General features: G+C 33.5%; 1 protein-coding gene across 3 annotated transcripts; it reads left to right on the top strand.

The window, feature by feature from the left end:
- Nucleotides 1–34,166: 34,166 nt before the first annotated feature.
- Nucleotides 34,167–70,176, top strand: LOC127831756 (lim and transglutaminase domain protein ltd-1-like). Of its 3 annotated transcripts, XM_052356794.1 has the most exons (17): nucleotides 34,167–34,317; nucleotides 42,716–42,861; nucleotides 49,618–49,791; nucleotides 51,350–51,466; nucleotides 51,960–52,036; nucleotides 53,190–53,270; nucleotides 53,630–53,745; nucleotides 54,153–54,265; nucleotides 55,924–56,039; nucleotides 56,508–56,655; nucleotides 57,198–57,286; nucleotides 60,811–60,951; nucleotides 61,776–62,067; nucleotides 62,885–63,055; nucleotides 63,415–63,588; nucleotides 65,440–65,540; nucleotides 66,431–70,176. In XM_052356794.1, the coding sequence occupies exons 2-17, from the start codon at nucleotides 42,745–42,747 to the stop codon at nucleotides 67,398–67,400; spliced, it is 2,997 nt and encodes a 998-aa protein (XP_052212754.1). In that variant the 5' UTR covers nucleotides 34,167–34,317; nucleotides 42,716–42,744; the 3' UTR covers nucleotides 67,401–70,176. The 3 variants fall into 3 exon arrangements, with proteins under 3 accessions (XP_052212754.1, XP_052212755.1, XP_052212756.1); XM_052356795.1 differs by lacking the exon at nucleotides 62,885–63,055; XM_052356796.1 differs by lacking the exon at nucleotides 42,716–42,861 and having other exon boundaries at nucleotides 34,171–34,317.
- The last annotated feature ends 1,913 nt before the right edge of the window (nucleotides 70,177–72,089 follow it).

Raw genomic sequence — 72,089 nt, 5'->3', positions numbered from 1 at the left:
AATTTATAATCACATAAGAATTTTTCATCATGGAGATTGGACTATAAATGCGACTGAGAATGTAAACATGTTTTTACCATAGTCATGTAAGGAAAAAAGCCCCGCCCCTTGGTGGCCATGTTTTTCATGATATCATTGGGACACTCTATAGAGTGTTAAAAAGGTTTTTCGAATCCCGGACAATCGCTCCTACGGACAATCCCTCCTACGCTAAATTTGACAAGGCGGAAAGTCGCTCCTACGATGTTTTGACAGGGCAGACAGTCGCTCCTACGATGTTTTGACAGGGCGGAAATTCGCTCCTACCATGTTTTGACAGGGCGGACAGTCGCTCCTACATTATTTTGCCAACCCAGACAATCACTCCTACATTATTTTGTCAACTGGGACAATCGCTCCTACATTATTTTGACTCCACGGCCAAACATATTATTCGCCGATCAAAGGCGTACACCTATAACAACCAACAATTAAAATTGCCAACCTGTAAACAGAAAGCCGATTTAACATGAGCCGATCAATTTGATTTTAATTAATTAATTTACTTACTGACAAACTATGTCACAGTTTGTCGATTCTGTAAATATAAGGTAGTTTAAGGGCACTTCAGACAATGGTTGCTACATTATTCCTATCAGGGACATTCGTTCCTATATTACATTTATTGGAATAAGTGCCATTTTGCGAATGGAATAAACATAAAAACCGCATTAAATCAATAATTGCTATAACAACAATGGTAGTATCAATCGATGATGACCACTTTGACACCTATGATGTGCGAACCGTGCATAAAGATTACAGACTGGCGTCACATTAAAGGGGCCTTTTCACAGATTTTGGCATGTTTTGAAGTTTGTCATTAAATGCTTTATATTGATAAATGTACACATTAAATTTTAAAAGCTCCAGTAAAAAATCAAAAATAAAGTTTAAAAAAGGGAAAAAAAAGTAGCCCGCAGCAGGACTCGAAGTAATAAACGCATTAGCCAACTGAGCTATCCTGCCAAGGATACATAAGATGCGTATTTTATACCTTATATCATCGTAGTTTCACAAATTTGAACGACATCACTCGAACTCTCCAAATTATTCAATCGCTTCGCGTTGCAACGCTTTATAATTTTTAGGTTTTTAAATCGTCAAAAGATGCATATAATGGCTATATTAGACCATGGCAAATGTTCAGTAATACTGTTTCCTCACAAATATCATTACTAAACCGAAAATTTGCGAATCTGAAACAACTTTTCTCAATTTTGTCAATTTACCAAACCGTCAAAAGATCCCTTTAAAGTGAATTAAGGTTAGTAAACAATTGGCTAGGTCATTGTTTTCACATTTGACCCATTGATTGATATGACACTGAACGATTTCTTAATCGGCATTTCTAAGATTATTAAAAAAGTGTGTTAAAGTGGATCTGAACGATTTTTGTATGTGTTGAATTGTAATATATTGATAAAAATGTTATATGTATATGGTACAATAACACATAATAGACAAGAACAATTATACATTGATGACGAAATTCATGAAATGCATCATGCTGGCGAATTCGAATGTACAGACATTTTCGATTACAAATTTAAATATCTGGCTTATTTCGCATTTTTTGACACAAGTTGGCAATTTTAATTGTCGGTTAATCATAGGTGTTAGCCTTTGAACGGTGTAAACTTCATTTTGCCGTGGAATCAAAATAATGTAGTAGCGACTGTCCGGTTTGACAAAATAATGTAGGAGCGATTGTCCGGGTTGGCAAAATAATGTAGGAGCGACTGTCCGCCCTGTCAAAACATCGTAGGAGCGACTGTCCGCCCTGTCAAAACATTGTAGGAGCGACCGTCCGCCCTGTCAAATTTAGCGTAGGAGCGATTGTCCATAGGAGCGATGGTCCGGATACCAGGTTTTTCTATAGCTATATATAGACATATAAGGAAAAATGACCCGCCCCCTGGTGCCCATGTTTTTGAACCAACCGGAACCATTTTTGAACTTGCCCAAGATATCATTTGGACAAATCTTCTGACCAAGTTTCATGATGACGGACAATAAACCGGAAATTTTTTTTAACTTGTCCAAGATTTCATTTGGAAAAATGTTCTTACCAAATTTCATGAAGTTTGGACAATTAATGTGGCCTCAAGATTGTTTACAAGGCAAATGTTGACGCCACACAACACGCTCTCCACGACTGCCAAAAGGCGATCAAAAAAGCTCACCATTAGCACATTGTGCTCAGGTGAGCTAAAGGGCAAAAAGATAATCACTAGAAATTTGTTCCCACAAAAAATGGTTCTGGGCAACTTCCTAACCATGAACATATTCAGTAGTGTGTCCTGCTTCATTAACACATACTTTCATCCTTCATCCGTTTTGCCATGCTTTGATCTCAATGTAAACAGCGAATGTCCAGGTCTCTAGCGTGCGTATTGACAATAAATGGCTTTGGATCACTTCGTTCAGTATGTAACACTCAACTCTGATAGGCACAGTGATCTCAACTTGACAGTCTCCAACGTCAGATGAGTCTGGTTCTTTTGTTGACGATGACTAACCACACTGAGTTGCTTTGTCTTCATACAATGCAGTGTTGAGAGAAGTATCATCCTCAGTTGTCAGTTATGGATTCATCCTCATCGAGCAGGAAACCATCGTCAAGCGCTGTTGGGGATGATTCATCATGTCGAGATGGCGTGTGCTTCTTCTGCACCCCATAACTCAGTCACTCTCTCCTGGGCACGGCCAAACTGAAAATACAAATGAGCATATCAGATGAACACCAACTAATATGAAATGTATTATATGCTATTCTAAATATAGATAAAACAAGAGATGTGTTCATCAGAAACACAATGCCCCCTACTGCGCCGCAATTTGACCTTTGACCTTGAAGAATGACCTTGACCTTGAACTTCCACCACTCAAAATGTGCGGATTCATGAGATACACATGCATGCCAAATATCAAGTTGCTATCTTCAATATTGCAAAAGTTATGGCCAACGTTAATTATTTTTTTCGGACGGACTGACAGACTGACAGTTCAACAGCTATATGCCACCCTACCAGGGGCATAAAATATAAAGGCCTCATGGAATTTATAAAGAAGGCACATAAGCATGCAATTTATAATGTTTCATATGTGAATTATTTTTCTTTCTATCAGCATTTTAACCATTTTAACCCAACAACATTCAGGCTGTTTAGTTGACTTGTTACTGCATATTGTAATAATGGCAATTTCTCCATAAGATATAACAGACTACTGCAGTTGACGGCCAGTTACCTTCAAAATAGGATTTATGTGTGTTACATGAATATTGTAACTTAAAAACTCTTCCATTATACAAAATTCCTTTTCTTGTAATAGAATGAGCTTCATTTTTATGAATTCATTGTCATATTTCAGCAAATGAACACAGAAAGACAATAAACAACCAATCCACCATTTACACCACACAATAACTGGTAATAAGACAAAATGCTGTCTTATTTCCAGGTATTGTGTGGTATTTAATATTACCTGAGCTAAGACACCTTATTAAATTATCTTCCTATATTAAAAATTGATCAACAAGCACCTGTTTTAAATTAAATTCTTAGATTTAATATTCCTTGATCAATTGATTAAAATTAAATTATTAATTAAATTCTTATCTTAATTATTAAATGACTCTTGTTCCAAAACTAAATTTATAATTTAAATCATATATTAAATGATCAATTTATTAAAACTGTCCTTAACTTATAAAACTGAAGCACTTTTTTTATTAAGCACATTCTTCGATGGTTTTAACTACACAAAATAAACAAACCATTATTTATACTAATTTACACAAAGTAAGATTGTGAATGAGAATGAAGTCAAAATATAAATGTTTAAATTATTATAAAAAGTTGATTTAATTGGGGAGGGCTAATCTCTTATCTGGCACCATACTGTGTCTGCCATTATAAATTTGAGATACATCAACTGATAAAGCGCATTTCAACACCCATATGCCCATAAACTAGATGACAAAATTGGCAGTTCTGTATGAAATATTTCACAACATAAGTTACTGGTATCAATTTGACATCTTTCTTGGGTGGTTTTTATGGATATTAGGGACAGTTAAAAAAGGAGAAATCCATCTCTGTGTGCACTTAAATTGAATCCAGATACTGAGATATGCTCAGTTGTTCATTGTTAAAAAATACAATACTTATGAACCATTATCATATTATACTTAAAATTACTTTACTGTAATTAACATTCACAGGTGGAATTTGAGCTTTAATTCCATTGAAATACTAGCCATAACACTTGTCAACTGTAATTTCCCATAATCTCCCTCGTGTCTTGCCAGCCTGAGTCCATTTCTGTGTAACAAATTTATTTCTTATTCCTTTTTGTATAATTTCAATCATCTTGAGATATAATTATTTATAAAAAATCAAGTTTATCGCATTCTTTCAGTTACAATTGCCATTTGCTTTTATTCATGCATCTGCAAATTAGGATAAAAAGTATGTATTACATTTCTTCTGTGGAATAGGAATTTTACTAAGCAAATGTGAGAAAATACAATAAAATTCGCACTTTAGAGAAATAAGTTATGATGATTCAAGCACCATTTGTATAGCTTTAATCACTCAAAATAGGAAGGTTTTTACGAAAGTAAAAATGGCTGATAGCAAGTATTTTCGAAAGTAAAAATGGCTGATAGCAAGTATGTGAAAAATGGGGTAAATCTTGTATAATTTGATTGTTTCAAGGAACATCATTATAAAATAAAACATGCGAGCCCCACCCCATATGGGCTGTCAGTTGTAATGGCAGCCATTGTGTGAATACGTTTTTTGTCACTGTGACCTTGATCTTTCACCTAGTGACCTGAAATTTTTTAGGGGTCATCTGCGAGTCATAATCAATGTACCTATGAAGTTTCATGATCCTAGGCATAAGCTTTCTTGAGGTATCATCCGGAAACCATTTAACTGTGTAAAGTCACAGTGACCATGACCTTTGACCTAGTGACCTGAAAATCATTAGGGGTCATCTGCGAGTCATGATCAATGTACCTATGAAGTTTCATGATCCTAGGTGTAAGCATTCTCGAGTTATCATCTGGAAATCATTTTACTGGTTCGAGTCAAAGTGACCTTGACCTTTGACCTTGTTACCTGAAAATCGATAGGGGTCATCTGCGAGTCATGATCAATGTACCTATTAAGTTTCATGATCCTAGGCATAAGCGTTCTTGAGTTATCATCCAGAAACCATTCGGTGGACGGACGGACGGACCGACCGACATGTACAAAAAATCTACCCCCTCTTCTTCGAAGGGGGCATAAATATGGGAAACCATAAAACTATTGAAATCAGAAATTTGCTTATATATAAATGCATATAGATTTGAAAGTATCAGTATCAAAATGGGTATGATAAATGTCATTCTTGTATATATAAATGGGTATCAAAAAGTAAATTTCAGTAGCGGGAAAGATATAATAGCAAATTCAATAAGTATACTGTATTGATATGACAGAAATTAAAATTCTAGTATGAAATGTGTCCACTTTATCAAATTCTAGTATTTAAATGGGTCCAGTTTATAAAACTTCGTGTATTGAAATGGGTCCAGACATTCTTAATGGTATCGTATACAAATGGGTATGCTTTAAAAAAAATCTTGTATCAAAATGGGTCTACTTTATCAGAGTTCCGGTATAAAAATGGGTCACATTTCGCAAGTCTCAGCGGAACACCCCTACCCTAAAATGTGGGAAGTTACCCCCCCCCCCCACACGGGTTTAATGTCCAGGTGTTTTTTACCCCTCACAACAATTGCTAGGGAGGGGGGCTATATCTTGTTCGGATTACAATAATTTTAATAATGTTTAAGTGGTCAGCCATACAAATTATTATCCTATAATGACAAACAGTGTCAAATGTGTTATTTTCTATTGATGCAAAGAAATACTAAAATTACTTCCCAAAATGTATAATATATTATAACATTATTATTTTTTTGCAAGCATTCCCCACACATTTGGCAATGTCAATATGGTGAAATAATCAAAAATAATATTTTCATGATATTGTTGAAAACACAATAAGAATCTTTTATTGACATACCATATATATATATATCGCTGTGTCTGTATTTGTGTCTAGCCGCAGGAAATTTTATTGGACAGTCTGTCTTACAAAGGTCAGGTAAGATGAAAAGCTGGCTTAGACAGCTTCCACGAGAAAGTACAATTGAAACATATACATGTAACTGTTGAGCATGTGCTAATTATAGCAAAAAAACAAAACCTGCATATTTAATTGGCTCTGGAGATAATCTGTCTACTGGGGTCGGTGATGTCCCCGGTGCTTATCTAATCATAAACTGCAGTGTGATAGCTCTTATAATGAAGTGAAGCAAAATGTCTATGTCACAAAAGAATGTTACTCTCAGTTGCAACTGGGCAGACATGTGGTCAATTACTCGAAAAAAAATCAATGAAATTAATGACTTTAACTGATTTTTTAACATGAATAATGTTTTTTTTCATTGATATATTATTAATTGGTAATCTCAACCAAAGTGATAAAATCGATTACAAATGTATTAATTCATGCATTTGATAATATTTGGGCTTCTAGACCCTTTATCAACCACTGTTCATCTATAAAAAATCCTATTCTTATTAAGGGTGTCACGATACACTCCCCTTACGATACTATACGTATCGCGGTACAGTGTGTACGATACAATACGTACCGGGATACGTATTGTCAGATGGAAACGACATACAAACCATGTTAAACCATTTTTCAATTTTATTTAAAGACCTCTACATACATCATTTCTTTAATTTGTAAAAAATGTAATTTTATTTTAAATTCATGATTAAAAAATTTGTCATTTAAAAATGTGATATGAGATGATATTGGGAGAATTTCCGTTAACATTGATCCAATTACTGTGCCACATATTTTATTGATTGCGCCAATGGAATCTTTCTTGCCGCGTATTGTTACAACATCCAAACATTAAACATTTACTTGGCGCGTTGGTGCATATGAAAAATGCTGTACCGTACCATACGCACTCGGAGGCGTATCGTGCACCGTACTGAGGGGAGACTATTACGATATACCGTGCCACAGAGTACCGTGACTGCCTTAATTTTTATCCTATTAACTTGCACAAAAAAGAAAGATGCGTGGTACTGCACGATTATTGCATTTGATGTTCATGGGCATTTGAAAAGTGCGTTCACTCATTCAACTTCTATCAGGAAGTCAAGAAAATGCCAGAGTCTCTCCTCTGGTGCAGAAGTTGCATGAATTGCTTTTTCACAAAGTAACTTGAATACATGGGTTAACATGGTTCACTAAAATTCTCATGAAATCAATTATTTGACTGATTGCTTAACTGTTCCCACACCTAATTAAGCTCCAACACTTATTTTTTGCATAAATGCAGATCATCAATGCAATAGACTGTATTCAGAACTCCACTAATCGTTAGGTACAAAACACTTTGTACCATTATGACCCTAGTGTCACATGAATATTTTGGTACCGTACTTACTTAGTTTGAACAAGACTATTTCCAAGCAATATAAGTCCAATACAGATGAAACTCCACCATTTTCAGCAATATTTCTAGTCCATTTGTTGCCATACCAATCAGAATTATTGACATTGGAACACAATGAATTGACATGCATAATCTCCATGTTGCCTTCTATCCATGTTTTAAGTTTCATGAAAAAATATGTAGAACTTTTAAAATTATCGCAGGATCCACTATTTTCAGCAATATTTCTAATCTTTTTGTTGCCATAGCAACCAGAATTCTTGACGTAGGAACAAAATGAAATGACGTGCATAATCTCCATATTGCCATCTATCCATATTTTCAAGTTTCATGAAAAAATATGAAGAACTTATATAACTTATAAGAAGTTATCACAGGATCCAGAAAAGTGTGACTGACTGACTGACTGACTGACTGACTGACTGACTGACTAACTGACTGATTGACTGACTGACAGACAGAGCAAAAACCATAAGTCCCCTCCATTTTCACATGTAGGGGGAATAACAATACGCATTCCCGTGGATCTAGGTCAATTTTATTTGTACCTTATGTAAATTAGCGGAAAAACCAGTTGTAGGCAAGTTCCAAATAAGAACTTTTGTTCAGACTTAATCCCTTGAAATACCCCTCGTGCCGAGATCTATCAGAGATATACACCATTTGAGTAATTAAATACATGATAAGTTGGCAAGTATCTGATATTGTTAATGTGTCATTTGTCTTCATGAATTGAAATTGAATCTGCTTTTTGGTCAAAAGTAATCATAATCATAAAATAATAATGAGTAATGACCTCTTGTAGAGGTAATCTATAAAATTATTATTTAAGTAATACAAAAGCTATAATTAATGATCAATCCATGATTAATGAAAAAATTAATCAATTAATAATCATGATGAAAACAGATTAACAATTATGATTACCCCATGTCTGCTACTGGCAACTTATTGAAAATATAACCCCATTTCTCAGGTAAAAAGTTTTATCAACTCATCAAATAATTATGAAATGGTATTTGTACTAAATACTTAAGGTAAAAATGAAAGTTAGATTTAGAGACACAAAGACACTATTATCAAGCATGTGCAATACCCTTAATGTTTTGAAGCATATTTAATTTGCATGAAATGTACAACTCTTTTATCTTGAAATAATTAATGAGAAAATCAGAGCTTCCCTTGACATACTTTTTTGTATCTTCATCACACCCTAGGGTGAATTAAAAAGAGACAAAACAAAAACACAATTTCTGATAGAATATTGGAAATAGTGTCACACAGAATTTGGAGAGAATGTTCAAAAGAAATTGTTTTAAATGTTTATTTATGGATGATGATGAACAATTTAATGATCAATATAAAAAGTGCTTATGAAATGCTGGGAACAAATTAAAATGAATGTTGCCTGATTGAGATCCCATTGTGGTTTTTCCAGAGACTGTTTATCATCTTTGATGTGAGGTGTGAGCATTTAGAAGCCCTTAAATCAATTGAAAGTCTGTCACATTGAATCTTACATTATGAGTCTGAATATTGAATTGTGTAAAAGGTCCCTTTTTTGGGCTGGACTAAATGACTGCCAACTTATGACATTGAACAACAAGTTTAACTGTAAAGTGTCAAATGAGCAGTACAACAATTGGCCCAGTGACACCCCATTTGCACAAATATTTGTTTTGTACTTTTTCAATCACTTTTTGACCCTAGCATTATAACTCCTTAGTAAACTCCTAACAACAAGTATCGTTGAAAACGATGGATGCTCCCCGATGATGCGCTTTGTCAATCTATGTGTTAATAACCACCTAAAAAAATATATTATTAGCCTCGGTGACCTTGACCCCAAATGACATCAAGCGTCATCAAAAGGTAGAGGTCTATGTAAGGTACCTACATGCCAAATATGTAAGAGATCAGTAAAATATTGAAGGCGCTATGAAAAACTGTAACAAAAGTGTGACGGAAAAATATATTATAAGCCTCGGTAACCTTGACCTTTAACCCAGTGACCTCAAACCTCATTAAAAGGTAGAGGTCCATGCAAGGTACCTACATGCCAAATATGAAAGAGATCAGTAAAGTAGTGAAGGCCTAGGGCCCTCAATCCATTTTAGGGGAAGCGGGTCGTTACCCATAGCAGGCGGAATTTTCACGGCGTTTCCCTTTTTGGGGGATTTATAACTTACTCTCTAATTATTACATTTGTACATGTTTGCACTATATTCATTGCTTATTTCATAATTTAGCATGTTTGACAAGCTTAAATTAAAATAAAATTGAGATATAGTAAGCATGAGACATCTATCTATAAACAAATTTTTTTTTTCTTTTAGGGGGAATTTTACCCCAAAAAGGGGAAAAAAGTATACTTTTCAAAGGGGGGAATGCGACCGAATTTCGGCCGTGGATTTGACAGATTGAGGGCCCTGAGGCCCTATGAGAAACTGTAACAAAAGCATGACGGAAAATCTATTATTAGCCTCGGTGACCTTGAACCCAGTGACCTCAAACCTCATCAAAAGGTAGAGGTCCATGCAAGGTACCCACATGCCAAATATGAAAGAGATCAGTAAAGTAGTGAAGGCCCTATAAGAAACTGTAACAAAAGCGTGACAGAAAATCTATTATTAGGCCTCGGTGACCTTGACCTTGAACCCAGTGACCTCAAACCTCATCAAAAGGTAGAGGTCCATGCAAGGTACCTACATGCCAAATATGAAAGAGATCCGTAAAGTAGTGAAGGCCCTATGAGAAACTGGAACAAAAGCGTGACAGAAAATCTATTATTAGCCTCGGTGACCTTGACCTTGAACCCAGTGACCTCAAACCTCATCAAAAGGTAGAGGTCCATGCAAGGTACCTACATGCCAAATATGAAAAAGATCGGTAAAGTGTTGAAGGCGCTATGAGAAACCGTAACAAAAGTGTGACGGAAAGAAGTAAGGAAGGAAGGAAGGACAAACTGGCCACTATATGCTCCGCCAAAATTTTATTTCGGGAAGCATAAAAATATAACACTTGTTTAACCCTTTCCCATACAAAAGCAAAGTGGAAGTGGCTATGTGCAAACAGCATAAATTCAGAACAGCCTGTGAATAAAACGCAGGCTGTTCAGGTTTTATGCTGTTTGCTGCTTATCAGTATCTAAGGGAATACTAAATGAAGCTTCTAAATGAAGCCTTTAAAACTTGGATCTAGTAAGAAAGGTCTTGAATTAAATATAACTTTCTAAGCGACTACAAATGCGTCAAAAAACGTATCTAAGGGGTAAAGGGATAAACAAAAAGTAAGGATTTGTAGAAAAAAACTAAAAAGATTGCCAGTAGTATTATAAACAAATAAAACTATGTATTTAAAACTGATAATATTGTCTTTGTGAAATTAATCTGCAGATTCATTAGCCCATTATTCTCAATAATTAAATCAAATACAACTGATAGATTTACTATGCCAACACATTGTTTAAAACACTTATTATAATACTTGTTTTCCTCAATAAAAAAACAACTTATTTCGTATTCATTTAAAATTAATAAAAAACCCTCAAATCTCAAGATTGTTTGACCTGGAGATAATAAGATATTTGTGTGGAGTGTGTCCTTCAGCTTATCAGTTACTGTGTTACTGATTGTAATCTAATAAACCGTGGGTGACTGTGCTCTCTAGGGGTCTAAGGTGACAAAATAAGATAAGACTGGATGCATGTATTTAAGAGGGCATAAGGCACTATTTGGATTATTTTATATTAATAAATGACATTAAATAAAAATGGAAACTAACAAACTAACAGCTCATAGATTATGGGCATTCAATAGTGGTGATATTATATTGTTTGTAAAAAACAACTGCATTAATTTATCAAAAAGAAACTTAACACATAAAATGTCTATTTGGTATCTGAAAAATCTTTTCTTGCTGAAATTGTGATGTACACACCATCAATGCATTTGGTTACGTAATATCCCATATTTCTACGAATTCACTGATGGTATTGACACAACTTACATGTAACTGTAACAATAATAAATATTAATAATAATTATAATGCGAAAAAGTTTCCACCGTAGATTTTCATTTACAAGTAATTGATCGCCTGATAATAAAGGCCAATTTGGTGCAGTCACACCAGCAACCAGTAGTCGGTTTCCATTCTGAGACCAGGGTCCATGTAAATTGTTTCGGTGGTGACAATACAATATAGGTGGAGCTTAAATTTGGTACTCTGGTTGACCCACATGGCACATGACCATGTCAACTTTAAAATATGTTTTTCAGTGAGTCAGAGATTAATGCATAAAATTAAGCTCTTAATAGACCGTTCAATAATCGATAAATTGACCGCCGCCATATTGTCAGTCACGTGACTGTCCGCCATTACACTGCTGCTAACTTGTGCGAGTCTGCGATTCCAAAAGCCAAAGACGTAGAGAATACCCGCTTCACCGTTGTCGGATAAATAAATTACTTAATGAATTAATGTGAGGTGATTATCACATTTTTGTTGTTTAAATGATTGTTTGAAGTTGAGATTGATTGTTACAAATAAAATGTTTAAAATGCTTTCGTGTATTTGTTTTTGTTTATCTGTAATCAAGTGGTAATCATCGGCGAAAATTTGCTGGTTCAGTCGCTCATACTATGTCTTTGATTAGACTTGTTACTTTTAACGTTTCACAAACAATTCACGCATGTATTGTTGTGTTTATTTTTTATAGCCGCAACATCAAGCAGATTATATTTTAATTAATACTTATAAAAGATTCTCGCGCAATTAATTACCGCTAATTGTTTGTAATTGATCTCATTTGGTAAAAATCTACATTCCAAAATCATTAAATATAATATTAAGTATGATATTATTGATACGCCTTCCATTATTTTTCTTGTTCTAACTGATATCAGAGATAAAAAATTGTGGTTTGGTTTTATATTAATTTTTTTAGATGGAATTTTGTCACGTTAAAAAACGAGCTTTTTAGCATGAGAGAGTGATATTGATCTTGACGACCTTTTATGTGATTATTCGAAAGATGAAAAGAATGCGATCTATGTGATATATCTATATTTTCATCTTTGAATCATTTAACAGCTATAAAGCTAAAAATACTAATTATTGTATTTTATAGGTCTTTGAAGTAACGCAAAACATATGGATAACGACACCAAATGTTTAGTCAATTAATCCACACAAAAAAACTCCGATAAAAAAACACCTAAATAATATTTAAAAAATATATTATTAAGCGCCAAACGAATTTATTAATACATTTATTTGCAACTTTAAAAACGCGGCATTAGCATCAAATTAAAGATTATCTGAAGACTAAAAGGCCGACAATTTGACACAATAAAGAGCTCTATGCATAAGCCGCAATATTTTTTTTTTGCAGAAAAGCTTCAATAACTTACAATAGTAATACATCTAATTATAAAAATATAATTATCAATGGCATGAGGACGCTAGTGTGATAAATAAATGAGTGTTAGAAAGTGTAAGGAGTGCTTTGAAAATAAACATACTACAAAGCCATATTAAAAGCAAAGGACATGACAGTATTTACATGTAATTTTAATTTGATGGGTTTTGTACAAAGAATGACGCTATTGAGGAATATTAACATACAACTGAAAAAACACAACTTCATATGATGCAAATTGAACTGTGTACTCATGTATATTAAAAACTCGTTACTAGTGAGTATGAGTGACACATCTAACATTTTAACACACATATATTTATATACATATATATATTTTTTAATTTGTTTTACCTCTGTTTGGTGTCAAATGTAATTTATTGTTTTATGATATCGTTCGTGCATTGCCGTAACATCAAATCTTCATACGGAATGACGTAGTTTTAATTAACCGATACCCGCTAAATACGTTAAATGTTTTATATTTATATTTTTTTAAATACTTTATGTTTTCATAAATTAAACGGGCTAGTATCTTTGGTGTACAATTTCTGATATTCTATATTGGACATAACTTTTAATTTGTAAAATATGTAACATATCTTATTTACGCAACTGTTAAGTATGTCGGAGGTAAATTATCTTACCAAATGACTGCTTAATACTACCAGGAAGATGAGACATGGTGGCATCATCAATTGTGTTTAATGACCAGACTGTCATCTGCCACCCAGTGTGGTTTATGACACCATGTGGTTAGTTAAGTCTGGACAATATCTGATCAAAACGAGATAATCGGATTATGCAGAACAAAGGGGCAATTAAACACTGGAATGCAAAGGCATACACGATTTAAAGATTGATGCAAATAATCAAATGAAAAATATTGCATTTAATTTAATTAAATGCTTTTTTAATGTGTCAATGTGTTAGTTTTCCAAGACAACAAAGACCATGTAATGACGGCCTTAGAATTTAGAAAGAAATTCATCCGTTGAATAATCGGTGCTCTCTTATATATGTTACCGATTGTAAAGCAGCAGTGTAATGGCGGACGCGGAGATAATTCAGGGGAGATAATTATGTAATGACTAAATTATGAACGGTCTATATTGAAAATTTTCCCACATTTTGAGTCTTAACTGCAGGAGCTCCAGGTCAACACATTGTCATAAGCATGATAATACATATTCATCATCACACACTGTCATGTAATTATTCAGGTGAGGAAGGAACTAAGAAATAAAATATATGCACACATGCACACAGTTGTTCACAACCTGTGGCTTTCAAGCCTAAAAGATGCAGCAGACGTAAACATCCTCAGGTGTGAAAAAATGATAATCAATAAATTTAAAATAATCTACAGTAGATACACTTGATTAACCACACAGACGAGATCTACACTACTGTAACGACACTGAATTGCACTAAAGTATGTGAATAATTTCATCATTGTTCAATTAATTAATTTTTTTTTACATTTGACCAACACAATTTTTGTTGTAGTAAATACATACAATACCAACAACAAAAAAATCGATTATAAAAGTGGATAACATTCATTAAGGGGGCAGGGGATATATTTTTGCCCAAATTTCAAGTTCCGAAAGGCAGCAAACAGTCAAATCCATTTCATCAAAACAGAAAGTGACACAAGAACTCCTATTTGTGTCAGTGTCATAACATAGCGCTAAGGCAACATGCATTGAAAATACAACCAAAGACAAGGCCGGCTTCTTCACTTGTGAAACTATTGCCCTTGATCTTCCCCCGGAAGCGAGAAAATTCACCCCCAAGACAATTCACCCCGAGGAGACAACTCACTCCCTAGACAATTCACCCCTGCTCCCTGGACAATTTTTTTTTTGATCTTTTGCTGTTTGTTTAGGATTTAGTAATTACAAATATCTGTTTTCTAAGGATAGTTATTTATATTCTTTTTTTTATTTTTATGAAGTTCTAATAAAAGCATATTAAGATGTTCTCAGAATTTCTTTGTTTTTCATAAAATTACTTGCAATTGAAACATAACTGTGCTTTTTATCTATTGATGTTTGTTTTTATTATTAACAATATCTTATTATTAACAATATATTATTATTGATTTTATGTCATTAAATAATTTATTATGTGTTTTTGTTTTATTTTAGATTGTTTTTATTCATTAAAACAGTTTAAATTTGTAAAAAGTGTATAAATAAATAATAATGGTATTGGATAAATTATTTGGAAATAATCTAATTGTTTTATTTGATAGATTATGCAAGATTTCGAAATGTTTATAAAATTACTATATTTATTTTTAAATGGGAAATATAATAATAAAATATTTGTCACATAATCAGTCAACAAAGTAACAACACCTAAAAAACAACCTTTTTCACACCCATAAACAGATAATCTGTTAGGCATTTAGTGCTGATGAGGGTACTGATTATCTAGTGGTAGATAAGGCTATTACTGATTGGGGTTGCTTAGAGATAAGGCTGTAGTATGGAATGACTTAACATACTGTATGATTGAAGTGGACTTGAATTGAGTACAATTTTTGTAAAAAGTACATTACATTTCAAAACATGTTTTAAGAGGAGCATACTAGCGGTATTATAGTAGATTTAATAAATCATGAGGTATTCGTGTATAAGTAGCATTTTAAAAATTATAACATAAAATGGTGTGAATTTGATACTGGATTTGAAATGAATACTGATAATTGCAGACTAAAATATGTTTCAATACTGTTACACAACATTACAAAACACAACTTCTATCACTAATCCTTCAATGAGAGAAAATCCAACAACTTAATGGATAATAAGAATAAAAATAATATTTTTTTTTAATGAAACACTTGTTTATAGGCAGTTAAATAAAAATAATAATCAAAATATCAGGTGAACAACAATGCTTGATTGTAATACCCATTAATAGCACGCTTCCAACCAGATTAAATTTCCTTTCTTTTATTAAGGTTTTCTTATCAATTAAACCATACTATTTTATTAAATTAATTATCCCATCTAACATGAATAAATAAGTAATTGTCATAATGTAAAATTCTAAGAATTAAATGAAACTAATTAATCAACTTCAATATTTGACAAAGTACTTAAATAATAAAATAGTAGTTAACCTAATAATATTATTTAAGGTTCATGGGGGGGGGATAAAATTCATTAAAACTTTGCTTTGGTTTTTCTTCATTCAATGTGGTACAATATGGTCAAACTATATACAATGTATCATTTTAAAGCTTAAGACGGATAGAATAACATAAACACAATTTTGACATTCAATAGGTGTGTGCTTTATTCATAGTTTGGTTTAAAACCAATACATTTTTACACTAATTTACAAAATCTCAATCTAAAGTTAGGAAGGATATGCACTACCTTAAGTTGAATAAATACAAAGCTATATACATATACAAGGTCAAGTGAGCAACATTTCACAGAAAATTATTGTCATAAAATAACAAATGAGTTTTTATTCAACTGCCTTTTTTGGATAAATTTCCTAAACAAAGTTCTAAAAATAACTAAAAGGTAACTACTTTTTTAAAATCCAGGTATGGTGGATAATAAGAGTCCTAATTCTTTTTCAAAGGCTTAACAATTTTGTTATTTACCTCTCAACCAAATTGCAAATTTTAAACCATCTCAAATTGAAATTGATTGCTGACGACATATAAAATTGTAAAGGAATATAAAAAAATTGGCAAACCGATTAATTTTATATTTCGATTCCTTCTACCCATTTTGAAAGCGTGGCCATCGCTGTGCTCCGTAGAAAAACGTGCAAAACAAATCGGTCGAAACCACGTGCAGTGGTGAGAAAACCGGGTATGTGTATACACATACCTGAGAAAACACAAACTTATTTTGACAGTTGGGTGGCAACTAGTAAAACAACTATTAACATTAAATGATTAATCAGCAAGAGATCGCACTAAATAACAGAAATGACCACGTAGAGATATCATCACTTACCCTATTTCAAATATTTTCCAGCTGAAAATTATCCCCACACGTCTTTTTTAGTTTATTTGTATTGTTTTTCTGGAGCCGAAGTGCATCTCACAGAATATCCATCAAACTTCCGTTATTTTCACTTTCGTTATTAAAAACTCCGTTTAAAAGAATTAGTTCTACTTCAAGATTGTTAAAGCGATGTATTATTATATATCATCAATAGAATAGTATACCGTGATTAATTAAACGGAGTTACATATCGATCTTTCTGTCAGTCTGTAAGTGTACTATTTTATGCGCAATAATATAATACATGTGATTCGACAACGATTGTAAACATTGGTGAAATGCTTCTTACATAGTTATTCTTTTGAGTTTGCAAACATCAACGGAAAGATTACAATCCAATGCATTTGTCATCGTCAACCGTTTGGAATGTCAATTAGGCGATGAGTGAGTTTGTAGCATGTTTCTTTCTATTTTATTAATTTAAAAATGGCTGCCCCCATGGTGATGAAATGACATGTGTTTGAGTTTTGATATTTCTAGATATGTAAACTATTTAAGCGTAACTTGCCCTGGTCAATGTCGATATTAATTACTAGTTATATAATTTTCCGCCGAAATATGTGGAATAAATATGATTCAGATTTTTGAAAATAATGTATATTTTATTGTTAAAATTGCTTTGTATTTTGATTGATTTTGTGGATGTTATGATACGTTGATGTACAAAATTGGTGGCAGTTTGAAGGAAAAACATCCTTTAAAGCATATATGTATACATTTTCAATGTGGCACTCTTCCTTTAGTCAAATTTGAGTTCAATGCTAGGGGTCCCACATTTTTCAAAATGAAGCCTCTACATGAACCTTAAATCCAATGCACAAATATTATAAATACAAAATACTTAATTTGTTTCAATTTTATATGTTGTAACACAGTTTATAGAAAAAGACATTGGTTGTATTGCATTTGACAAAAAACACTATTTCAACTTTCATTTACATACTACATTTATTATCTTCACATCAAAATTGTGCTACAAAGTCAAAATTATAACCCCGAACATCTGCTCACAACTTATTTTAAAATATGACAAAAGCAAATGACAATACAATCTCATATAAAAATATGGGGGTGAATTGTCTTGGGGATGTATTGTCCAAGGAAATCAAATTCTGGAATGAATTGTCCAGGGGATGAATTGTCTGACACCCTTTCCCCACCCACCTAATTTTTAATGAAAAATTGAGAAATTTTACCCATTTCATGGCATGCAAAGTACATTCAAACAGAATGCAATTCTAGTTTTGGCTACATTACTCATTAATTTCAACCATGTGCTGTGTTTATTTACCTAGAAGTCATTAGACTTTTCACAATTTTGCTTCAAAGTTCTGTTCTGTTTCTGCAGCGTGAAATATTGACCTTCGCCAAAAGTGAAAACCTCCTTTTTGGATCCAAAATATCCTTGCAAGGGAGCTGCCGCTAGTTTCAATGTTTTTTTACAATATTTTGAGACATTGTTTCTTTAACCTAACACAAGAAAAACCCTTATAAATTTCTAATCGATTTTTAAAGACCATAGGTTACCCATACCCTAAAGATATGTAATTTTTCCCCCTTTCTCTGATATGTGCCCGGTACGACTAAAGTGCGTATATTACTCATATTCGCGAAAGGGGCGAATATCAACAGATATCGGCTGTTTTAAAATGGTTTTCTAACATTTTTGATATGGAAATTCTTCTATGAATATAATTCTTCCTGATGTATTTATTCTGTTAAGATCGAGTGAACATTTAAGTGGTTTTTCGTGACATTTGTGAAATGTCTATGTAGTCTTTGTAGAGCTCTTTTTCAGCGTTCATGTTTTGTTTTTGTTAATTATTTGTATTCTAATTTCTAATTTCTATTTAATTGTTATAAATTTTATATAAGCTTATATTTTTTACTTTTTTAATAAGCTATGACATATTTTGAAATGTTCATACGTTAGTATGTTAAAGAGATATTATAGGAATATTACAGTTTATAGGTGTCTATCGCAACCGTTGTTTATTTTTGGTGTTTTCACTTCATATACACTTATATTTGTTAATGCAGCATCAACATACTACAACAATATCCCGGAAAGAGAAAAAAAAAATGCATTTGAATATCAACCGTAGTTTCGTTTTGACAACTGACGACACACAAGATTCGATTTACGAAGTGAATCTAAATCTAGTTTTAGTGCAGATTCGTTCATACGACACAAATACATTATTTTGTTTTACAGATCATTTCGGCTTAGAAGACTGGGTGAGCCATGTAAAATATCGATTATAATATGTACTTTTTATAAATAACTGGTAGCAAGATGAGTTGCAGATAATTCGTCAGTAACTTCATTTAAACTAACTCTTTTGACCTGTTAATTATGTTCAACTCAATTCAACAGTGAAACATGCCCATAATATCACTTTAATTGTTAATTTGGAATTGTAATCATAAACCATATGTCACCTAATTAGTCAACAAAGTAACAATACCTGAAAACACCATATCCTATTTCCCACCCATAAAATTACAATAAACAGCTAATCTGTCAGTCATTCAGAGCTGATGAGGGTACTGATGATCGAGGGGTAGATAAGGCTATTACTGACAGGGGTTGCCTAGAAATAAGGCTGTAGTATGGAATACTTAAATAAATATTTAAATTTGTCATGCTTTACAATTTGATATTTAATTAATTAATGTAGAACCGTAACTCATGTTCAAATTTTAATAATGTTGGGCAATTTTATTAGATTATTAATTAAATACACATTTGATTCTGTAAAATTGTATTATGACTGATTATTATTGTAAAATTAATAATCTTTGCTTACAAAAATGTTTCAATACATTTAGGTATGATATTCATAAATACGCGGTTTATATGATACTAAGCTATACGTATTTGTACTAACGTTAACATTATTGTTATACGTTTTTTACTTATAATTGTGTGCGCAATAAGTTTTCCATAGGTAACGGGATCTTAATTAATAGTTTTATGACAAATATTAAATTCTTAATAATTCATAGTTCTATCAGTCTTTATGTCCTATTCATTAAATTACAATATTAGTGTACATATTGTAAAACTTTGATAATGTGTAAAAATATTGAAATAAATATTAAAATAAAAGTATATAGATGTATGTCTACTTGTGTACATATTGTACAGCTTTGATACTGTATGTAAATATTGAAATAAATATTAAAATAAAAGTATATAGATGAATGTCTACTTGTGTACATGATAAAGCTTTGATAATGTGTGTTAATATTTTAATTAAAATTAAAATAATAGTTTAAAAAATATATTTTAAAAAGTACTTTTACTGTCTGTTATAATGTGCCGATAATGTAACCTGGTGTAAACACAATTTGTTAAAAAAATGTGTTATTTTGTGAAAATATTGCAATAAAAAGTATTGAACTAAACTCTGAAAGTATTTCTCGTTTGTGTTTATGCATAAATAAATCATTTAGAACCCATCAACACACCAATAGTTTCACTACCGTGCGAGTTGACTTTTAGGTACGAGTTGACTTCCGTGCGAGTTGACGAAACAACGTGCGAGTTGACTACCGTGCGAGTTGACTAAGTTACGACGTGACTATAAACCTTGTATTGTGGAGTCGTCGTGGTTATATTGTTGGTCGTGTGTAGCCTAAAAACAATGTTCATATTCGCGAACATGACTTTAGAGTTCGAAACATGATAATGGCTAGAAAATTGCTCTATTTATGTTAACAGTCTAAATTATATTTTACATTAAACTGTAATTTGTTGATAAAAACATTGCAGATAAAGCATCAATATTGCAAATATCCGATCATATTCGCTCGTTTCGTTCATATTCGCGAATATGAGTCATATACGCATTATAGACGGACCCAAAATTTCGAGCAAAAAACTTCAAAAACTGTTAAACGGGAATAAACAACACAATAATACAATTCCGAATGACAATAAGTATGTTTCCAATGTTATTGTCTTTCTGGATTGTATTTATCATCACAGTAATGGATAAAAGCAACGTTTGGATTATCAAAAGGTAAATGTAATATAATTTCGAGATAAGTCACTTTATTATTTATACATTGAGTCTTTCAAAATTATGGAACGTTTTAAATTCATCTTTCCAGAAATATCAATATGTGGGTCTAATCTCTTACAAATAGACATTTTATTCAACGTAACGTACTGAGTTAAGAAAATTCAATCATTATAAATTGATTTTGACACCTTTAAAAGAAAACGTCATTTATTTAATAAAGTTTGGTGTCTTTTACTCTTTATACAATGGAATATATTGCAATGGGTATAAACTGTTTATTGAAGTCTGATCCCCCTTCCCTTCTCCGGTCACTCCAATTGGAGTTAGACGGGGGGCCCCCGTCAAACCCCATTGGGGTTTATTTTAAATGGGAGTTTGACGGGGTCCCCCGTGAAAACCCCGTTGGAGTTTAATGGATATGGGAGATTGATGGGATCCCCCGTCAAAACCCCACGGGGGAAGAAAATCTACAAACACTTTATTTTCTTATTATAGTACATATTTCTTACAATTATGACTAAAACATGTGTATTTGTAAACATTGAAACAGAAAACAAAACATAATATTTAAATTGCATTTTTTGTAAAATATAGGTAAAATTCTCCCGTCTGGAAAAAACTCCCGTTGGAGAATTGCAATTCTTAACGGGGGAGACAATACCCCGTTGGGATCCCACGGGGGATGACAACTTTATCATCAAATAACTCTACTTTCAAATACATTTTTACTCTTTTTTTCAATTATATGTATGTACTCATTGCCTCCTACAAATATGCAAAATTTCATTACAATTGTTCAATAAATAAAAAAAATAAGTTTGCAAATAATCTGGATTTGCAAACTTAATCTGGATACTGTTGAAAGTGGAAGATGGGCCAATAGGTGAAAGAAAGGGTATTGTGTGTAATATATAAGAAGATGAATTTCATTTTGTTTTGGAGTGTATAATGTTTTCTGAATTAAGACTTTAGAAGACACCATTTTATTACCGACACCAACCTTAAATGTACACGTATGGTTAATTACTAACAACTTAAAGTAAAACGTTGCTTCTCCAACTATGCTTTTCATATGAAAATCATTTTGGGTAAGGGATTACCATTTATATATTCCGTGTTGACGTATGTATGTGTTAAACGTTTTTTTTTTTCAAATTTACCGTAAAAACTGTATTTGAATGTTGTTTGTGTTTTTTATCAATTGTCAGCATTATCTGTTCAATACAGATATTGTGACAATATCGCGCCTGTTCTTAAATACTTCTATGACATTATGGCTGTATTATAAGAATTGTATTGGATTGTAATACAGCTATGAAATCAGATTCAACTATTTAACTCAAAACATATGTATTTTTATTTATTTTTTATTTTTTGTATTTGAAATGACGTTTTGACCATGTTGCGTATTTGTTTCTCTACGGGCACCGTCTTATATAATCAATTTTATTAAATATTGTAATTCTACCAAGGCATTTGTGCATCCTATATATTCGTAGGTTGCAAGCAAGGACAAATGCTATTTGTATTGTTACATGCTTGCAGCCATTATTGACATGCATTTTAATACAAACAACTGTAAGATATCTTAATGTACAAATTTAATTGTATTGTTGTCACATTGCTCTCAAAATGCACGTACTGTAATAATATATAAATAGTATATGCATGTGCCTCATGTAAACGAAAGTTTTGACTTGAGATTAGTTCAAAGTATTACTTCATTATTTCACATATATACCTAACATATGCACATTATAATATATTTGTTACTTGGTTGCAATTAATAAGGTCCATTAGAATTGGAAGTTATTACACTTATCTAATTACATATATACTATCGATAGTTGTAAATATAAGAATCCAGTATTTAATTATAAATGTCTGTATTGTTGTTGTGTAATGTATTTATAATTTGTTTAATTATAAATCATTTACTTTGTTAACACATAATGCTTTCTATATCCACTTTGGCTTTTGGCCTTCTTGATGTATTATTTAATAATCTTGTATCGTGCCATGATGAGCTTAGGTTTAAGAAAATACACATAATAAACACAATACACTCAACAACTCAACATTGTAGAGTATGTTTATACAATTATTTATCAATAATATACACAAATACAACCTAATCTCAAAATGAAAGATACTAAATGGCATGTTTATATATCACATTTGATTGGTTAACATTTTTATATTTTGTTTGTTTTGAATATTGTAGTTTTTCTCAATGTCAAGACTTTTCATCAAAATCGGGATCAAAAACTATAACAATATCGGCCCTATAGTGGAAATGAGTGTACATCCTTAGCAACGATACAACACGGTTTATTGACGCTTATTTATTAAATGCAGACCACAAAACAATATTAAACTTTTCCGTAAGCGTTTAATTTATATTGTGAAAATGTATGTACTGTTCATTGGCACACAAACATAGCCCTCTGTAAAATAGTTATTGTGTACCCTGTAACATTTTTAAAACTCGTAATTGGATATTAAGTATGCGTTTGATTATGCACTTCATCAATAACGCCGTTATATGAAATTTGAGATTGATATTTTGACTTAGTACACAATTACATTTTATTAAAATTTATTTATTTGTTAATTTATTTTGCTACGGCCAATTAGCATACACAAGTAAAACTTAGTGCTACCCATCATATAAATATAGCTAAGAATTAACCCAACACATCAATTGGTGTGGCTATTAATGTCAGTTCACAAAGCATTATTTGTAAATGCAGTCATCAATGTAACCAATCCGGGAGCATTTTAATTTACATCGGAAAAAAAGTAGAATACACAAACTTTGGTTTGGTATAATTTGTCTTGCTGGTATATTTTTATTGTATAATATTTAAGATTATGACGTGTGCCACTTGGTAATAACAATTAATGCAAATATGTTATTTTAGCATGCTTGAGTTGGCAAACGCTGAAATACATACATTTACAACATATTAATGTAAACCATGCTTTGCCATATGTGTTTTGTGTTTTAAAATTGTATTATATGGCTTATATACTAAATCATGGAAATAATAATCTATGTATACTTGTTCCTTTTTATAATTTCCTTAAAGCTATTGCCTTGCCGCTACAGGCAAGTGTTGTTATGTCACCTCACTGTGATGAATCGGATAAATGTCACGGCGATCTTGTAATAAAACAGATTTGGAACGAAAAATGCTGATGAAAAAAAAATCAGTATCACAAGCGTCACCAAGAAACACATGCAAAATACAGCACTTTTCAAAACGGTGACTAAGAATGTGTGCATCGCACAACACGCCATCGTGCCCCATCAATGGAAAGGCCAATAGGTCACGAGAAATGTAGATGATTTGGTTTACATGCTAACACATCGGCTATAATACGTGCTAAAATAATAAATGTTGACTAACTTATGTTTTACAAAATCAAATATTTATCTTCACTGATAAATATTCAAATCAACTGTCAAACATGAAAGGTAAATCATATATACACACCCGCATTACTAAGAATGTGTAGCTTTAGTTATAAGAAGGACCGTATTTATCACTGTCTTTATTGCATTATGCATTAACTTTTATGCAAGTGCCTAGTCATGTTTTTTTCAATAAAGTGCAAGGTGCGGATATTTAAGCGAAAACGGCGCGCTGCGATCTATCTTGTACTGAGTTTGCAGCCGCAGCAAAAGCAGCAGTAGCAGTAATAAAAGCAGCAGCAGGAGCCGCAGCAGAAGCAGCAGTAGCAGCAGTAGCAGCAGTAGCAGCAGTAGCAGCAGCAGAAGCAGGAGCAGTAGCAGCAGGAATAACAGCAGAATCAGCAGTAGCAGCAGTAGCAGCAGTAGCAGCAGTAGCAGCAGTAGCAGCAGTAGCAGCAGTAGAAGCAGTAGCAGCAGTAGCAGCAGTAGCAGCAGAAGCACCAGTAGCATCAGTACCAGAAGTAGCAGCAGTACCAGAAGTAGCAGTAGCAGTAGTAGTAGGAGTGGTAGTAGTAGCAGCAATAATAGCAATTGCAGCTGTAACAGTAGTAGTAGTAGCAGTAATAGTAGCAGCAGTAGTAGTAGAAGCAGTGGTAGAAGTAGCACTACTAGTAGTAGCAGCCGTAGTAGCAACAGTAGCAGTAGTAGTAGCAGTAGTAGTAGTAGTAGTAGTAGTAGTAGTAGTAGTAGTAGTAGTAGTAGTAGTAGTAGTAGTAGTAGTAGTAGTAGTAGTAGTAGTAGTAGTAGTAGTAGTAGTAGTAGAAGTAGAATCAGTAGTAGCAGAAGTAGTAATAGTAGCAGTAGTAGTAGTAGACGTAGTAGTATTAGTAGTAGTAGTAGTGGTATTAGTAGATGTAGTAGTATATACTCTTTATTTTCACTTTTCAGTGATTTAACATACATACAGAATAATTTAAATATACATTCATACATATAAACTTAAAGTCATATATTATTTAAACAAGTATTATTTACATCTGAATACAATGTAACTTGTAATTCGATAAACGTCTGTTTGTTGAAACACGATTACTTTGAAGTTATACTCATATGAATAAAAGTACATATACGTTTGGATGTCTCATCATTGAGAAAGTTGGCCGCTGATAGAAGTAATGTCACTTTATCATATGGATTAGTATCGCGGAGAATGTGGCACTCTCGTAGTATTGTCAGTCTATGTGCACTCAGTCTTGGACAGGAGGCGACGGCATGAATGTCGCTGTCTATAACTATGAGACCACAGTGTCTGCAAGGTTGTCCGGGAGTTTGTACCGGTGTGTTTACTAGCACACGCACAGCTGTCGAGGCGTCAGTTGTTTCATTGGGTGTCCTCTTCGCGGCCCAGAGGCGAGCAGCCCTGATGTGGAGGGTGAACAACGCTACATTGCACAAATTCTGGATTCCCTGTGACGCGAACCGTCCATTGCTCCGTGTGATATTGGCGTATCGCGTTATTTACTATGCGTGTAAACGTCAGTTTAGGAGGAATCACAGTGGATAAACAATACGCTGTATAATAGTTCACGTGGTTATATTGTTCCATTAATGCATATATGTCCGGTATAAACTCTTTCTAGGATGATTTACCTCGGATATTAACTAGCGCTATTCTATTCTCAAATAGTTGTTGTGTAAGGTATTTAGTGTTCATAGAGCACAGTATATGGAAGAACATCGGTTTTCTTACGTCGCTTTTAGCAATCATTGGTAACTAACCGATTAGGCTTAATGACATTTCGGTCATTTTGCGAGTTGGCAGGTTTGTACACATTTTTGCTGTGAGTCTGATGAATCTTTCTAGTTTAAGGAAATCATCGTTCGTCAGAAATCCGATCCGTACAGAGCTATGGGGATAGATATCTTTTCCATGAGATCAGCCATTTTCAACGTATAAATGTCGTATGTTTTTTCTTTTATTGTCATAAGGGAAAACACCGATGAGCGAACCTTTCGTATTCGTTTGTCGACTGCTTGTGACGATCTGTGAATCATTATTCCCTCATGTTTTGCGGACTCTGCGGGAAGCAGTATTTTATCGTAGATTTTTACTGTAGTCAGAGGCCGCACTCTTTTTTTCCGCAGACCATATACACGAATTTGTCTTCGTTAAGTCGGTACCCCCATGTATTAGCGTATGTCGTTACAATATTTACTTGGCGCTGTAATGATTGAGCACTTCATGAAATGAGCGTGAAGTCGTCTGCTAGAGATGGATTCCCGGTGTGAAGGTGGCCAGTGGTAGTTCCATGTCCGGATGACTCCAGATCACGCATAAGCTTGTCTATAGCAGATACAACCACGTTGATAGAACTCCTCCTTGTCTGACGTCCTGTCGGACCGGAAATGACATGGATAGAACCCCGTTAACGCATACTGCGCTTTTGATGTCTGTGTGGCAATGTATTGACGTCCGCAGCATTGTTCCTTTTATTCCGAATTCTAGCAGTTTTATAAATAGCGCGTTTTGAAGGATATTGTCGAATGCACCGGAAGTGTCCAGCAGTGACACGTGCGATGAGGAGTCGTATTCTATATTAGAATATATACATTCCTGTAGGTTGAATGACACGGTAATGAAACCCAGTTCTTTTGGTAGGCATTATGTTGGGTGTTTGGAAATGTTTTCTTATTATCGATGCACCATTTGCTTATCCTAGTGTGGAGTAGTTATTCGAAGAGTTTGTATAAAACCGGAAGTAGTGTGATTGGGCTATAGCTGCTGCACTTAGTTTGCGGTTTCCATTCCTAACATCATTACCATTGATCCAGCAAAATATGTTAAACACAACACTAAAACAGTACTTACCCGATAATTGAATCATATGTCAATGTACATAGCGTAAAATATATTGCTGGATCAATGGTTCGATGTTAATTTTTCCTGATAAATTATTGTATTAGCTCTCGAAAACAACCGAGGTGTAGTTCATTCGTTAACAATTGTTCGAGTTACATGGTTTACAGTAAAGGTGGTATAGTTTTACGGCAAACGAAGTTGAACTCATTGTCTCTATTATAGCATTTAAAAAAAATAGAATACAAAAAATGGGCTTCCCTTCTGTACTTCGAACCAGAAGAAAAACATGTGTGTTGATTGCATTGAATTTAAGCCGAATAAACATCTTAATGTGACGTGAACACTTACACGTGCGTGTAAAATAGCGTGAACACAAACGACCATATATAGTCGAAAAAATCACGAACCAATGTCGGCATTTTGACTACTACAATAGTAGTGCTAATATTACTGGTACTTCTACTACAACAACTACTACTACTGCAACTGCTGGCGGTGCTGGTGCTGCTACTGCATTGCACTTATACTGATACCATTACTACTACTACTACTACTACTACTACTACTACTACTACTACTACTACTACTACTACTACTACTACTACTACTACTACTACTACTACTACTACTACTACTACTACTACTACTACTTCTACTACTACTACTACAACTACTACTACTACTACTACTACGACTACGACTACTACTACTACTACTACTACTACTACTACTACTACTACTACTACTACTACTACTACTACTACTACTACTACTACTACTACTACTACTACTACTACTTCTACTACTATTACAACTACTACTACTACTACTACTACTACTACTACTTTCTACTACTACTACTACTACAACTATCACTACTACTACTACTTCTTCTACTACTACTACTACTACTACTACTACAACTACTACTACTACTTCCACTACTACTACTACTACTACTACTACTACTACTACTACTACTACCACTATTACTACTACTACTACTACTACTACTACTACTACTACTACTACTACTACTACTACTACTACTACTACTACTACTACTACTACTACTACTACTACTACTACAACAACTACAACTACTACTACTACTACTACTACTACTACTTCTACTACTACTTCTACTGCCGCTGCTACTACTACTACTACTACTACTACTACTATTACTACTACTGCTACTACTACTACTTCCGGTACTACTGCTACTACTACTACTACTACTGCCACTACTACAGCTGCTAATACTGCTACTACTACTTCTACTACTACTACTGCTACTTCTACTATTGCTACTACTACTACTAATTCGGCTACTACTGCTACAACTGCTACCACTGCTACTCCTGCTACCACTGCTACTGCGGCTACTGCTGCTACTGCTGCTACTGCTGCTACTGCTGCTACTGCTGCTACTGATTCAGCTGCTACTGCTGCTACTGCACCTGCTGCTGCTGCGGCTACTGCGGCGACAGCTGCAATTTCTGATACTGCTGCGTATACTTCTGCTGAAACGTCTGCTGCTACTACTGCTACTACTGCTGCTACTTCTGCTACTGCTGCTACTGCTTCAACTGCTTCTACTGCTGCTACTGGTGCTACTGCTGCTTCTGCTGCTGATATTGCTTCTATTGTTGCCACTGCTTCTATTGCTGCTTCTATTTCTATTGTTGCTATTGCTGCTGCTGCTGTTACTGCTGCAGCTGCTGCAACTGTTTCTACTGCTGCTACTACTGCTGCTTCTCCTGCTACTACTGTTTCTGCTGATGCTACATTTACTGCTGCTTCTGCTGCGACTGCTTCTACTGTTTCTACTGCTGCTGCGACTGCTACTGCTGCTACTGCTGCCACTGCTGCTGCTGCTACTGCTGCTACTGCTGCTACTGCTGGTGCTATTGCTTCTACTGCTTCTGCAGCTACTGCTGCTTCTGTTGCTACTGATGCTGCTGCTGCTACTGCTTCTACTACTACGACTATTACTACTACTACTACTACTACTACTACTACTACTACTTCTACTACTACTACAACTACTTCTGCTACTATTACTACTACTGCTACTATTGCTATTAGTAATACGCCTACTACTACTGCTGTTACTACTACATCTACTGCTGCTACTACTGCAACTACTTATACTACTGCTTCTGCTACTACATTTTTGTACGTCGACGTACACATTTTCTGAACAGCCCATAAAAACACTCGTCTCCTGAGCCGCTTTTACTTCAGATTTATTCATAATAAATGTTTAAAATTCCTTTTTTAATTGAGGACAAAGTGAATAAAATATCAACATATTGAAACAAAACAACAAAAAACAAACAAAAAAAGAATTAAAAATAAGTATCTACTTGACGGTATTTATTCTAAAATCGGTTTAAGTAATAAATATTATACACTTTATTAGACAGCCGGCTGATGTCTGCTCTATATGTCAAAACTTGACGCTTAAAGGGATAGGGATCACCACAGCAGGTTGCTAATACACTGTGTAGAATACCGCTGTTTTATTGTGGTAACACTATTGTTTAGAAAGCATATGCCAAATAATATGGAATCAAATTTTGAAATAAAGATCGTAAAAAGAGTCTGAACATAGCGCAGTGGATGTTAAATATGCGGATCAAAGCAACAGATGTAAGGGGTCTTCTGATTGGCTAACACTAAAGGGTCGGTAAAAATTGTACGTCGAAGTACAATTTTGTACGTCGAAGTACAAAATTATGTACGTCGACGTACATTTCTCTTTTTACCTAGTAGGTCTTGTTGATTTATGACCCAAATGGTACGTCATACGCTTATCGCGCGTCGTATCGTGCGTCGCTCAAATGTCGATTGTCGCGCTTGAAGGTCGACACACATGAGACGGTCGACAATTCAGTCGACAGTCAAGATTGTCTGCTATATTTTTTATAAAACCCAGCGCGATATGCGACACTCAAATCTTGATTGTCGCATGATTGTCGCATGTCGACATCAACTGTCGAGTGTGATATCGTGCGTCGCTTGAATGTCGCTTGAATGTCGTGTGTCGACCTCGAAGTTCGACACGCGACAATCAACTTGGCTCTATCCGGATTTCGTATTCAGCCCTGTATTTGCTTATCTTGGAAAACATCAATCATGGATTTTTCCAACGGGATTAAGGTAATAAAACCTTGCAATTTGATGCCTTCGGGCATTGGACCATTACATTCGCGTTATGCGGTAAATTACCATGTATACCTATAGAAAGTAATGAATTCATCCAACAGCATTTTAATCAATGTCGTCCTACTAAGAAAACATAATATTTTCAGTTTTTACTTTTTTGTTCTAGGATCATGTCCGGCAAGAGGTAGCAAAGCTAATACGTGTTATTATTGTTTAAACCAGAAAATGAAGAATTAATCACAAGATAATTACTGTATATTGATTTATTGCATTTATTTAAATATACTTATAATTTTTGGACACCTTTATTTGTGTCTCAAAATATTCGGACAACTGTAATTTTTTAATATTGTTTGTATCTAAATTTTCGGACACGAACAAAAAATATTTATTTTAAGTTTCCGAAAACTAAGAGTAATTAGGGTTATTATTTTTTCTGGTTTGCATCACAAAATTAAGTTCAGAATAATGATGGCTTGACACATCAAATTTACTCTAGATCAGCACTTCGGCATTTGGAAGAAACAGTGGAAAAAACATGGATGCAGAAATTCTGGAGGTAATTCAGTCACTATCAATGACTGAGGACCATTAAAAAGTAAATATGCGCCTTGTTACATACATGTTTAAAAAAACATTTGCGGTTCTGAACATGAAATCGCGTTTATAGAACAATGTATGAAAATCACTGTGTTAGTATCTGGGATATGGCAAGGCTGTTTTGTTTCATTTTTAGATTTTCATCAAACAATTTCTGCAGTTGCTTACTTATAATGTATGTACTTGGTCGTTATTCAAATGAAATGAATTAACTGGTTATGCTCCTTATTACAGGATGTAGCAAACAGCATAGAAAAAGTCTCCCGCAACGGGCACAACCACCCACATAGTGTAGATGAGAAGCTTGAGTTCTAATACTGGCGGCTCTGCTTAAGTAAGTTTTTCGTGCCTTTGAAGGGACGTTTTAGGTATTACACGTTTCTGTTCTGCTAAACAAAACCTGGCTTTGTTTCATGCAGTGAAACTTTACAATGGTGAGGAAATAAAAATAAACTTATTGAAAAAAGGGAAAAGCTTCTATTACATTCTCCACTCACAATGGCCAGTGACTATCTAAGGAAGAGGCCTAACACCTGAACGAAAGTTGTACCTGTATACTCATATACGGGAATTTTGCAGTCCACAGGCGCAAAAAGATTCTACTTTGCGATTGCCTAATGTTGAAAGGCCCGGTAAAGCCACACAGAAACGGAGAGAGTAATGTTTTGATGTTGAAGTAATATTGCATGTTCATGATTTGACTGTTTTGCCGTTTCTGTATTTTTCATACTTTGTAAATGGACAACTTACAGATAACTTATGTACATGAAATGTTGGTCAAACAAATTGTGTTTGTAAAACAAATTGTTCCAGCGCTGTTTAAATTTGTAACAAGGTTAACACGTTATTCATGTATTTGTAAGAACATTAATCCAGCGTTGTTACCTATTTTGTTTAATTAAAATGCAAGTTTACTTCAAATAGTATATATGTAATATATATGTAATATTGTACTATCAGACTTGTATTTGTACTAAGTGCTAATTTGATTTTTTTTCTTGATTTGTCATGCAAATATGTATGCATATGCTCACAATTTAGCAAATTTAGCCATTAATGTGTTTGTTCCCGCAAATGTAGTTCACAATTTAAAATAAAACAGCAAGAAACATTTCAACATATTTCTGTCTGATGTTCTATCAGCGTGGAGTGATGTCACTCATAACTTAGAAACCCAAACCAGCAGTAAAACAATTTTATGGAACAATAAAGACATAACTTCAAACAATACGACGTTTTTCTATAAAGACTGGTTTGAACGAAGCATTAAATATGTCGACCAATTATATGACTACAGAATTAAGGATTTCTACTCTTTTGATAGTATATGCTACATATACGGAATACCTTCAAATAATTTTCTGAAGTACTACACACTAATAAAAAAAAATACCCATACATATTAAATCTGAAATCAATACAAATAATACACCATGTACTCAAACAACATTTGTAGAAAACATACTTGGAAGAAAAAAAAAAATAAATAAAATATTCTACACACTACAAATTAAAAACCCTACAGAAAACTCCAAAATCCAAAATAAATGGCAAGTCCTTTTTGGAGAAAATGAGCTTAATTGGAAACACATATTTACCATGCCATATAAAGCAACTATTGAAAGCACACTGAGACATTTTCAATATAAATACATCCATAGAGTTATAGCTACAAATAAATATATCTTTAAACGCAAATTATCTAACTCAAATCTGTGTGACTTCTGCAGTGAAAACATTGAAACTATAGAACATCTTTTTTGGGAGTGCAAACACATCCAGACTATTTGGAATCAATTAATATCCTTTCTTGAACAACATCAAATACACGTTAAACTATCTTTCTTAAATGTAAGTTTCGGAATTAACTCATTGAAATCAATAGACTGTAATAATATTGTGAATTTTATGGTTATATTGATGAAATATTGTATCTTAAACATGAAGTACAAAAAACAAGTACCAAATTTTAATTGTTTTGTCCATAGTCTTAAACTAAAAATACAGATTGAGAAAGAAATAGCCCTCAGTAATGACACATTACAAATCTTTGAACAAAAATGGAATCGGATAAAATTCTCATAATGTTTTGTCCACTTAAATACATTTCATTCTAATGTTAGTTTATCTCTCTAAAATAGTTTTGTTTATTTTTGTTTATTTTTTTTTTCAATCTGACAAGATCATTGTGAATATACAACAAAACACACAAGTCCAGTATGCTTTCTTCCGACTTTATACAACTCATCATTTTTCATAACTATTCCGCTGTTGTTCTTTTCTTTTCTCTCTAAAAAAATAAATATATATTAGCATATCTTGTATAACATGTCTGGACTGTATTGCTTTGTACAATCACTATGTTGTATGATCATAAACATGTTTCCATTGTATGCATGATATTGAAAAAAAAAAAGAAAAAAAAAAAAAGAAACATTTCAATCAAGAAAATCAACTTTTGATTGATGCTTAATGTTAAGCATAGTGCACTGCTTATTATTTAACGTTAGTTCAAAAAACGTTGCTGATATGATTATCCGATTATGAAATACATAATTTAAATAGAAATTTTGATAACGTCTTATATCATTCACAAAGATAATGTTACGTTAAGATGACTGGCTTGTTTAAAACTATCGTATGCCTATATATAACCCTTTCATTCATGTTAGGATAGAACCTGCCTTCTCACGGTTTATTTTGAATAACGCTTTATTTATTATTTTGCAGTGCATATTGTGCAAGCGTGATAATAATAAATGCATACACGACTACTTAGTTTGGGTTATGATTACATGTTCGAGTCGCTCATCTAACAATGCGCAGGGTAATCGTTTTGAGCCGCCTTCTGTTTGAAGTACGCCGTCACTGGTTTCTCGACAGTCATGTGCACACTTTATATTTTATAAGCATCTCAAATGAACGCATGGACTTGTCAACTATCAAGTCATTACTGATAACAATTCAACCCCGTTTAATCAATGAACACGCGAATCGAGTTATTTGGTTCTTGTCTTCAGATTAAAGATATCACAATAAAATACTACTTTTATCTATTAACACACGCAGACAGCAAACGGCAGTCAACATGGACGGTTGGGGTTCCGGGAATGAAATGAACACACAAGCCTAAAACATAAAGTCATATGGATTCTTAATTGTCCAAAACATTGGACTTTTTAACAAGTGAGTTTTTATAGATTGTTTACACCATGCAATGATGCATTTTATATTAAGATAGTGTTGGTTACTCTTGGGATGATACATTGGGTGGCGAATTCAATTCAGGATTTAAAAAAAAATTGTTTTCACATTTTTAATGTTGGTTTGCATTTATTCTTAGAGGACATGAACATAATTGGATAACCTTAAATTATCAATTCACAGCATTATTATTAAATGTTGCAGCACTGACGAAATTGAGTTGAGTTACATGGCGTTATCTCAATATATGCTGTGCACCTAAAAAATACGTAACACTTTAATTATAAGAGTCTCTCATTGTTGCGTGTTGATTTTAAGGTAAGACATTAACAGTTTATATTAAAACGTGAATGCCAGTGTTAATACTTAACTGTTAATATTGCTTTTAACTTTATGAGTAAGCGTTTGTGAATTCTTTATGATGTTCCTAATTATTTCATGCAATATTTCACTTAAATTAATTGAGTTTACTATGTCCTTTTTTGTGTGTTATTCCGTCCAAATTCATCAACGATTTTTAAACCTCTGAAACTCATCATTTTATGTTAACGGGTAAACAACATGCTAATTCAGTTAGTAGCACGTGGGCGTCAATTAGGAATGACAAATGATTACACCGAAGCATGGTAATCTGAAATTGTGGGGTGCTAAAATTGTAAATTCGATCAGGGACATGATTACTATTTAAAATTTGCGTAATTAATTATTGTTTTTGTTTTAATAACACCACAATAAATTGGGTCAGCGTATCGAATTGACTTGTTTAACAGTGGTACTATATAACACTATTCAAACTCTGATCATGCATGTATATAACACAAACGAAAAAAGAAAAAGCACACGTTCCGATTCTGGGATCATGTTTATAAATTGTATACACTTGTACAATACTACTCAAGCATTTGAAAACGTCGAAATCGGTTCAGGTTAGTTTGCTTACTTAGGAAATTACCTAAGATACTAAAAGAAACATCAAAATACACATGTAGACACTATCATATAAATAGTTTTACGGCTTGTTTTTAAAATGTCAGCAATAATGTATAAGTTATGCACAAATCATGTTATGGGTTTGTTATTTCTTTCAGTACATCATAACTAGATATTGATTAAATTTTTATTAATGTAGAGGTATACAAAGTAGTCAGCTGTATCAGACACAAGAGTAAACAAAGATATTAAAAATCAAATTGTTCCAGCCACAAATGTTACCGTTATACTACGTTTGGCGTTTCAATAACAAGACCATTTTAGCCACATGTCATTAAAATTACATGTTATAACCCGCGCATAAGAATTTAAACGATATAAGATACAAATAATAATATAGGTGTTAACACTTCCACGTGGGAACTTTTACGTAACAACTTACACGTTACAACGTGTAGGTTACAATTTAGTAAACGTAAACTGACAGAACTTACACTTAAACACGTACTCGACCGAACACGTTAACCTTTAAACATTTGGGGAACGCGAAACCACTTACACGTTAGCACAAATACATATGACTATACATGATCTATCACAAATGAAACGTAATACAACCTAGACAAAAGAAGAAATGAAACATTGAACATAAGATACTTACATAAAATAGTTAAACAATATCATAATAAGGATGAGATCAAATCACACGTACAATAACATGGCGTAAGAACATTATAAGAACTTTATTAATAGGGTACATGTTATCTTCAAAAACTGGTATTTGATAGTGGAAATGCGTGGAATGTACTGTTATGTCTTATTACAGTTTTATGTTTGAATTCTATATTTTAGAAACTCATATGTGCAAGTGTGTGTTAGTCGAATTCAATCAATTCAAACATAATTGTTTTATGATAAACAATTTTTACATGAATGAACAGTCATTTAGCTAGTGTATTTTTAATAATGCTATATTAATTTGTTTCTATTCAAAAGCATTTTTTAGTACAAGCGTATTGGTTTTGACAAGTATAAGTTAGTTTACAAGTTAGACATACACGGGCTTATTTCCCTCGTGAAGACTATATGAAATACAACTTTTCCTGACACGTTTGCGAAAAGAGCCCCGCACAGATTTCCGTCCTTTGGACGTTGGAGGAAAGTTATAGGCTATAATTTCTTTATATAGCGAAAGTTATTTATTGATTAACTAGGTTATCTTAACCAGAACCATAATTTATAATTTACCATATGTCTTGTCAGTAAAAAAGAGCAGCATTTATTGCTAGCGAATACATGGGTCATTTAATGCACTTTACGGCCGTCTACTGGGCGCTAAAGACATACTTAAATACGCATAATAATTTGAATCCGCAAAACTTATTTCTATCAAAAACTTTGAGTCACATCTTTTTTGTTCGTCAGTGAATTTTCAAAATAATTTTTTAGCGAAATATATTATGTTTATCTAAGTCTCAAATGTTTATTATGGACCTTAGTAGGGCGTACGCAGGGACGGATGTAAGCAACCATGCAATGCGAACAGTGAATATGCCTTAATGCGATGTCCCCGATATATCGGACGTCTTGTCATGATGAATATGTTCTGTCGGTAATGGTATATTAAGATTAACCAATATTCCATAACACAATTCGTGACCTGTACATGTGACATTTGACTGACGAAGGTGTTATTGTATGCTACAGTTAGTGGTCATTCTGTATGTATGTAACCACGTTTTATAATGAACTCAATTACTCTTTAAATGCTGAGCAAAAGCATAAAACAACTCAGAACTCATACAAAACGGATGTGGAGTGTTTTGACTGAAACCTTATACTGGACAACGTTATTAACTGCAAAGAATTTTCTTCCATAATTTATCAATACTCACTTCCCCCGTTCCCCTAAAACGGCATCATTTGTTTAAATAATGTCGGCAAGAAACATAATGGCAGAATAGAAGGAAAATACTTTTTGTACAAGTAATGTTTCCATTCTGAAAAAGAAGATACAATATATGTTGTATGTTGTTTACCAGCGCGAGTTGTGTTTGAACGCTGTCCTGTTGTATTGAATTTTAAGATTATGATATTTTACACATGTTTAAGATGTTCGTCGGATTTGCTGAAACAGTAACTAAATTCTTACAGTGAACAAATACAAGTTTTATTTCGCCCCAGTGCATGCAGTGTCGGTGGCATGATACATGTTTTTTCGAAAGTACTGACTTGATTACATAGTTTGATATTAAATAATTATCAACATTATCTGTTTGACTTACAGTGATATACCCGTTAAAGGGACTGTCAACCACGAATGGCGAAAAAATAAAAGTTCTAAAATACCGTATTTTTTACAATTATTAGTTTATATTGATTAACATTTCATGACTGGTATATTACATAACTAGAAAAAAGTTCATATTTTCAGTATATTCGGTGATAAAATTTCGCGATGTGAAATCGAAAGAACATCGCGAAAATAGGTGACATAACGATATACACACTATAAATAACGCAAGTAGATTTATCATTTTATAAATAAAATATATACAGTTCAATACGAATGCACAATTTGCCTTTCCCGTGTTTACCACGTGACGATGATGATCAATCTATTGGCGTCATTTCTAGTTAACTGGTAGTTACCTGGTAGACATACCCAGTAAAATTTTATACCGAATATACTGAAAATATGAAAACGTAACACCTTTTTGCAAGTTATGTTATATACCAGTCGTGATATTTTAATCAATATAAACTAATAATTGTAAAAAAATACGGTATCTTACAACTTTTGTTTTCTTCGTCGTCGTGGTTGACAGTCCCTTTAAGTGTGAGATAAATGTCTTATCAAGTTATGAGTGAACGAGGATTGTCTGATTTGAGTTCACAATACTTGATGCACGTACGTATAAAGCAAATCCTTATGGCTAATATACTACTCTGCAAGGGTCCTATTGAAGAACGGAATCGGCACTAATGTTTAGCCTTGAGTGTTTGTTTAACTGAATAGTATCTACAATTTAATGGAATGATTTTGTTAACGTCAATGCACGCAGTAGTGTTTGACTGAAGAACACTTGTCGCTATTTGTATTGTAAAACATATTGACATAATCGATGTGCATGCAACAACTTGTCTCGGAACGGAGTCGTTTGGTTTAAGGTCAATTTATAACAGTTACTGTTAAGCCTTAATAGTTATCTCGGGTTTTTTATTTGTTACGTCTGACAATATATGCGAATAATTGCAAAACTAGTGTGCATCACAATCAACCGAAGTGTATATTACTCGCACCATATTGTTTAGTGAAGTTAATTGAGGCAAACAATATAAAGTCAACCCTTACCGAAAAAAATATATATCGCATATAAGCGGTTTACAACTTTCGCATATACGTCGCTTATAAGCCGCATGTTGGGATTTTACATGCACATGAGATGTAAGCGAAGTATAAGCCGCATATAAACATTGGATACATATAAGCGAGGTATAAGGGGGTTATGTTCGATTTATATACGGTTTATAAGCGAATTATAAAGTTATTGAGCAGTTTGCATATCAGCCGCTTATATGCGCCATATAAGCGATTTATATACGAGCTGTAAAGAAATTGAGCAGTTCATTTATAAACCGCATTAGAGCGGCTTATTAGCGATTTAGATCCTAATCTTGCGCAAGTTTAGATTTGGAACCTCGCAGCAAGCTTCCGCGAGCTTGCGTAAGCTGGCAGATGATTCTTATTTGAAAGCTTGCATTTCATGAATTGGAATTGGAACCTCGCAGCAAGCTCAATTTTGCTTCTTATTTGCAAGCTTGCCGCAAGCTTACGCAAGCTTGCAGGAGTCCATAAAATAGTACTTTTAAGTTTGTACACAACCTTCCAATCTGAAAAAATGTTTCACAGCCAGTTTTGCAACACTAGGCAAACATGTTGTTAATATTCAAACATTATGGACCTTCATTGACCCTTTCGCGTCGGACTTCGCAAGTTGTTTCCTGCTGTAAAGGTCATCCAGCAGAGTAATTTTCGTGGATTATTGGTTCAAGCATGCCATACTTGTGAAAGTTGCCCCTGAGTTATGTACACTTTGTACTCTGGATGAAGGGGAATACAAGATCGAGCTTTGCAAAAAACGGAAAAACTATACCACTAAAATTTATATAATTTTATAACATTTTATTACAAAAGTTAAATGTTACTGCAATTTTATGAGTTTAAATATGAAAATAGTAATTGATGCTCTTCATGATGCTCTGAGGAATGTGATTTTCTGAAAAGCAATATTGAAAAGAAAGAGTTGTATCTGTTTTTGTAAGAAATAGTATTTTTGTTCCTTCAAATTGCCATTCAACATTGACTTTCCATAATCCTTTTACATATCCCACTGGGAAACAGTACATAAATATAATTTAATTATAGTATTTAATAATCTTAAAAAAAACACAACTTTTATGCTGTTCTGCAGTATTCCACAAAACACAGAAATTCAGTGAAGTATCATCAGAGACATAATGACAGTAACCTGTGACTTTGAACCTCTATTGCAACAAGCTTATTATTCATTTCTACATTGTATGAATTATTAATAATTGCACATTGTTTTTCACACAACACTCCCTCGCTGTACGAATTGCCAGACATTTATGACACTTAAATTTTAATTCCTTATGTTGCTTACTAATAGACCAACCATTTAGGTCAGTCAGTTGCTACACGCTCTTTTTTCTATTCCAATAAACAACTTCCTGTGAATTAAACAATTCAAAGCCTGATAAGCAGATGGTTTAAAATCAGGTATGAGAAAGCCCCACATTGTCAGGGAAAATTGGGGCTGCAGAAAACCACAAGTCCAGGTCAGCTGGTGGTCAGTGTTTATCAGATTAAACAAAGGCATATTAATGTACCATTTAGTGGACATTGAGAGTGGAAAATTGTGTTTTAAGAAATTATAACTACTATAAATCTCTATTAAAGTTTGACCTGCAGAGAAACTTGATTCATTTTGATGACACACAAATACAATAAAAAACGTTTCGTGTGTTTTGTTCTTAAAAAAACATATAAAATAATAAAAAATTCCAAACCTTATTTTTTCTCAAACCTTAATAAAGTAATAATTTAAAAAGAGCAAAATAAGCCAAAATTAAGACAAATTAAAGGTGAATTGAAATAAGTGTAAATAGTGATTTATTGTGCTCCTTCAAGTATGTAAAACGTAAATTTTCTTGTATATATATCAATAAAATTGCCACCATTTTTATATCAAAGATCTGTAAAAACATAGGTAGAAAGTTAGGAAGTTAGTGGAAAGTCTTAAAGGCAGCAGTAGACAAAATATATTATTAATGAAAACTTCTGTGTGATGTAGTTATCATTAAACATTATACACACCTTTAAAACAAGTTTTGTCCTTACTTTTGATTTATTTCAGACCTACTGGTGGAAAATTGAAATTGAATTAAATCTTAAATTCGATTGGCCCCTGAGAAAGTCGTGAAAGGTTAAATGTGACGTAAAACAACTACGCCAAAAAATGTAAACCTGATTGTTTAGATTCATGCCATAAAATTGTAATTCCAATATGCTGGGAAAGAAATCAGCTGCGTAACCTCGAAATAATGATTTATGTTAACTTTCTTGATATTTTTTGTATTCGACATTTTTACTCGCAGTACTTTGAAATTGTAGTCCAACAGTATCGTACAAGCTTGCATCCAAAAAGCTTGCAAAAGCTTGCAGAATTTTGTATTAAATTCGTGTAAGCTTGTGTGAGCTTGTTGCAAGCTTGTACAAATTAAACGTTACCTTTGTACGCTTGCTGCAAGCTTGCCGCAAGCTTTCCGCAAGCATTAATTTTGGTTTGTGGACTGCTATTACAAGTATTGATATTTTGCAACCATAATGGACATGACAATGTCCTCCTGCATTGCCATATCTGCATTCTCCTTTTACCGCACTAGCTTATTCCTGACAAATGTCACAAACAACATGCTCACGTTTATAATATTCATGTAATTATCTTTATGTGCGTGTCACTTTAAATTGTATATATTTACCCAGTATAACATCATCATTGATTTCTTCAGCTAATAAAGTATCTCAATTTGGAAATGAATTTGGAAATGTTATTCTTTCAGTACCTTCCTAAAGAAAAGAATTATAGTGTTCAACACTTTTTCAGCTAATATCACATAATGCATCGCTGAAACTAGCGCAGTCGTATCTCATATACCAACTTGCAAAGGTAGCGTAGGTCGTTATTGTCTGTAGGTTATTCACACAGGTTTACAAATAAGGACATGTCATATTTATTTATTTTGAGTTTTGATTATCCTTAATCACTAAATGTGAAAGTTTAATCAAACAGAATTGTTCTCAGCCAATGATTTTCAAATATATGAAAATGTGCAAAACCTTATAAGAGGGCTCTTGTATGGGAGCACTCCAATCTGTGTTTGCATATTTCATTATTATTTCAATAAATTTGCAATAATTTTTCGTCTTAGTTTTGTCCAGCAAGCTAAAGTCTAGATACATTGTTAAGTCCTTATCCTGATACTGACTTGCTTGGTTTCTCTTTTTTCCTTGAAGAGATCTATCAGCGGCGTATAAGCGGTGTATAAACCGCATTTAAGCGAAATAAAAAAGTTCATAGTTTTGGCTATGTTCTAATGGAGGTATATGCGGTTTATACATCGCATATAAGTCGCTTATATGCGAAACATTTATATACTTTAATCTCGCTTATAACTGCCTTAGACTTATATCTCGCCCATACACGATATTTGAATGCCTATATGCGACTTATAATCGGTTTATAAACCGCATATAACACCCTAATACTTCGCATATAAGCCGCATATAAGCGGGAGTAAGTCATTTTGGTAAGGTAAAATAAGCCATATAATCCACATCCACTCGTCTAGTATGGATTGATTTTAACACAGTATGCAGTCATTAAAACACGTTAAAAACGAACTGTCCAACTCAGTTTGTTAAGACTTATATAATAAAACCACACTTTGTCTGGAGTTAATGATTGTTCATCAAGGTTATAACATCTGAACAAATATGATTTTGACAATAAGTATGATGATGAGTCGGCGTTGTTTGTACATGAACCAGAACGCTTATAAATGCGAACAAAAAACTCTAAAATATATAAATAACATATTAAGTCACTTATTCGCCTCTTTCTCATATATGATGGGGAGAAACTAATCAAATATGGCCATTAAGAGCTTATTCGGACTTACATTTCATAGTTTAAAAATCCATTGCAAAATTTAAATTATTCTTGCAAAAAAGCGCGTGAAAGCGCATTTTCGCAAGCAACAAATTGAATTAAACTAGTGTCAGAGATACAAATTACTATTTATTATACAAATTTCCCAGCCTGTTGCTGTAAGTCCATTAAAGTGCCTTCTCTATTTTTTACAGATCTGATGCTACTTTATTGATATTGCATAATGTCTGAAAGAGACCTGGAACAATTTGAGAGTGGGTTCATTGATGTACTCAGAGATGAACGTGTTCGTATACAGAAAAAAGTGTTCACAAAATGGGCAAATGATGTTCTAAAAAAGGTTAGTAGTCATCGAATATTTTAATTAAATACTTATTTTATTTTACAGGATGCAGTCTAGATGCATTCCAACGCTTTTTGTATGGGTCCATATCCGGAATTATGCGGAATTTTATCAGTTAAAGCTCACTGGACAACACATGTTTGATGATACTGTGGTGTTCGTCGGCCGAAAACCAATGCGTGTCTTTAGTTTGTTATCTTTTCCGAAACGGATTTCGTCATTTCTCAAAACACTACATGTCTTTTCTGAATGGCCCGCTATTAAAGTTGTTTAACTCGTTCATATCCGTATAACTTCTTGTACCAGAGCTAAATATAGATTCTTAAATCTAAAACAACAACAACTTTACATGTATTCTTTTGTGAAACCACATTATAAGGTATATAGTATTAATTTGGTGACATCTGAGAGAGGTATTGTACCAAATGTGTGTATATTAAGTCTATGTACATTGATTTACATAGTTTATAACTTTAGATGATTACTTCTTTGAACCCCACGTGAACGAGGTGTTATAAGAATACCAGATATATATAATAAATAAAACGCTTTGATTAAATTTGCCGTAGCTTTCGACCTCTCGGTCTTCTTCAGCGGCATATATTTGTAAAGCATGTCTTGTTTTATTTTTTATAAACGGCTAAAATGTATATGTGTATGTATATGTATATATATATATATATATATATATATATAGTATATATATATATATAGATATATATATATATATATATATATATATATATACTATATATATATATATATATATATATATATATAGATATATATATATATATATATATATATATATATATATATATATATATATATATATATATATATATATATATTCTAATATAATATAATATATTTTCTCACTAAGTGCAAATAAACAAAACTAGACTTTAATAATTGTCAATACAAGTTCTGTATTTGGTAAAGCTTCTTGACATTCTACTAGACAAAAAGAACGGGCAATAGTTATAATTATGAAAATGTATTGTCTTTACAATACTTAATCAACCAATTAATGCATACAACACAAATGCATGCAAATGAATAGCCAAGTTATGTTTAATATACGTACAATTACAGCTCCTGACTTAAATACACAGACAATATTTCATGAACATTATCTTTTATAAAACCGTCTTTAGCAATGTCGGTAGCCAATTGTCCAGGTCTTTTGAAAAAAACTGTCTTTGATACCATTATTCTTCAACAATAGCACCTCTTCGATCGAACAGAATGCAAATACTATCAAGAAACATCCTTCACAGCAGGCTGTATAGCTTCAAGACAAAACTATCGAGGCTTTGTATAAGACATATGTCGGATCGATTATTCAAACATACATCCCACAATAAATCATCATCATCAACAATGTATCAGTGTTTTACCTTTCTCAACGAGACATAACTTTGTGTTCGTTTATTTGATATCATAAATCAAGAACCGTCTCGATATATATCTGCCTTACTTCCGTCTAAAAATATAGCAATGTATGATTCTAGAAATATTATATTACGAACATACTTATGTTATAATTCCAAATTTCTCAAAACATCAGAAAACGCTTTTAAAAAAGCACATATAATACATGTATGCTGATTATTTATAGTGCCGACAACATAGAAACAATCATAAACTCTGTTTAATAACCTGACATCTATTGATTACTTTTTTAAAAATACTTTTGGCGAGATAGAATCATTTTAGCATTGTCAACAATATTAACAACTTTTATTCACCGCATTGGAAACTCTAAACCAAATATTTTATGAAAACGTATCGAATAGAAACTTGCAGTAACATGAGATGGCGGATTACATGTTTGATTCAAAGTTGACAAACACATAACAACCGCGAGAGTCTAAGCGAGTAAAGTATATCCACTACTCAACACATTCCTTTCACATGTTGCAATTGACGTACAACTGTGTGTATGTCGACCAATTAAATCAATCAACGGTTTGATCGATAAACACCCAATTTTGACACAGTTCCGATATATGCAGTGAGAAAATAATAAAATACAAACATATTTGTTCTTGTCAGTTTTGCGATACCGCAATGACAATCATCAATATTATTGGCGATACTGTCTCCTACATCAAATGTTTAATGCAAATAATGCCATGTTTTGATAAAACATTATACAGGTAATAGTCTACCACCTTTAAGATGTTCGTGTTTATGTATGAAAATTAATATTTAGCGCAATACTTCGAATTTTCACATCTGTACTTCTAAACGGTAATTCTCCATTATGGCACTCAACATAAAAATGTGTATCCGTTAGCAAATCAAACCAATCAACAACTTTATCGGTTAGCATCCTATTCGGACACAGTAACAACCCATATAAATTATACAGTGATAATAAACTAGAAAGTAACTGTCCCTGTTATTATTGCGAAACCGCAATGGCAATCACCAAATATTCGCAACACCGCTTTCTTAATCAAATGTTTAAAGCAAATAATACCATTATTCCACTAGAAATGGCGCGGCAGAGGCCGACGCGTATCCCCACGCCGCATGTTTGTCACAGGGGCGCCCCAGGGTTGGTAATTGGGCCATGCATAGTTGAGATTAACCGTATTGTTATAAGAGATGTTCAGTATAAATCTGAAGTAATTCAATGTATAAATGAAGAAGTTAATGTAAAATAACCTAACAAAATGAGTGAAAATCTATACCCTAATTTCTCCTCCTCATTCTGCTCTCCTAACAAATCTAATAATGAATCAACTTCACTGTAGTCAATTATGTACATGTCATCCTAATTGGAATGACTTATGAGATGACTGAACATGCTCTCTTATAGCCAATCTTCTTGCTTCTGTTTTGGAAAAGTTATGTTTTGAGGTTAAATGGTTGACTAAATAGTAGCGTCTCAGAAATTTTCTATCGCAATCTTGTACAAAACAATGAATATGTTGAATTTCATGTCTGTCTTTGATGTGCCTGTTCAAAGTCAATCTTGCTTTAAATTGTTTCTCACATTTTTCCCACTTGAACATTTTGACAGATTATTAGTAATGAGTCTAAAATTGTAATTGCACAAATTGAAAGTTTCAGCCCTTTTTTAGATTCTTGAGGCTATATTCCATGAGTTTCTCATGCTTTTTTTGCTTGACTGCATTATATCTCTTCTCTAATATACAGGTGTCCCTTTGCGCCAATATTTTATAATCCCTTGTATAAACATTAGATTGAGCTAAACCATTTCACAGATGAGTTAACACAAACAAATGTATACTGAATACATCTCTGCGCTACTACTGTGTAACTCTATGCGCCACTTTGATTTATTTAATTTTTTATATCATTTGGCAGGTTATTTACTTACCTCCCTTTGAAGCTTATTACTTCCCTTGGATTTGTTTTTTTGACCTTTGACCTTGAAGGATGACCTTGTCATTAACCTTTAACTACTCAAAATTTGCAGCTCCATGAGATACACATGCATGCCAAATATCAAGTTGCTATCATCAATATTGCAAAAGTAATGGCCAATGCACCATACCGGGGTTATAAAAATAAGTGAAAATATCTGACCCGGCCCTGCCCCAACCCCCATAACTTTTGACCCAGGGGTCAGATCAAAATTCCGTCACTGTCACCGTCGCACATATGCTCATAGCTACCATGTATGTAAGTTTCAATGTTCTAGTGCTAATAGTGTAGGAGGAGCAGGTGGCCAGGACGGACGGACGGACAGATGGACGGACGGACGGACGCACATCAATACAATATCCCCACTTTTTCTCCGAAAAACGTGGGGATAATTACACAATACACATGTAGATAGCATGCTTTACATGTTCGTGCTTATGTACGAAAATCAATCTTGTACGCAATAAATTGAAATTTGACTTCCGTATTTCCTTACAGTCATTTTCCGTTTCGGCACATACAATAAAACTGTTTGTCAATCGGCGAATCAAAACAAATCAACACCTTTGTCGATTAACACATCATTCAAATATAGTAACGACCAATACAATGGTCATTTGAAAGAAATAAACACCAGTGTACAGACTACTCGGTCATACGCCATTTCATTAATGAGTCTGTGAATAACAGCCATGGGAGGAACAAAGAAACCAAAGATAGATTACCAATATTCTGAAAAGGCATTAACCCTCGTACAATGATTCCAAAACCTATAGAACAACCGTAATAGTTTAGCGTTGTTGCATGACGCTAACCAATCCATATCTGGTGTACCGAATCTTAAATCCTCGAGAAGCCCGTAAGCGTTGTGATATCCGTTTCATATATCCATATAACTGAAACGATACCTAATTTATTATGTATGTCGTTATGTATACGTAAGAATGAACAAATGCGACACGCAAAAAGTGCAATATTATTCATATAACGGTATGCGTAAACTTAAAATCGTAAAATGGCAGACAGTTAAGCATTAGTTTTGTTTAAAAAAACGCTTCAATATTTCCAAGATTTATCACTTACCACCAATTAAGAGAAGTGCACATGACTTCACGCACACCTTATACAATAATCGGTAGGAATGAACGATTCTTGTAAAACCGCGAGCAGACTACGCCACCCTACTGCTCATCTTTCATTTTTCTTTTAATGGCAGGCGGACGTATGATGACCCAGCGTTCAATACCGGTGTCAATGTGCCTTCATCACTTTCCAAAAACTCTAATTTGAGAGAAATATACAAATAAACAGCTTTTACCATATCGTAAACATTAAGTATTGTTTAAGCAAACCACATTAAAAACACACGGTCACATTCATGTCATAAAATAACATAATACACATTAAAATCAGCCTGTATGCATTTTACACATGAACACAAAACAAATCATTTTTTTACCATAACATCATCACACTTATTCTTTAAATAGTGTTATTAAATCATACGAATTCGAATATTATGTAGGTATGGGTGAGACAAAATGTCGCTTCAGCTGCATTAAACAGTAATCCACAAATCTTTAAACGTCCATTCAGTTGTCCAAATCATAGGCAAACAACACGCCGACTTCTATTTTTTATCCCCCGTGTTAAACCAGGAAAATTTTATGTTAGTCTTAAATAAAATGGTGAGGACTTGTCAAATCATATTGGTTCAAACATGATTTTGTTTTAAATTCAATCCTAAGCAACTTAAATATCTTCATAATTATATGTCTGCTTCCATAAATGTTTGTTTACCTCTCTTAAAATCTCTATAACTCTCAAAATCAACGAAAGTTTCGTTAAGTATTTCGTAAAATTAAGTTAACACCTTAACAATCAATGTTCCTTATAGCAATAGCCAAAATTTTAACGCTTAGATGTGGTATGATTACATAGAATTGTGTAGATAAAAAATGCTCGTTTTTATTTATTTGTGGCCACAATTAATTCCCGCGAATATATCTATTCATACGACACACGAACACCATTTTAGTGTTCATGTGTCGTATGAATAGATATGCAAAACAATAATAAAAACGAGCATTTTGTATCTACAAACATCTATTTTATCAGACCACATCTGACGTTGGAATTTCTGCAATTGCCATAAGGAACACTGATTTTTAATTGGTTAAGTTTATTTTACGAACAATTGTACGAAATTTTCGTTGATTTTGAATAGTAATGTTACTGTAAATCCAATATCAGACATTTTCTGCAGGTACTTTGAACCGAACCGGTTAACGGATTAACTACAAATGGGGCCTCGATACATTGTTCAACTAGACACCTATGTAACAATTCATTTGAAGCTTCACAAAAAGTCACATTTTAAAATAACTGAACCTGCGACACCGCTAAAAGCTCTGACATGTAGGCAGTTTCGCCGGTAGTGGTTGATCACTCCGCATGCAAAGCAAGGCCAGGGGCATCTGCTCTGGTAAACACGGTGGAAACCCTGTGTCCAGAATCGGATGCAGTTCCCGGTTTTCCGTTGTTGCAACGGAGATTATTTGAAGATCTCCAACAGCACATTGTTCATTCTGAACTGAAATCATTTTTTTTTTCATTTTGTGAGAAATTAAACGAGAATTACCATAGATTTCGTTTTTCAAACTGGTTAGATCCGATAACATATCCTTGTTTTGAGTGTATGGTATAAAATATCTTAAGCTGCTGTCTTTTGTACTAGTGGGTCTAATGTATATTAAATCAATCCAAACAAGCACCACTTTGCCGCGTACAACACGAACACACTTTAAATATATTTTTTCAATTCGACTGTCTAAAGCTTAAAGACGGAAAACGACAAACAAACGATTTCCTTTTGCCAAAAGGTTCACTACATTGCATTATGGGAAAACAATTGTCTTCTTATTCGTAAACTAAAACCATGAAAATGATAATTTACAATTTTAAATGTTAAAGACAATCGATACGATACTGGTCAAGAGATAGTTTAGCTTTAAACCACTAAATATTCGGCATAGCAATGGTCTCTGTAATAACTTTGCGATAGAACAATAGAGTAAACAGGAAAGACAATCATGCGCGAAATAAATCGGTCATTTATTTAGTTTGTTTAAGTGCGTGTTAAGTAATATTATGCATGCACGGTTCTGCTTTAGTTCTAAATCATTCCGGCTATGTACCTCAACATATTAACAGCTAAATTTACTTATTTTGCAATGAACAGTTTAAAGGATAAATACGTTTATAATACAAAATTATCCCTAACGGTATACACGGTCTGTTATTTCCATCATTGAATTTGGTTTGATTTATTTCTATTTATTGTACTTTCAGGCTGTCAGCGAGCTAAAAATTAACGATTTATTTGAGGATCTAGCTGATGGGAAAATTCTTATAAAGCTGTTGGAAATTCTCTCGGGCCAGACTATCGGCACTCCAAATCGAAGCATCCTGCGCGTAGAGAAGGCCGAAAACATCAACATATGCATCCGTTTCCTTAGGACTAAGGTATACGTATATCATTTTTGCAGCCGCTATAGATTGTCGTTTCCCTGTATCGCTACGTGTTATGTTAATTGTTAATTGATTGTGAGAAATCTACACACTGTTCAAGTTAGCTGTATTGCTATTGAAGGCAATACGTACGCACCTCGACGTTATATGTAATCTTCCAGCAAAAATTGACATAAAACAAACGCATACTTCAAGCGCAAGCGTATCTATATTCTCCTGTTATGGTTACATGGGCAGTAACGTCAGGTAGCGAAGCGATAGGACTAACATAATCATTCTAATAAAATGCGTACCATAAGTCTCTAACTAGATTGTTCGGTATACTTACAAAGCGTACGTGTGTTAACTTGTGGTACATTGCCGGTATTTTTGTGAGTGACACAAATGAAATATCAACACGCGATCTTGACCACCTAAGTTTCCCCTTTTGATAAACTGCATACTAATCATCCATACAGAGTGGAGAGACGCACGTCGGTCTGCGTTCCAAACCAACCGTAATTTATCTACTTTTCAATAAATCACCATAGATGTCTTTTAATATGTCAGCCTAGACACCAGCAGCAGTTAAACAATAACACACAAAGCAATCTTTTGTTGTCTTAATTATTAAATATATACATTGAAATAGCTTATTGTACACACTGGTATGCATTATACACTCAACCATAACAGTATGATACCAATGTGTCAGGACAAAAAACACTTAACTCGAGACGGCGGATAACGCCAGTAGTGATTCCGTGAGGGAAGCGTTGCTAGCTAGTGTTATTTCTGTTTAATGTAAATCTTTCGCTCCAAACTCATCATCACTTACTATATGTTAAAAACTATATCACGAAAGTGATCACTAGTTTATGCTTGAAGAATGTTCTAAATATAAAGATCAACTATAAATAGTGAAGTTATATTTCTAGTTCATGCATTACACGTTTCGTTCTTTATTCATTGTACAATAAACGAAACATATGTTTACAGGTTTTTATGATAACTTGTAAATCTAGTATTGCGGTGTTCATTATTGTGTTCAGCATTCCATGCATTACTCTGCTTTTTTGTTCGATCTAAATTATAGATCTTCAAGTGAAGAACTTCAAATCAATAAAGTGCATACCTACTTATCCAATTTTATTTTGCATGGATCAGGAAGGGACAACTTTTATTTTGGACTTATATTTATACTTTCATAAAGGTAACACACTGGATGGACATGGAGGTCTTAGGTTAAACTAGGACCATCCAAAATGAACTATATTGTGCATGCGAGACTAATATTGCAAAATAGTGAACGCCACCGTGTTATGAATTATGAAATGTAACTGGAATATAACTGGGGATGTATCGAATGCGAATTAAAATCCATAACATTGATTGTCTTTGTATGTTACATATTAAAACTTAAAACATATATATATGTATCGATTTCAAACCCTGGACGTGCGCGGGCATAACAAATACAACCAAAATACGCATACTGTAATAATGCGTTTTAATTATGGTAAGAACATTCCGTACTCCAATTGCTTGATCATTTATTTATGTAACGCTTTAGGTTCACCTTGAAAACATCGGAGCGGAGGACATCATGGATGGCAACAATCGACTCATCCTTGGTCTCATCTGGACGACCATCCGTCTCTTTACGTTCCAGAATATAAAAACAGAAACGGTATTATCTTACACTAGAATTCCTCGCACGGTGCAAGCTTACGATCGAAAGAACTAGACATCTTAAAGAGTTAGAAGCGAAACTGCAACTTGTAGAACCCACCTGATTGATTTAGAATTGTGTTTGATGCTTAGTGCTGTTATTAGTGATCAATATACATTACACATAAGCTATACAAATACCTCGAGCATTAATACAGCGAATGTTGTTCTTTTAATGATTGTGATAAATTACCCAACAGTCGAACCTGATAACAGTATGTGCTGTGAAACATAGTAATTCACTTTTTTATATACGATTGAGCTTTAAAAGAAAGCATTATTGCACGGATTTGATTACTAAAATTTATATATATATATATATATATATATATATATATATATATATATATATATATATATATATATATATATATATATATATATATATATATATATATATATATACATACTCGCAGTTTGACAACATTATTTAATATTTAGTATTTTTCCAGGAAGGTGCTGATAAGATCATTGACACAAAATCTGTCGCAAACGCTCTGCTGCTCTGGTGTCAGAGGAAAACAGCTGGGTTTGTATAGCCTCTAAGTGATAATTACGGTGAATCTTGGACTGTGGATTGTTGTTCATCATTGCACTGTGAACAACCTTTTCATTTGGACAAATTATGTGATTTTAATAGTGTAACAGTAAAGTATATAAATGTTTTTTTTTGGTTATCTACATGGCTGTGAACTTTTTCAACAGTATAGCAGACATATCTAGGTGTTACTTTCGTAAGTCACTCTTTCATTGGTTAAGCTGGTTAAACACTGTTTACGGCAAATAAAACTTTCCTTACGGTAACTCCAGTCTTAGAAATGCTTGCGTGTTTGATGATTTTGGCAGTCTTGTATTGCAGATTAGGTTTTGCTCCCAATGTTTGCCAATGTGTTCCAATATAAAGTATTACGTCATATAATACAGTGTGTATTCACCAAGTTCACCTGTGTTTCACTTACAAACGTAGTATCATGTAACATTTACATATTTTAAATGTAATTATAGGCCGTCACATTTATAAGAGAGTTATTGCGATCACCTATGGCTATCTTTGCTGTATACCACATTGTGTGTTAAGTTGTTTACAATCATAGCAGTATACAACTACATGCTTATCGATTAGAATTATCGGCATGTATGCATACACATGTGGGCGTGATTTGAGCGAACTGCTATTGTTTTATTGAAACGTATTATCCCTTATACCAACGCTGCATATAAACGTTAACAATGTGTGTGCATATGCTTCACACTCATCGTAATTTTAATGCAGACTGATGTATAACATGGTGAAAATATTTCAAATTCGTGCATACAGTGCATATCATTCATATTAATTTTACTTTGACAACGCGTTTTTAAAGTGGAATCCCAATACAAATATTAAGTAAGTAACTGCATTTTTCATTTAGAAAATTAATTTCTTAATTAACGAAAGAAAAACATAACCCACATTAATTATATTAAACGCGCTACATTTCCCGTCTACACATTATCTACATATAAATTATAACGACTGGATTCGCGATAACTATGTAAACCTCGTCCAACAAACGAAAGATCCATTAATTGGTTAGTTGATTCCGTTAACCTAGATTAATCGAGTTTTAGTAAATCTAGCTCATTCCATGCGACGTCTATCAACCACGATGACCGACATCTGTGATCTGGGTATGTTGCAGGTATCCAAATGTGCAAGTAACCAATTTTACTAATAGCTGGAGTAACGGGCTCGCGTTCAACGCTCTGATACATGCACACAGGTATACTGTGTATTTCGATGTCTTGTGTTTTATGTTTTGACATATTGTTAATAGATACAGACCATCTTGAAGAAGAATAAATAATAAAATTGCTGTATTATTTTTTGAATGAACACAACTGTGTACGGTCTGGAAAACAAGACTAGAAAAACGTAAATATTTTTTGCAATTAATATATGTAAATGTTTATCCGATTTTATTTACCTAGTTCTTATTTGAAGATGTATGGAACAAAAACTGTATTATATATACAAATGGTGTTAGTTTCAATAATAATCTATACAATTGTATAGCTGTTAATGTAGATAAAGTTCATTGGTAATGACGATGTAGACAAATAGTTTATACTGTTTTATCAGGCCAGACTTAGTCGATTTTAAGAAGTTGGTTGCTGCAGACCACATTGGTAACCTTAACAATGCGTTCAATGTCGCTGGTAACGAGCTTGGCATTCGGAATATCCTCGATGCTGAAGGTAGCGCTTTCAATTAATTGAAAGCGTAGTTTGACTTTTTTTAGAAACACTATGTTTTTGTACCTACTAGTTAATTCGTAAAATTGCATATGATTTCAGCTTTATAAGTCGATATCAGTATAGAACAATGCCGACGGAGACCTTTATGGGCGTTTTACATATGTTTTTCAATCCAACTAAATGCCAAAAAATATTCTATTAGATTGGTAAAAAAAACACATGTATGAACCTGTTATGGCAGATTGAATGATGAATTAAGAGTAAATACATGTCATAATTATTGAAATATATACACAGAAAAGTATATGTATCCTAATACACCATAATTTATTTTGCGATTGTACAATGTCTGCGGTCGGAAAAATCGGACATAGGAGTTTGAGATGCAAGGTATAAACACTTTTCAGATGTGGACACGGAAGGACCAGACGAAAAATCCATTATGACATATGTAGCCTCATACTATCACTACTTTGTCAGGATGAAGAATAAAATGGTTAAGGACACGAACAATACCGAGGTTACTTTCACAATGATTATTTTCAAAATGTACATTCCAGTCGAGTGCTTCTATGCGTTTAATATCATTACCATAATTGTATGTTTTTTTACTACTTTGCCATGTTTAAATTACATTGGAATGTTTACATACTTGAACTAAAATTAGAACCCCACTTGACGATTTTTCAGAGGATAATCTGAGTTAAATGTTACGAACTCTGTAACAAACTATAATACAAATATCATTCATATGGTGTGTCATCCCTAAACTTCAAATTTTGCAAGAGGTATGTTGCGGTTTGCAATAAAGCCATTTATATTTTTTTTTTGTTTTATATATTGGCCTTTACATTATATATTTTGTCTCCGCTGTAAGATATTTTGCGCCCATGCATAGCACAATTGTTATATGCTAAGTTCGCATGGTGCACATGTATAAAATATTTGATATTTTAAATAAATGAGCTCCTTATAAATAACGTAAAATATCTGCATAGGAAGTGGATCGGATAGATTCAGAAAAGAAAAATCTGTGGATCATTTGGACCGATTTTGTGCAATTATGAATTACAACATTGGAGAGCAAAACACGAAACTTAATTTGTGTAAGTGTAGTAATTTGCAGGCAGTAACTTTAACTTACAATAGTTCTTCAATATTATTTTGTGAACTAATTGTTGGTGTATTATATCGGACGGCAATGTAAACATTTACATAATGTAACACAGTCTGCCCTCGCCATTCGACTGTAATTGATTCGGCCGTCTAGGTTTGTAAACCACTCTGAAACGTTTTGGATGTATTCCAGTGGTAAGCCTCCATGCATCTTTATGTACATATAATTGAGGTACACAGGGCAACGGGGAAAGGTCGATCATAGTTCATGGAAATCCTTTTCAAGAGTCTGAATTTATAAGTTCAGTTGTTGAATGTGTATTGTAATGCTTTCGATGATATGCCATGTAGTGCTTTATTATAATATAACATTCCTTTTTTTAATATGAGTTGTAAATATGAAAATCACTAATAAACAAGTTTTAGTAATTTCCACATAATTAAAAGAAAATGATTGTGCTCGCATATGTTTAATGAATACATATTATAATGTATAGTTTACGCTTTATTAAGGATTAAAATCATTATGATATCATAATGTTTCATTATTTGACATGAGAGACGTCAAATGAACAAAAGCAATACGCACTTATGTTTACCAAGAATCATGTTAAATGCTGTCAGTGTCTGTAAGCCCTGTCTACTCGATTTGGCTGCATGATTGTCACTGATCACTGTCATGTTTGGGTCCACAGATTTTTACACCTACCCAAAGCATGTATATGTATATGAACCGTTTACACAACAACGAAAGTGCACATATTATTTCATGGCATAAGTTTGGGAGTAAACACAATGTTTTAAATATAGGCTCTGTATTCAAAAGCACCAACGTAAAATCGTAGCTTCGGTTTTACATACTCGAACTCATTAGAACACGTGTTCAATAAGAATCAATAAGAATGCCAATGATTGTTGCTTAATCAGTAATGCAAATGTAATTATTGCAATCCTATTTTCCTCTGAAAAACAATTGAACATGAACCAACCACAAAATGACCCGAAAGGAAAGTTATTATATAAACTAGGCTTTGCTCTGACCATATTGCCTGTTCTCTTAAGTGTCAGGAACGGGCCGTACATCGAACGGGCAAGGGGATAATACACACGTCGGCCACACAGCATGAAAAGGCAGGTAACGCCCTGGTCAGCACCACGCCGACTAATGTGGAAAAAAGGTAGGAGACGTAGTGCAGTTTAAAAGAAACTTACTTTTGCATTTGACTAGTATAATTCCGAAAAATGCGAACGTTACACATTAATTAAATGCTCTTAAATGGTTAAGTGTTCCCTTTGCAGATGGCATCTGCATTTTAAATACCATAGTGTTCAACAAATAGTTCAAACTTGACTTAAATAGCGTACAGCTAAAATTGGAAAAGCGTATTGGAAAAAATGGTATTTTCTTACCCTTACGTGTTTCCGTTTCCACAACCCGGACGGGACTCCCGCTATTTAATTGAGTTAAGATATACCGTTTAGCGATTTTACTACTCCTCCTGTCAAAAATCTAAACCAGGACAATACTAAACCGCATCGCTACGTAATTATCTGTGTTAAGTCAGAATTAAATGTAAGTGCCTACCCCTTCTATATTATTGTTATCGCACATTAAATAACCATTGTGTCTATTTTTCAACCTTAAGAAATATGGGTCAGAAGCCCCCGGCCCCTCCTTCGACCTTCAAGCTGAATTCTCTAAAGGCACCTCAGGCTGTCACCAATCAGCACAAGCCAGCACTGGAAAACATAGACAAACAGGTGCTCCACGCGGTGGACAACCACGCTATACAGGTAAACCTTTTGTAGTTTTGGTGGCAAAAAAGAGTCATGATTTATAAATGTGAAGATGTTTTGGTGAAAAGGGAAACCATTGCTCTGGAATTTAAGTAGGTATAATTGTACGATGCCCGCTGTATAAACCAGTAATAATGGCTACACTTTACTTCCAACGGGCCACGGATCTGTAGCACAGAGCGTGTTACCTAAACAGAATATGAATCAATCGCGTATAGGTAATAACCAGATAAAATTATTTTGCATTAGGGATCAGGCTGAAGAAGGATGATACTTCCTGTCTCATGTTATGATAAACGGTGTGCAAAAAAAGAATTCAAACCCTGGTTGTGTTTTAATTGTTCTTATCATCTCTCAAAAAGTAAATTTATTTTATGGATTGATTTGCTATGCAATGACTCAATCTTTGTATGTGTTAAGGTGTCTGTATATGAATGCCCTCCTGTGTGTATGTACTAAGGAGTATTTGCATTACGAAATTAATAGTTGTATGTTTTTTGGAGTTAAACATAACCCTTTTTATATGTGTGTCTTTGAAGGTATCCAAGAGTGAGCACAGCAACGTACGTGAGCTGATTTGGGACCTGATATATTCCAAGAACATCATCAACGAGCTTGAGAGAGTAAGGTGTGTATAGTGAATACTACTTATTATTATTGAAAAAAGCAAACTTGCGGCAGAGTTTTGACTTAAGTTTACACTGAAATTAAGTCATTATTTGGCTTGGGCTATATTCATTGCTTTAAACATATATAATGTAAACATATTGAGTAGCAGGTAAACAACATTATTGTAAGATTTCATTGCAAACAAGTGATTAGTTATATCACCACATGTCTTCGAACTTTGAATACCTGTTCTTGTCTGTATTCAATTTCAGCAAATGCATTAATAATAATTGAAACACATGTAGTTATCTCCATACTATTTGTCTGCTTTAAATCGGATCTTGTATTCGCTGAATCTGGGACCAGTAATGTTTACGAGCGTCATGCGATCAATAGAGTAAGCGTACTGTCAAAGTACACAATCATAATGAAAAACATGGACACATAACTATTTATGTATGTGTTTATGTATGTTTTGGTGTTTACATTTCTTTTCCATTGGAAAATATTGTTTTATAATATTAAGATAGTGGTTGGAGTATATTGTCTTCAGATTTGATTTAACACTAATGCCGGATGGTGTACACATTGGATGTAAAAGGCATGCTAATTGATTATGTATGGAACGTGCGAATTAATTATTTGCCAAGTCTTGAAATGTGTGACGTTGTTAAACTTTAACTGTATAAGATTTTTCAATAATTGTTTTTCATATACGCCAGAAATAATAAACACATAATTAACAGAGTGTGCTTATTGTAGTTACAACCGCTGCATCAACTGTCTTAAACACACGTATTATGAAATGTGCTTGAATTTTAAAACGGAACACTAATCTAGGTCATGACACATTTAAAATTGTTTCAAAATAAGAAATCAAACCAAAATGAATTATGTGACTGAGACAACCTTTGTTTCATAAAACGGAATCAATAATATATGCACATGTGAATAACAAAAGTTGTTTAAGTATTACGGAGATACTGATTACACATTTTATAGATTACATCATAAATGATCAAAGAACCGAGGACATTACAGTCGATATTGTATACCATTACTAACCACTCATGTTTAGTCGTTAAAATATGTATGTTGAAATCGCAAGTTTAAATCAAACCCAACACATTCTAGTCCATCTATAGTGTTCCCAAATGCAAATTTAGATATGTTAATGCACTGTATTGTATTATATGTATATAATATACGTAACTTCGTCCATATAACAAGTTAGCCCTTTTTCTAAACATTCCAAGAGTATTCCAAAATACGAATGGAATTGATTTTAAAGAACCTATCATTATACAATAAAATAATCAACGGAAATAAAATTGTCGTCGGAATATTGCCTTACTTCCTATTACAGTATGAATGAAATTTGATTGCAGTGGATTAAAACATGGTATAACTTTTATATTCTACACAGTTATACAATAAAATAAAATTTAAAACAAAATTAAATGGTTAAGTGTTCTCCAAGGAGCTCACTGGTGTGTCTACCAGACTTTAATTCCAACTTCAGTATAGAGCTCAACAGTGCGTTTGATGTTTGGTGTTATAGATTATAACATAAACGTAAACTTCAGGGGTACAAAATGTTGATCCATGTGTCTACCTCTTGTCATTGTCTTTATTTTAGCTATTGTTAAATGTTCAATGATATATAACGTCATACGTATGAATACGAACTTACGCTAATGTGATCTCTAGTCCTGGATTGTTATCATCCGTGCATTTGCTGATGAGACTTGAGTCAGTTTTTCGCACAACTATACCCATAGTTCTTCCCAAAACTGTTCATGAAAATTATATAACGGACATTTAAACATCTAAAGCTAAAACACAGCGCAACTGCACCATACGATAAAATGTTCATTCCATATTCTAACGACTCTGTGATGTTCAAGGTAAGGGAGAATCTAGAAATCATTCAGTATACCGAAATACATATATGTCAGCTACATTGTACATATACCTTTTTGGAAATTCATTACTACTCGTCCCATATAACACCTTAATATGCTGACCAATTTGATGCAATACAAACATTGCGGGTTCTGTATAACTTGTTAAAAAATGGGTTAATGTACATTAAATTTAAATAAATTACTACACAATGACGTATCACGAATTGACGAGTAAATAAGGTGACTATGGAAAAGAGCTATTAACATAAGATTCATGAAAGCGAAGCACTTAAAATGGGTGGACCAGGGTAAACTATAAACACTTGTCTGTCTTCACCCTTAATAGCAATCCTTGCACATGTCGAACAAGTATGCATTCCCTATTAACTTACAATGTTCAAACAAAGTTGACAACTGTTTTTTATCTTTAACTAAACTACAAATTATCGATATTACAAGGCAAACTCCGCTATTCACGTTCACCAAACAAGGGTAACAATTTGATAGTAAATTTTATCTAAACATGTTCTTTTTTAAAACACCTGCTTAGTGTTTCCTAACTAACGTTAAGTTGTTTACAAAAAGGGAATAACTGCAACGCCTTGTAACGTAATGAATATTTAGGGGCAGTATCGTTTATATATAACAATTGAATTTTAGAAAATTATTAATAAATCTTTCAGCACAACAGCCATTATTATATCAAAATAATTCTTGAATTTTCTAAGCATTAATTGGTGTTTGATTATGCAAATATAATAGTATAAAGTCAATATTGTTTTTACATTTTTCAAACAACATTAATTTGGAAAATGACAAATTTCATAACTAAATGTACATGGGTATGCGATTCTTAAGGTTATATATATAACAGATACCAAGACAGATAAAATGTGTTATAGATGTCAAAAAGATTGCTTATCGAAATACAGTTATTGCATTGAGAATTAAAATCTAATCAACCAATCTCCGTCACACCGGTCAAATGTAATAATGTTATCTGACGAGTTTGCTACCGCGTCATTGAATGATTGAGGAAATACATTAGCGAATCGGCAAATCAACGATAAGCAAGTACGAAAAAATTAAACTAATATATATATAATTAATACATATATATATTATATATATATATATATATATATATATATTATATATATATATATATATATATATATATATATATATATATATATATATATATATATATATATATATATATATTGACGAATCCAAGTTGGATATGGCCATGTTTGTTGGCTCTAAATATTAACATATTAACTTCATTAGGGAAGTCAGTCCACATATGACAATCGACCCATGTTGTAAGCTAGACCGCCAGGCCTTGCTTTGATGTTGTTTAGATATAGTACATTACGAACCTTTGAAAGTGTTTTTTTAATTAATCACCAAAAAAAAATCGCAATGAAAACTGAAATGGCCTCTCGTACATAATTGTGCTTCAATGACTATGTTACTGCCTTATAACGATGTGAATAACATTGGAACAGCTCCTTTAGCAAAGAATTAATGTACAAAATAGGGGGTGATAACAAAGTGAAAAATCAGTAAAATTAACATGTATATATACTCAGATCATATTAATTATTAAACAACATACATATAATTCTTTCAGAGTTATCTTCCGCTGGTTAGCTACAAAGAACCTGAAGGATATGTCGTTTACTGACGTACAGCCCGGTACTCCTGAGGAGGTGCTCATGGGATTGAAGACACGAAAGACCAAATACGCTAAGGTGTTCGATACCATGTGCACGTATGTGGGCAGTTAACACTCAGTGTTGTGTGACATGTAAACAAAATGATTGATTGTATTTTAACATAATCATCAGTAAAGTTAAACGATGACAAATGAGTATCGTATGTCCAAGTTTATGTCCGCAATCTTGCTATTATAATGCAATTTCTACGAGCAATGTGTGAAGTATTTTAACGAACGAAATATCTATGGAAAAATACTTTTAAGAAGATAGTCTTCTTTACCTGATTAAGTATCAAATTTAATGATACGAATCATGATATATTTTCATGTGTATTTATGCAAATTCATATAAACTGATATAGCATATATTTTATTTGCATATTTAGCTTCATTATTATAAGCCTACATATAAACATTATTTACAACATGACCTACGCTCCAGGAGTGAAATAACGTAATGCCCAATATTGTTTATTACACAGTTATTATAACACTAGTTATATAACTGTGAAATGACGTCATAGTTTTGACGAAATGACGTCATTATTTCAGCGAATTTTTTCACTTAAACTCTTGTACAATGTGAATAAACGGTGAAAAGAGCATTAATTAAATAAAAAGAAAATGTGTTGGTCATGTTATAAATAGAATCTTCGGCAAGCCTCGTTTTTATCTTTATTTGGATGACTCGTTTAATAAATTCAATACAAAACGACCACTCATGCAAGATCATATAAATATTAACAGTATACTAATTTTCAATATTTCATTATTTTATATATCAAGAAGATATAATTGTTACGACTTATAATACTTTTCTAAAAACCTATATAATAGCAATGATCCGATTGTAAAGATTGATGTTCTTCTTGTTATAGAAATGCAGAACTGCACTCAGAAATAATCAGAGGTTACGCGAAGGGTGTCGGCTACCTTCCTGGTCAAACTTTCACGCCCGAAAAGCCCGACCACGCGTGGAACGCTGTGAATATTTTCGGTACATGGTGCCTCTTCGACGCAGACTGGGGAGCACGCGCTGTCATCGAAAAGCAGGACACGGATGAAAATTTACAATATACACTCGAAGAATTTTACTTTCTTACGGAGCCCGCACACTTTATATACTCCCATTTCCCGGTCGATCCGAAATGGCAGCTTCTGGAAAGATCAGTATGTGGTGTAAAGTGTCCTGTCTTATCATGTTAAAGTTGCTACTTCCTTTTTAGCGGACAGCTTATAAACACATATAATGAATAGTTATATTTTTGTTATATAAATGAAATTTGTGAAAGTTTAAACAGACACAAATCGAATTGCAAGTGTTAACTTGTCAGTCAGGCTGTCGCTGAGCAATAATATTTACATATGATATTGTAACCTAACTTTGTTGTACGACGTTAAGTTAGCCTTTCTTCAGTGTTGTTTTTCACCAAATGTCTTTCAGGAATCTGTACGTAAAGCGCAAGTACGTAAAAGATATTGGGCAATATTTACACAATCGGATTATCTCCGCTAATAAAATAGTAAAATAAAAAGTTTGTGAGAGGTGTTCAATTATTTAAAACGAAATTATGTTAAAAAACGAAATTTATACACTTTATACAAACATAGACTAAAAGTAATACGACTAGATTCCAAGTGGGTACTGAATGTACGACTTTTCAGCGTAACAAAAACATGATGGTAGCCATCGCCTTCATTAACTATTCAATCATGTTTTGTTAATATCCGTGGCTCACGTATGCCTGTATAGAATACTCACAACTATGATATCATAAAAGTGAGCGGTATTCAAGATCAAGCAAAACAGGCCATATGTTATAACAAAATTATTATACTGCATATACAGTTGTTATAAGTACATATATCAAATTGTTAATTTAGTATTGACCATCATCATATGTGTCAAATAAGCTTTTTGTAAGAAGTGGCTTTGTTGTGGCCATTTGTAAGACCTATCGTTTAAGGTAAAGGTTCATCTTTATAGATAACTCTTGAGCAATTTGAGAACATGCCATGTATGAGAACTCCGTTGTTCAAATATGGGCTAGAGCTCGTCAGTCACCGTACGGCGGTCGTGCATGGTCACGGAGAGATCAATATTCAACTGCGTTATCCCGAAAACAAACCATGTGTTGCCTTCAGCTTCAATATGCAGGTGCGACTGGTTTCTTATCATAATTGTGTGTCAGACTGCGCTACCCCGCACCAGGACTGATTGTTACTGTCAGTTTCAGTATACATATAAAACTGGTTGTTTGCCAGTGTTGGTGCAATATACCGCGTACCCGGGTGGAGTTTTGTTTGTGGTCTTTACAATGATAGTTTTCAACTGCAAACATAATTTTAATATTTCTTTAATTCCAAATACTCAGAATAGGCGTGCGGGTAACAATGTAAACAAAAAGTGAATAAAAAATATGAACATATTTATATTAATTCAATTATGGGCAGATGATTTGTTCATACCGTGATATGTAAAGTATGATGATTTGTGAGCTTATGTTTCAATTGCAGTTTGAGAACGGTAACAAGGAGTACAACGGTGTCAAGCTAAACCGCTATGTCATGCATGAGAATATCGAGTGTGTGGCTTCGTTCAGACTCCGCCTTCCCCAGAATGGCTCGTACTTTCTTAACATCTACTGCAAAGAGAACTCACCAGCCAACAAGGACAACGTTTACGAGGAAGTATAACTGCTGCAAGAGTAGTGACTGATGACCCAATATCCTGGCCTCTGCGATTGTTTACTAATTCTTTAATGAGTTATTTAAAAATGTAGCCAAGTAATTAGAAACTAGTTAGCTAGTTTAACGTTAAGAATTAATTGAAAATACAAAAGTTTAATCAAGAAATAAAGCAATTTACAATAACAATTAGCGAGAAATTTTCGCTTCAGAAATAAAGTCAACTCTTTATCAAATTGTACTCCAGTTCTCATGTAGATTATTACACCATCAAATATGTGCGCACTATTTACTTTTACTTTGAAACCGTTTTTTGGAGAAAGCATTTGGGCATTTGAATTTGACTGTTCAATACCCCTTCTTTATATGACATTAATCACTTACAAACTATTGCAATCTTTATATTTAGTTTAAGGTAGCGCACCTCTAATGGGCACATATCCAAATATAATCTAAGTAATTATTTTCTTAATCAGAATCATTTCACTGAACTACATGCACATTTGTAGGTAGGCTTTCCATGCTTTTTAAAAAAATATACCGATTTTTTCAAAACCACCCCCACACTCGGCTTTTGTCCAGTTTATTTTCACCCCTGGGGTATATAAAAGTTCCATAATTCATTCAAATTTCCAAATATGGGCATGCAGTTGGTGTGTACAGATGCTGTAAAGGTGTTTAAAGTTTAAACAAGATGAAATAAGTATTCTTTTACAGACATTTATTTTTTACAAATTTTTATCTATGGAAGAGCGCCATGAAATGTAAGTGATTTCAGCCAAGTAAAAATTGGGTTGGTTAAAAACAAAGTGTCATAAAATTCAAAATAGTATCATTTAAGTCATATTTTAAACTTAGTTTTTATAGAAACACTATATACAGCAAAAATACCAAGAAATAGACAGATTTACCGTTTACTTTTTGAAATAAAAATAAAAATGCAACATGCTTGGTTCGTATTTTCAACAGTAAATCACCCAATTTCGCCATAACGTTGTTTTAATTTTAATAATTGAAGAATGTGCATAAAAATTGCAACATATTTAACAATAAATATAGCTTATATGCCATACTAAATCAAATTATGTTAGAAAATAAATAAAACGCGTCGCAAAAAAGTATACGTCGTCGGCAGGATTCGAACCTGCGCGGGAATATCCCAAAATATTTCTAGTCTATCGCCTTAACCACTAGGCTAAGGCACCTAATAGTAGGCTCTTCAACCTTCGAAGAAATCGCGGGAAATCATTAGAGGTGCGCTACCTTAATTGCATAAGAAAGCTACGTATGGCGCTAACCTATGCATTTGGCGGGACGCCTAAAGAGAATGATTACTCATTCATTCTTTCCGACATACGAAGAAAACCCAACATAGCACTATTTTTCTAATATTAATTACGCTATCTACACAATGTTCATTCTGAATCCGATTCGATGAATTTGAACACAATTAAGACAGCCATAACAACGGACGACATACTTTCCTAAATAACAACGTATTTAAGACTAAGATGATCAGAACTATTAGTTATACCAAAATGACCGTTCGCTTGACATCAAAATACTTATATAATTGTTGATACTCACATTCGAAACTCAACACACGAATATCACCTAAGATCATTTCTAAACTTGATATTTTCCCAGTTTTTTTATTGGACTTTTTTAAAAAGGACTAATGACATCGATGGTCACTGTTTAAAAAAAATGATTTTGTAGAAGTGAATTTTGAATACTCTTTATACATGGATTATTATCAGACCAAATTGGTTTTGTTGTGTTTGTTTTCGTTGTTGTGAAACATGCATTGACAGTGTCATCTAATCACAATGCTTTCAATATGCTTTATCTCAGGTGTGCGAGTACAAGATAGTTCAGGAGGAGTTGGCGGGCAAAAAACCTGAGCCGTTCCCATGTTCCGACCGCCAGTGGGGCCCTGGGTTTGATTTCCTCAGGTGGGGCTAGTGGTTTTAAAGGCTTATCTAGCGGTCAGAAAAGGGGCATTATTTCCTTTCTTAAACAAACCGTTTAAATATATTTATCATCTATAGCATAATTATGGTAAGGTTAACTCTAAATATGACTATGTGTTATAACTCTAAAGTCTAAACTTTGTCTGCCCTATGTTATAAATATTAACATGTCTAAATTAAACATATTTATATTGGCTTTAAATAGGCGTTGCCAGACCAAATGTGTTTCATTTTTGGGTTTTGTTTGCGTTTAAATAGGACCCATGTGTTTTATAAAAAATAAGCAATTCAACACAGTAAATTATTTAAGAAAATAACACATTGAAACTGATGGTATTGTCTTTAAGTATACAGCACACACATATTGTACCAGTTCGACTTATGCCAACATTAGGATATATCAATCCATGATGTTACTATTTATCATGTACATATACTATTTGTATTTAATCGGGCCGCTTAACTAAGTGAGTAGAGCACTGGGCTACAAATCGCATTTAAATAATCAAATGAAGTTCGATTTCTGTTTCGGTCACATTAATAATATGTTGTGTGGTCATACATTTATATTTGAGGCCATTATCATATCTCCGAATTAAGATGGTTGTCAGTTACAAGAATAAATGTATGCTGTACGAATCGGTAATTTAGCGAACCCACTAAATCGACATTATTGATATGACTTTGAGATAGCATTTGTTTCAACATTGGAAGTATGTTAGTTGCTGAGGTAAGTACTGGTGCGCCACCGGCATTGTCAATATATTAACTGACAGCCGACACATCGCTGAATTACTGTTGAAAACGAAATAAAGTCTAAACAAACTACCTGAAACATATCTTCTTAACATAAACCACCACTTGACTGATAGGTATGGTCTGGAAACAAAACAGCAGGAGTTGACAGTTTTTACAAGGGATGGGAAGGTCGAGCTTCAGTTCACAGTCCCGAAGATCATAAGGTTCCACGCAGAGCTGAAAAACAATCGCAGCTCGGGCTCTGAGCTCGGAGGCTACTGTATGTACAGGATAGTAGAGAACACCGCTTTCGTCAATATTACCGCACCGGCACGCGGCGAATACTGCCTCGAGATATACGCGAACGATCCATCGACGGAAGGCACTAGCCTAGTCCACGTAGCACAGTATATGATCGAATGCAACGAAGACGTGAAAGCCGAACCTTTGCCAAAACTTCCAGGCGGCTATCTGGGCGAGAAGCCGAAATTTATCCAATTAGGCCTTACAACATTGAGCCATCAGAATCCAGTCATCGACCTCGAGAAAAACTCAGTTGAGATCCGATTAACCTTGGCCAAGGATATAAGTTTAATCGCGGAACTTATCCATGCCGCTTCCAATGAGGTGTACTCAAATTGTGTCTTTACTCAGACGCAAGGCTCGGTTGTTAGGATCGCGGTCGTGATGCCCAACACGGGCTTCTACAAGCTACAGCTCTATTGCAAACCCGTCGCCGATACGAGCAATCAGTTTGCTGGCGTGTACAATTACTTAATCAATTGCAAGAAGATTACCCAGCCGGTACACCCTTTCCCCACGCAGTACGAACAGTGGGAGGAAGGCTGCCTCCTGGAGACGCCAATGTACCTGCATCGAGATTACGGCAACGAAGTTCTGTTCAGGGTTGCCGTTCCAAAGGCGACGGCGGTCGCGGTTATCGCTGGTGACAAGTGGACGCACTTGCAGGCCTCGCAAACAGGCATCTGGGAGGGCAAGGTCAAACTCGGATCATTTTACGACAAAGAGACAGAGGTCACCGTAAATGCAAAATACAGTGGTGGTTCTAAACGTTACAGCACGTTGCTAAAATATAACAATTAACCGTTTGTGTCGGATAAATAAACAGGATTTGTTTAAGTAAACATTTTCAATTATGTTATTTTATATAAAATTATATGTGCAGTTTGCCCTCTTTTCTCATGTTTAATCCTTTTAATAAATGACTAACTATTTGGTGTGTATCTTTCCACAGTAATAGTTAATATTTATTTACTGTATTTCTCCTTGATTCGTGACTTTAATTATCAATGAATAAAATTTAAGCGTTTATAGGTACATGTACAGTTGTACAAACTGCTTTTATTGTTATTTGCTATTATATGGCCACAAACATGTAGTACTTAGAAATGTAAGAAACCAGTTCATCGGTTCGTAAAATCGTATGATATAATTTAACATACATTTATCGTTACAAACGAAGACACCTTTCAGCAACAGCCTACTTAATACACAGTTATTGCAGATGTTAGTCAACATTTATGCAAATCTTACACTTGTATGTCTAATTTGTTTGTTTATATCTGTTTTGTGATTGTACTGGTTATTTTGCAGAGATGATTGTATTCAATTCATCTTTCAGAACATCTAGTAAAAGTGTATTTGCTCTGGTCCTTTTATTATGATTCTAAACGTTAGATAAAAATCATTTTTGTTTAGGTGCAAGAATGTATAATGTATTATAGTTCTATGATAATTATTCAGATAAAAACTGTTTACTGATAAGCCTTAGGAAACATTTCAGTATTTTTTTCAATTATTTAACTACATAGAGAATGTAATGAGTACAAAACACGCAACTATTAAAATATTTTTTACTCTCTGTCCTGTTTGCTGAATTTATTTATGTTTTATTCATTTAGAATATGACCAAACAGAATATACTTTACCATAGGTGACGTTATTTCAAGTCCTAAATGAATAACTTATTACATAATTATATCTTAAATGATTTGGTTAATCCAGCTGATTTTTCTGCTATAAGCGGGAACAGTACTGCTAAAAAGACTTTCGAATTTGTGCATATTATTTAACACATTTATTATTTTCGTTTTAATTGTTAACCAGATTTTTGTTATTGACAACCCATAACATAATTGTTAGTGGTGTTGTTCCTGTTGTAGTATGGCAGATAATAAAACGTATTTAAATGGAGCCATAGCAATGTAAATGTATTAATATTAATTAAAGTCAGTTAAATACGACAATTATCATTACATGTGCTTGTTTACATTGTTATGTGTATATGTTTCTCTCAAAACCACTTATGCACGGAACGTTTTTGCCCTTTTTTACCTTAAGTGCGCGTTAAATTGCCCTTTTTCAAAGTAATGCTTCATGCCCCTTTTCCCTCCTGGGAAAAACACTACGTAAAAGGTCGTTATCACAGAAAATCCATTGATTTGTTTAAACCAAATATACGCATTTTTTATTGATGTCCTACATAGGTAGATTTGTGACGTTGTAAAGTACATGGATTTGATGACACCATCTGTAAAAATTGATGATATATTAAATTGTATTAAAGAAGATTAAACCATTTGATTCAAAATTAAAAACACTCTTGTTCTAATTAAATGTGTGCATCAGCTAGCTTAGTTGTATTCTGTTAGCATGCTTCTGAACTTTATTTGCTAGTATTCAGCATAATTTAAAGAATCAATCAAAGTCAAATTTTACAATCTTGTTCGTTTGTTCACTCGTTCTTTAACGAGTTTTTCTAATGTGTCAACACTTCATTTTTTGCATCTATCTATATATGTTACCTTATATCGGTATAATGCAGAATCGATTGTAAGTCATTGTTGTATTTTGTATTTCTGTGTTTTAAACTTGTATATTAACTTACAACATTCTATGAATTATATCAAATATTAGCAGACATCGATGGAATGAATTAGTTCGATTTTAAAATTGTTGATTATGTCAAACTTGCAAAATGTTGTGTGTTTCATGTACTAATAGCTGTTTTCATTAATTTAAAACTATGAATACATGTCTCAATAAATGTGTGTTATTTTTTGCACATTTTAATGTCGAAACAATATTTGTGGTATTATATGCATGGTATGATTTTGGAAGTTTTTGTTGTTTTTAGCTCGACTATTCTATATGAAATATATATAGTTGAGCTATCCTACTCACCCCGGCGTCGGCGTTTCCGTTTCCGAGCAGTTTCCGTTTCCGTTAGCGTTAGCGTTTAAGTTTTCGTACTACCCCAATTATTGTCATTGTCCCTAGACATATTGTTTTCATATGTTCCATACTTGTTTACCAACATGACCCCAACCTATAAACAATAGCAGACAGTTCTATCAAGCATTTTGTCATAATTGTTGCCCCTTTTACACTTATATAATTGAACATTAATTGACCCCAACCTATAAACAAGAGCATACAACTGTATCAAGCATTTTGACATAAATATTGCCCCTTTTATACTTAGAAAATATATATTATTGATAAATCTATGTTAACCTTTGCGTACAACCCCAAATATTTCCTATATCCTTTGACATATTGCTTTTATATTTTGCATACTTGATTACGAACATGACCCCAACCTATAAACAAGAGCAGACCCCCACAGTATCAAGCATTTAGACATAATTATGGCCCTTTTAACACTTAGATAATTGAGCACTTTGCTTAAATTGCCATAACTTCTTTATTTATGATCACATTTTATTATTACTTTGACAAAACAACACTTACCTGAATACCACAATGGATTCCACCCAAACAATACCCCACGCCCCTACCTAGAATCTCTCCCCCCCCCCAACCTTCCCCCCAATTTTTTTTTAAACATCATCTAATAAATTACCACACCCCACATTAAACCCCCCTCTCACCCCCTATCCCCTACCCCCCCACCCCCCACCCCCCCCCCAAAAAAAAACAAACAAGTGTTTTTTTTAAATCATCTAATAAATTACCCCATCATACATTATATCCCCCTCTCAACCCCCCCCCTACTCCCCCCTACCCCTAACCCCTCTCATCTCCCCCCCAAACAAAGTTTTTTTTTTCCTTTTTTTATTTTTGAAAGATCGTCTAATAAATTATTGATTATGAACAATTTCCCCATGATGGCTTACGTTATACTGTTAAGCACTCGAATATTCGAGCGCGCTGTCCTCTGACAGCTCTTGTTATTAATCAGATTTGGATAATGCTTGTTTTATCACAATAAGCCAACATATATTCTTTCTATAAAGAATGCATTCCTCTGCTTTGCGCAATAAACAATTGCCTGCTGCTATTGCGTTAAATTGTGTAACATCAGTGCCATGTTTCTAGTTGGCTTATGTCTTTAGTCAAAAACCTTAACAATTAGAAGGTGCTTTCAATATAAGCTTTAACAACACCATCTAGAAACAATCGCTGATAAACTTGCAACGTTAGAACTTGTGTATCAACGAAGATACCAATATTCTCTTACAAACACATTGTGTTAATTACAATTGTTTAGGATGCATATTATAACAAATTATAAATCCAAGTATGTTTTCTCTATAGAGTTGTTTCCTGACAAAATAAAAGCGCACATGTATTGCATTTATATTTTTTAACATTTATACAGTATATGTTTAAGTAAAGATAAACGGCCACTGTCGTTGTTTTGTTATAACTTCATTTCGTCTCTGCTGATTGACTGATAATATGTACAACCTTTATAAATACGCGACTTTATAGACACAAAACACACACTTGTTTTAAGTATTTGAAGTATGGCAAAGTGCTTGGAACACTTGTGTTAAAAACCGAACTTTCTGAAAAAATAATTGTATACAAACAAACAACTAGCGTAACAGTTTTAGTGTATTTCTCTTGTTATTATATGTTCAATGATGTATAATTTGCATGGATATGTATTAATTAATAAAATGTCCATATCAAGCTCTAATTACAAGTTAATATGTTATAAGATACAGTTCAATATAGTATTTACGCAATATAAGGACTGTGTAGAACTGTAGAACACATTCGCACACTAGAATGAACAACACATAATTGCTAAGATATAATTGATGCTGCATGAATAACGCTACATCACATACACGTTCTATAATTAGATCGTGTAAAGTTATAGAAAATATTGCACCCTAGCATATTATTTATCATGACCTTAAACATGGCTTACATAACCCTTAGATACAGAAATATTAACTGTATCTCGAAAGTATACATATAATATGAATTTTATTAAACAGCATATTATACATGTTGTAATTTAAACAGCAACTAAACGTTGTTTCGAAAAAGCAAAGGCTCATCCGCATATATTATTTCACTTATTTAATGAGGAACTTCGGAATCATCCTTGATACGGATGTTTCGGACAACGAGTAACATGATATTCAGGCACATGCCCATATCTTCGATTTTACAATTGAAAATGAAAGTTATGTATAGAATATGCTGTGAAACAAGTGACCATTGACTTATTCATATACCTATAGCAAGCCGTCGTCAACATGTGACACTGCGGGATTCGAATTACGCTTCTCCGCAGTGGAGCACACGGCAACATAAACAGGTTGACAAAGTTGTATCAGCACAACTGAGCTGTTGCTAAACGGAATGGGCGATTTGTATGCAATACATGTTTCATACAAATATTAAATAATATCACATTAATATTGATATCATACATCCGATACTAAACGAGTTATGAATCTAGCACCATCGCTTTTCGGAGATGCGTAAAGACCAAGAAAACAAAACGAT

This window comes from Dreissena polymorpha, chromosome 5 (genome assembly GCF_020536995.1).
Source record: "Dreissena polymorpha isolate Duluth1 chromosome 5, UMN_Dpol_1.0, whole genome shotgun sequence".
NCBI classification, from domain to species: Eukaryota; Metazoa; Mollusca; class Bivalvia; order Myida; family Dreissenidae; genus Dreissena; species Dreissena polymorpha.
The sequence above is the reverse complement of the archived record's forward strand: the minus strand, read 5'-3'. Positions and strand labels throughout refer to the sequence as shown.

Bases quoted from the DNA above. Each gene is read 5' to 3' on its own strand.
- LOC127831756 (XM_052356794.1), top strand. From the start codon at position 42,745: ATGTCTGAAAGAGACCTGGAACAATTTGAGAGTGGGTTCATTGATGTA. The intron at 60,952-61,775 runs GTATGTGGGCAG...TTCTTGTTATAG, and splicing joins GTGTTCGATACCATGTGCAC to AAATGCAGAACTGCACTCAG. The intron at 62,068-62,884 runs GTATGTGGTGTA...TCATCTTTATAG, and splicing joins GGCAGCTTCTGGAAAGATCA to ATAACTCTTGAGCAATTTGA.